This window comes from Varanus komodoensis, unplaced genomic scaffold (assembly GCF_004798865.1).
Source record: "Varanus komodoensis strain SLA01 unplaced genomic scaffold, ASM479886v1 scaffold90, whole genome shotgun sequence".
Classification (NCBI taxonomy): Eukaryota; Metazoa; Chordata; class Lepidosauria; order Squamata; family Varanidae; genus Varanus; species Varanus komodoensis.
The window spans coordinates 1446612-1518700 of NW_025336599.1; positions in this window are offsets into that span (position 1 = coordinate 1446612).

Genomic DNA, 72089 nt, shown 5'->3' on the forward strand with positions numbered 1-72089 from the left:
CACCTTCACGGAATGACCCAAGTGTGCCTCTGCCATTATGGGGAACAATGTTTCCCTGTGCACTTCATCTGCACCATGCATCATTTTGTGTACTCTCTTGTCGTCTTCTCAGCTAAACCGTCCCAGCAGTGACCAGTACTTGCCTGGTATTCTAGTATGACCTTAATGTCCTTCAGGAGAAGTGAAATAGCAGCTAATGATGTGGAATGAGCTGGTTGAAGTTCTACAAATTCCGTCTCAAAGCCCATTTTGTTTGGACATGCTTCCTGCCAGATGCCCACAGGGATGTTTGATGCAAGGTGGATTTTGGGTGGAGAGGAAGCTGGCCAGAGTACAGGGGGAGGGGGTTGATCCAAGGAAATCCAATGGATTTACACCCCCACCATACATTACTAAGTGTGCACATCTTTGACATGTATACACTCCCCCATTGATTAAAGCATGTATTCGCGCAAATCTGAAAAGTACACATTTTTCATGTGAATATTCCAAAAGTGCACTTGTTGACAAACACACATTTTGGCCCGTGACTTTAATTGCAAGCTCAGAAATGTATGATTTAAAGTTGCAGATCCCATTCAAGTCTCAATTCCATCAAAAAAAAGGGTTAGCAGAGTAAATACTGCTCAAAGGAGTGACATAAATGTCCCATGCATCCCTAGAAGCAGCTCTGTGGGTGATGGATGGGGGTGTTTTTGGGGAAGGGACCACAGCTCAGTGGCAGAACACAGTTTCTGACTGCAGAAAGTCCCAGGTTCAGCTCCCAGAACCTCCAGGTATAACTCAGTCTTTCCTGAAATCTGGCGAAATGCACACAGCACTGGGCTCAATGAAGCACCGGCCAGCATCAGTGTAAGGCAACTGCTGGTGCGCCATGTTATCTCTTCTTTCTTGATGATGGCGGACAGCCAGGTTGAGCCATCTGATACTACCACTCTTCCTCCAGGGAATACTCATAGTGCAAAAAGTGAAAATTAAACCTGAAGGCTTGAGAGCAAGGTGAGAAATGAAAACCCCCTCTAGTGATTTCTCATCATCTTCTACTTCCTGGTTAAAAATTTATCAAGACCACCTGTTATGAATATCAAGAGCTACCAAAATGCATGAGATTACAACATCAAGGTCCACGAGCATAAAGAAACTGTCATCCTGCAGAAATGATGACACACACGCATGCACAGACCAACATGTAGGCTTCCCCCATTATTCTTGTTTCTCTCTGAATAATTTTGCAGGAATGCCAAATAGAATTTCAAGACCTAAGAACCTGTACCAGGTTACATATTACTTTAGTGGCATTCAGAAGAATTGTTGATCAGTAAAGCTCCACAGAACCCCAGTGTGAGGTCAGGGATGGCGGGCTTGTCGTGAGCGGAGCCGGCTGGAGCCGGAGGTCAGACTAGATGGCCCGGGAGTCCCCTTCTGACTCGCTCTGTTTCTATGTTTCTATTTGACTTTTTTTGGCGGGGAGGGGGGAGATAAAATCTCAAGAACTGTTTATCCTGTTGTTTTGATTGTTTATTTGTTTGTTTTGGCAAATGTGCAAATGAAGCAACGATGATGGTGACGACGTTGCACCAAATCATCATGTCACTCTTGCAACAGTCCTTCAGGGAAAGGGGCATTCAGCAAATTTTCACTTGAAAATTCTCAAAGGCTTCACTGGGATGCAAGCGGATTGTACACTGCCAAGCGTTGATAAGGAAATCATCAAGACATTACAGATTTTGGGAAATGCATCAATTTTCGTTTGTTTTTTTTTTCCATTTTTCCCCAATCCTAACTTCTGTTAATTCTAAACTTCAACATTTTTGTAAAATTGCATGAAAATTAGGGTTCAAAGTTTTCCTATCACACAAAACATTTTGCATCCAATGCAGATCTTTGCAAGAAGTTTTCCTAACATAATACACATCCAAACATTATTTTCCCTACCACACACATTTTAAGTGATTTTGGCTTCCTCTGCAGAATTCAGGAAGAACCCATTATTGAAGGCTCATTTTGCTTTGATTCCCATCCCAGTCTGAAGTGGCGAAACTCGTTTATCTCCAAGTAAAACGTGAACTCAGTTGATCCTGCATCTGTATACAGAACGGCAACATTCTGTCAAGATGGATGTGGTTTCTTCCTTAGGTGAAGGCACCACAGGAGGAGGCCTAGGATGGCCTGACCTGTGCATGACCAGGGAGAAGGGAGGCAGAAAGGGGAGTTGAGCCAGGCTGCTCTGGACTGGTGCTTAGGAGGGGTGCCACACAAAGAGACCCACTTAAGCTTCCCCAAATTCTCCACAGACTTCCATCCATGCTCAGTTTGCCATCTATGAACAGAGCAACAACATGTGTTTGTGGGGGAAGGAGCTTCAAGTGACATTTTGGCTCCACCACAGAGCAGACCAGGCTGCCTCACAGATTCATGCGATTGCACGATTTCTTGCAAACGTGGCCCAGGACGTTCTGGGTGAGGTGAGCACCTCCTGGAAAACCTGAAGGCAAACCCCCAGCTGATGGGTGGTAGTTGAGAAGCACGGGGAGGCTGATGGGTCACTGATGGTTCCGTCCTCCTGCGGCACTCTGCCACTCCCTCCTCTGACTGGTGCCTTCTGCAACGGCTGCGATCGGTGGGAGTGGCAAGCCGGCAAGCGCTGCCGGACCAGAGCAGTAGCAAGGAGCGGGTGGATGTGATGCATTTTGGCAGAAGTCATTAGGAGAAGATCAGAGGCACAATCCTGTCCATATGGAGATGGAAAAAAGCCCAGCAGCCCAACCACTAGCAGGTATTGACACCACCCAGCCAGCCAGCCAGCTGAGGTCAACAGCAAGCAAGCATCATTTCGACCGGCTCAGGAGGATGGGCTGGCAGCTGGAGCTCACTCCCTCACACTCCATCTCACCAACGGAGGATGCAAAACACTAAACCTCAATACAAAAGTTGCTGCTGTTGTTTGTTCATTCGTTCCTTTGTTTGTTTGTTCGTTCTTTCTCATAACATTTATATCCTGCCTTTTTTCTTTTCAGGGAACTCAAGGCAACTTCCACCATTGTCCTCCTCTCGGATGTATTGTTGCTGCTGTTGTGACCTGTATTTTACAGTGTTTTGCTATATCCACTTTTTTACCTGCAAGGAAGCCAAGGTGACACACGTCACTCTCTTCCTGCTCTCTGTTTTATCCTCACAACCAAAAGCCTGTGAGGCACTTTTGGCGAGGAGTCCACAATGGGCCCAGAGCACCAACTGAGTCTCCTGAGTCCCAGCCCAACATTCCCCATAGCCCAGTCCATCGCCCACGCATTTGTAAAGTTCCGCCATTGTAATGTGCTCTCCTTCTATCAAAGACCACGCTTTGGGTCCTTGTAAATGAATGTTCCTCCAGGGAAATACAAAGTCGTTCTAGTACTCACTGCCACTGAATTTGGAAACTACTCCTAGATCTTTTTTACCACTCAAGTACCACCCTGTGTAAGAGGAGAAGGTCCATCAAACCAAGAAGCAGCAACGTGCTGCTGACAGGCAGGCACTAGGAGCACAGACGGGGTAGCCTGGCCGTTTTCCTGCCTTGGCCATCGCAGCAAATGACTGAGGAAGAGGCTGCTCCTGGACAGGCTGCTGCGCTTTACGGTGACTGACAACAATAATAAGGCTCAGCAGTGGATCACCATGGCTAGTTTCAGACCACCATCGGCAATTGCAGTTGATGTGCAAACCCAGTCAGTGATTGGCTCAAAGCTGCCCAGGGAGATTCAGGGCCGCATGGGGGCCAAGATCCTGGATTTCCCCACAGCCCCCGCCAGCACTGTAACCGCTGGACCAACCGGCTGGCTAGTCCTACTATCTCCCCTTAGCAGCAAAGTGAGTTCGGCTAACACAGACATTCACCTCTAATCTTCTTATCGAAGGGACCTGCTCAGAGAGGTGATGCTGGGGGGTGGCTACCTTTTCAATCACCCACCTGGGCCATTTTCTAATAAGTTCAGGTTCACTGCTTGTCAGTGGAAAATTTCCAATTTGATTCCTCATGGATGCATATTTTGCCTGGTGAGGCTGCAACCTGAACATCCCTGGTGATCTGGCCGTTCTTTTCTTTTCTTTCTCCCATGCTGTTGCCTTTGCTCTCCTTAAAGAAAAATTAAAAAGTGTTTAAATTTCATGTTCTCTTAGTATTCCCTGCATAATTAGAGGAACAATCTCCATAGCCTGTTCAGTGTATTCAAGTTTACAGCCTAATTCAATTAGTTTTCACATATTCTCTGTACACTGTTTAAAGGATGCATGCCCAGGAGATTTCCAATTACAAAGACTCGCAGGGTCTATGCAAATTTTACACTTCTCTTCTTGTGCATGAACAAAAGCTCCTCAATCGATTCTGCACAACTTTTCCGGAAAGCATGAATATCAAAAGTTTAAACCCCACACCCCAACATGCATATAAACACAAAGAAGGAGGCTGAAATACAGTCCTAGAAAACAATGTGATGTTTCAAAGAAATGTTAGTATTCCAATTCTCCCTTTGCATGTAGGATGGAGGGCCAAGATGATGCCAACCAGCTTACGCCCTTCTTCAGGCCTGGGACTCACAAATTCTAAACACTGTGATCCGAACAGTTCACTGAAGTACTAGCCATGCAGCTTGGATCTCAGTGCATCGCCTCTGTCATCTGTGGGCCTCCTTGAGGCAGATGCATGGAGGAGGGGGAGGAGGGGGGGAGCAGATGCAGATGCAGCAGCAGCCGCACAAGGACCGAGCATCTTGCTTGGCCCCAATTTGGGGAACAGCAGTATGTCTCTGAACACCAGTTGCTGGGAAACATGGTCAGGGGGTGCTGGCACACTCGTCTCCTGCTTGAGGGATCCTGTGAGCAGCCAGCTGACTGCTGCATGAACCAAGTGCCGGCCAGAATGGGTCCCGGGGCTGATCCAGCGGGGCTCTTCTAATGCTCCGACGTTACCTGAAAGGGTCAGAAGCAAGTGTGTGGGATGCTGCATGCAGCCAAGGGTTGAAGAGTTGAGCAATTTCCTGGAAATGAATATTATCACACCCTGAAAGTGGTTTTTTTCTGCATTTCCAATAAAAAGACCATTCTCTTTAAGGAATCTGCAACATTTCTGAAGAATAGGTATGGGAAGTTTTTGTGTGTGAGTGTGTGGGGGAATGAGAGATTTTTCAGTTTGGAGGTGGGTTTCCTTGCCCTCCATTTCATTTCATTTCATTTTATTTTATTTTATTTTATTTGGCAGGGGTCATTGTGTGAGGATGGCAAAATTTTAGAAGGATATGCTTAAGGAATCAGAAATATCGGTGAGTGAAAAACAGTTTAAAACACACTTGTTTTCTACTCAATTGGCATTAAAGCACAGAAAGTGAAATCAGGGAGAGATGGATGTAGATCACAGAGAGCTAAAGGGACATTTTTTGCTCGCAGACAAGTTAAAGGCAGGAAGGAGGGAGTAAGAATTGCTTGCCTGGGCAGAAGGCTCTCTTGACCCATAAAGTGCTTCTGAATTCAAGGTGAGTTTTACCATATATTTAATTTGGAGCTGAAGAAATACTGTTCCATGAAGTTCCTTTGAGGCAATGCCGGCACTAAAACTAATAGTATCAAATTCATTTGTAGTCTACGCAAAATCAGCAGAGGAAGAAAAGTGATGACTTTTGAAGACCAACCCATACCCATAATACTTAAGAAATACTTTCATTTTAGTTATTGTGTTTTGCCCTGTGACTTCATTCCCTGCACCATATTGCATGACCTTCTTTCTGCACACCAAGATTAAATGGCAAGTATTCACCATTTGCCTTAAGCACTAAAACAACATCTTTAAAACAAATCCTATTTGTATGTACATGGCTGAGGACTAAAGGAGAATTAGAAAATGCAATAAGGGTGATAGAATATTAAACCTGGATGTTCAGTATGACCTTCCTTGAATATTATTCTCAAGGAATAATATTGTGCACTTCCGTTGATATTTTCTGCCTCATCATCATAGGAATGCACTGGAAAAGGCAGGGGAGCGTGAATTGTGAAGAACACCAAGGCTTTGGCTCACACTATGTGCAATCAAATACATTCACACGACAAGATGAACTGCTGGATGCATTTCCCATCCCTCGTATGAACAACTTTACACTGGAATTTTAGGCATGAATCCAGACAACACCATCGCCCAGGACACAGGTGCAGTAGTTGGAATCATGCAGATTTCCTCTCATCCATCAGAGACCCGAAATGTAAGGAACCAGCCACTTGCGGCCAGAACACAGGGGGGCATTTTATTATTATTATTATTATTATTATTATTATTATAACATTTCTATGCCGCCCCTTGCCGAAACCTCGGGGCAGCTTACAACACAATAAAATACATTGAAATACAATAGAACATAATAAATTACCATTAAATAAAAAATACAAAAAATACATTGAGTTACAAATATAAAATTAAAATTATCAGTATAAAATAAGTAAATAAAAATATAGGAGGAGAAAGAGAAGGAAGAAGGAGTTGCCCTGGCCAGATCACATGTTTTAACAATTAAAATGATGTTTAAATAAAAAGGTCTTTACCTGGCACCGAAAAACCAGTAATGACGGTGCCAGACGGACCTCTTTGGGGAGAGAATTCCATAGGTTGGGCGCCACCGTAGAGAAAGCCCTCCTCTGAGTACTTACTCTCCTAATTTCTTTCATGGAGGGTTCCCGGAGAAGGGACTCTCCCGCAGATCTCAAAGGGCGGTCGGGCATATACGGACGTAAGCGCTCGTTCAGGTAGCCAGGACCCAAGCCGTTTAGGGCTTTATAGGTCATAATCAACACCTTGAATTGGGCCCGGGCTTCAATGGGAAGCCAGTGAAGCTGACGGAGGACTGGAATCATGTGAGCATAACGCCCCGTCCCCGTCAGCTCTATTTTGCACCAATTGAAGTGTTCGGACTGTCTTCAGGGGAAGCCCCATGTAAAGCGCATTACAAAAGTCTAGGCGGGAAGTCACCAGCGCGTGTGTCACCGTCGCCAGGCAGTCGTACTCCAGGTAGGGGCGCAGCTGATTAATCAGCCGAAGCTGAAGGAAGGCGTTCCTCACCACCGCTGTCACCTGAGCTTCCAAAGAAAGCTCCAGGTCGAGGAGTACTCCTAAGCTGCGGACCTTATCCCTAAGAGGGAGTGTTGCACCATTCAGGACCAGGTCAAATCCACCCTCTCCGAAACCCGATCCGCCAACCAACAGGACCTCCGTCTTGTCTGGGTTGAGTTTCAGTTTATTGGCCCTCATCCATTCCCTTACCTCGGCCAAGCACCGGTTCAGCACAGCCACTGCCTCACCTGGATTAGTGGAAAACAAGAGGCAGAGCTGGGTATCATCAGCGTATTGATGATTCCGCAGCCCACACCTCCTGATGACCTCTCCCAGCGGTTTCATATAGATGTTAAATAGCAGAGGGGATAGAATGGAGCCCTGTGGTACTCCATGGCATAGCTGCCATGACGCAGAGACATGGTCCCCCAGCACCACCTTCTGGAATCGACCGTTGAGATAGGAGCGGAACCACTGCAAAGCAGTGCCTCCAACCCCCAATCCCGCTAGCCTATCCAGAAGGATACCATGGTCGATGGTATCGAAAGCCGCTGAGAGGTCCAGAAGAACCAACAGGGATGTACTCCCCCTGTCCCTCTCCCTGCACAGGTCATCGTACAGGGCGACCAAGGCAGATTCAGTACTGTACCCGGGTCTGAAGCCGGACTGAAAAGGATCCAGATAATCAGTTTCATCCAAGAGTGCTTGGAGTTGTCCCGCCACCACTCGCTCCAACTCCTTGCCCAGAAACGGGATGTTGGCCACAGGTCTATAGTTAGTGGCCATCTCTGGATCCAGTGACGCTTTCTTCAGGACCGGTCGTATTACCGCCTCCTTTAAAGGGGCAGGCACTCGACCCTCCCTCAGAGAAGCGTTAACCACTTCCAAGATCCAGGTCCCAATCCCGTGCTTGGTGTTGTTTATTAACCAAGATGGGCAAGGATCCAATAGGCAAGTGGTGGGATGTACTCGTCCAAGCACCTTGTCCACATCATCGGGCCGCAAATATGGAATTTCATCCAATAATTTTGGACCAGACGGTAGCATTGGCGACTCCTCAGAGACCTCTGATTCATTAGTGGAGTCCAGCTCGTGACGAATCTGAGCGATTTTCTCCCTGAAATGCCTGGCAAAGTCGTCACAGCGGGCCTTTGAGGGTGGCATCGGATCTTCCTTAGGACCCGGGCGAACCAGGCCTTGCACCACTCGAAAAAGCTCCGCCGGGTGGCATTGTGAGAAGGCAATGGAAGCGGAAAAAAACTTCTTTTTCGCCGCCTTCACCACCACAGCATAGGCCCGATAATGGGCTCTCAAGTGTGTTCGGTCAGATTCATCCCGTGATTTCCTCCACCTACGCTCCAGTTGTCTCCCAACTCGCTTCATCGCCCGCAATTCAGGTGTATACCAAGGGGAAGAGCGGACTCTGCCCGGTGGGAGAGGACGCTTGGGAGCGATCGTGTCCACAGCCCTGGTCATCTCTCCGTTCCACAGTTCGACCAGAGCCTCAACAGGAGCACCAGTCTTGTCAGCCGGAAACTCACCCAGGGCCTTCAGGAATCCATCCGGATCCATCCGGCTCTGGGGGTGGGCCCATACAATCGGGTCCGCACTCTTTTAGAGGGAGAGGCCGCTCTCGAGCACAAACCTCACCAGGAGGTGATCTGACCATGACAGGGGAGTCAAACAGTAGTTCCTCACCCTCAGGTCATCCTCTTCCTGCCCCGTCGTGAACACCAGGTCCAGAGTGTGTCCACGTTCATGGGTCGGGCCGATGACGTGTTGAGACAGGCCCATGGCCGTCATAGAGGCCATGAAGTCCTGAGCCGCCCCGGTCAGTCCAGACTCGGCATGGAGATTGAAGTCCCCCAGGACCAACATCCTGGGGGTCCTCAACACCAGGTCTGAGATGGTCTCTGTCAGCTCAGATAGGGAGACTGCTGGGCAGAAAGGTGCACGGTACACCAATAGAATCCCCAACCTGTCTCAGATTGTTTCTATATTTTCTATAGCCCCACTGCTTCCTGGATCCCACCTTTCAGATGTAAATTATGTATAGCAATAAAATGGTGATAACTGCTGCTCTGTGTGGGTCGGAAGAATATTTGGGTATAAAATGAGGCAGGGCTGAGATGTACGGGGAGCTATGAAGGCCAAAGCATGTAACACCATGCCTCTAACTGCCAAAGAATGCCTGGAAAATGCTGTTTTATGGCTCCACATAAAGATGCCTTCCGTGTGCGTGCGCGTGTGTTATATATGTGTGGGGGAGGGGCAGGGAGCAAGAGAAAACCAAATATTGGAAAGGTGCTTCCTTGGAGCAGAGTCGACTGTAGTCATTAACATTTATCATGCAGTGTGTGATGATTTAATGGTACCCGGAATCTTTTCTCCAGAAATCCACATAACTAACCCATGTTGACCCTCAGAGCAGGAGCATTTCAAAGAGGACTGGCTAAACAAATGTGCAGATCACTCACATCCTGCGATGCTGTCATCTCAGACATAAAGCTCTCCTTTTATTGCTGTTGTGTTTTATTGTCTGCCCTCCTTTTGCCTGCATTATGATTTTATGCATTGTATCATATTGCATTGCTTTACTGCAAATCTCTCTCCCTCCCTCCCTCCCTCCCTCTCTCTCTCTCTGAGTGAACAAGAAGAATCACCCGACTTGCGTATCCTGCTTTGTGGGTTTCTCTCAGCCACAGACCTTGCAGTTCCATCATGCAGGCTGCTCATGGCTTAGGTAAGCGGAAGCCAGGCGATTATTAAAAGCAAACAAAGGAGGACAGGAAGCGTATAACCTCTGACATATGCGTGGCCTACCAATGTCTTTCCTCTGACCTAGAGAGCCCTGCTGGCTTTAGTTTTGCAACTCTGCTCATTAAATTGGCAGAGGCCATGAGGTAGACAATCCTCAGAAACTTTGGGGACCGGGATAACTTAACAGCTAGAGCAAGGAGGGGGTGCCCATGGATTTCCACAGAGCATCGAAGTACAACCTGCGTCATCCCTGCTTATTGTTGGTTAGGCCTGATGGGAGTTGGGGACCAGGCCCATGCCATAAATGGCCCGTTCCTTTAGCTCCCACAGCTCTTCCCACTGCACAAGTTGCTGTTCATTATCTCTGCACAATTCTCTGTACAAGCAGTTTTGCCCCCTGCAGTGCAAGTGAAATGCACAAGTTGTTATGCCAGAATTCCATGCAGCCCACTGCACGACTGCTTGCACAATGCATGCCCACCCTTGCACAAAAACAGCGTTAGTTGGGTTCTCCCATTGTGCATCTTTGGAACCCAGTGACCCCTGGTGCAATACCGCTTGCACTTATGCAGTAACGCAGTTTGACCTTGCTCTTGGCATTCGACATGTCTGGAGGGACCCCGATTCCTCTCCTGTGAGCAAGGTCCAAATCCGGGGCTTCCATTGGCACGTTTCACTGCAGTCCACTCATGCCGTCTTCCGCAACTCAAGGTATGACCACATGACGTGGACTACAACTTCTTGCATTCCTGGCATGGGTAACTTTGGCAGGGGCAAACCTGGGAATCCAAGCCTCAGTGAGCCTGCCAATCAACAGGAACCAGGATGGGCTGGCAGAAGGTTGAGCAGCCTCCTTCAAGTCCTGGCATGGTGCCCAGCTTTCTCACCAACAGCGCTTCCAGCAAGAGAGTTGAGATTTTGGGAGATAAACAAGATAGAAAGTGAGGAGTTGGAAGGTGACTCTGAATAGTTATAGACAAAGTTGGTCAGACGGTGGGGAGACCAAAACCATGGGGGAGGCACTGTAGAAGAGGGGAAGGAGCGTGAATTCCTTCACTCAGCGAAGTGGCCACAGGCCAAATGGAGAAAGTAATTCCATAACATCTGGTGTCCCCTCCATTTAGCTGAGAAGCACCATAAACTACTCTGAAGGCAGAGTCCAGATTCTAGAAAAAAGCAAAAGAAGAGGGGAACATTTCCATTTGGAATCAGCCCTTCACATAGCCGAAAGGTCAGTGGGACTGTGATGTTGCTTTATGCAACTGGTAAACAGCTCAGCTGGAAAACACCACACATCACAGCAAAACCTGTGGTCCAAACACTTTGCATTTTGATCTGCTGGAAAGGACATTGCAGGGTATGGGGGGAACATGCTCAAGACCCAAAATCCAGTTTCAGTTTCTGATTATGAGAACAGTCCTAACTAATGTTAGCAGTGGAGACAGCCATTGCAGGCTTCACTTTGTGTCATGACAAAAAGCACAAGCAGGCAACCGCTATAGCAAAGGAGCGTCCTGGAAGGGAGAGTGGAAGAAGGGGGCGCAGGACCCTGTGGCACGCCCCAGCCCCCTGTGCAGGTATGGTCAGGAAGCCGTGTAATTGGACAGGATCACTGAAAACAAAGCTGCTACTTTAACATGCAGCTCCTCCTAGAAGGAGGGGGTGGGAATAGACACAGGCTGTGTTTCAGAGGCAAAGAGCAGCTAATAAAATCCACATCCAAGCAAGAGGTATGAATAATCTACCTGGTCTCTGATTCTAAATGGCTGCCAACATCGTTTTAATCTTAGGAATGGGCTTCCCCTTGTAATAGTGCTTTGAAGAATTACTCATAGCAGAAACTGTATGTTGTTCAAGTACATTTGGATACATGAATTAAAAGCACATTTTATTTGGGTTGCCGAGTCATCAATAAAAGTACAAGGCAGTTAAGCAAAACCTTCCCCCTGCTTTCTTTTCCTTTGAAGGAACTCATGAGTTACCACCAAAAATAGTCCCATGCATATATTCATGTGTTTTCCTAAGATATACCGAACATGCTCAAATACATTCAAAGCTAAGAAGGCTGCATTCGTTGCCCACACAGTCCACAGCTGCAGAGCATGAAAGATGAAGGTGAAGCGAGGTTTCTACGAAAAAGAAAATTGAATTCTCGTGAGACAAAGTGAAAAAGTGACATTGCTCGAGTCCAGCCCATGCTTAATTAAACATCTAAGTTTAATAAGCACCATCAGCAGAGAGCACTATTATCACTACTGCTCAGGGACAGGGGAAGGAGACTTTATTTGGAGATCCAGAGCCAAGGTTGATGGGGCCCTTGCGGGGGCGGGTGGGGTGTTTATAACGGAAGCATTCTGCTGTCCCGGATTGAAGCGGAAGGACTGGGTGTCTCTATGCATCTCCATCCGTCTCTTCGTCCTTCTATTTATCCGACGCTACTCATGAGCAGTGTGGTGTAGTGGCTATGAGTGCTGGGCTGGGGCTTGGGCAATTTGGATTCTAGTCCCCACTTGCCTATGCAGCCAGTTGTCTGGTCAAACCAGTTATAAATTCTCAGTCCAACCTGTCTCATGAGGCTGTTGTGGGCATAAGAACGAGATCAGGAGGAGAGGAATTATGTAAGCTGCTTTGAGTTTGTTGTAAGAAAAAAGTGGGATATAAATCTAATAAAAAACCAGATACTATTGCACTATTATGTCGATGCCTGATCATTTTGTAAGGTCAACCAGATTATGTTTATTTAGCTTGAACACGATTTGAGATTTGCCTCTTTCTATGCAAGCAAATTCAACTAGAAGAATGGGGGTGGATAATTTTTCCTTTCATCCCACTACCTAGATGTAGGTGTACATTTCAAAGCCTTCAGTGATGTGATCTGGAAAATGAACAGCCTGGTAGGCTGTTAAAGATGAATAATGAAGCACTTTTTTCACTATCATCTGAGCCCAGAAAAAAATAAGAATGGGTGAGTGATTAGTTATGTTCACTTTTTGTGTGCGTATAACAAATCTGTCCTTTCTAAACCAAAACATGAACGAGAACAATGTTTCCTATCAAAATCCACAATATTCAAAAGGAAAGGAAAGGATTCACACAACTAACAGACAATTTTTTAAAAAATCACTTGCCTTGTGTAAGTTTGCACAAGTCCACATGGAAATGCCCACATGTATTAAAGTTCATAAAATAAAATAAAATGTGTCAAAGGATAAGTTTGATCTGATGTTGAGAAAGGATAGAACACCCTAATCCTTTTCTCAGAAAGGGCAGGATAATAATCCAGGAAGAAGGGCAACATTTAGGTGTGCAGACTGGCCCGTCACTAGAAAGAAAGGGCCAATTGTTCACGTCACACAAAAGGACAGTATAAACCTGGCCACAAAACATGTTTAGCAGTAAAAGATGGAAGGAGTGGTGCTGTGGGCCCCAGAAAACATCCAAGGCACCACAAAATACTTCAGATTCCCAGGCCCAAGGTCAGAGCTCCAATTTGGGAGCGTGGAATCTGTGATCTAGCCCACTTCCCCCCTGCCCTCACAGCTGCTGTGGAAAGAGCCAGCTGCACCTGTGGAGTCCGGGAGGCATCGCTGGAGAGGCAGAAGAGAGGGTTGCATTGGCTGGCAGGGGAAACACTTCAGAAGGACAGGGCGTGAGTTAGACTGAGGGCTCCCAGCCAGCCAGCCAGCCAGCCAGCCAGCCAGCCAGCCAGCCACTCCCCGCCACCCCAAATGTCTTTGCCGGATAGGCAGAATGAAAGTCGAACGAAAATGCAGGGCATAAGGACAGTTGGAAGAAGTGCAGTTATTTATCTGCCATCTATCTTCTACACGTCCTCTTCTGTCGCTCCTCCAGTCCAGCACAGGACATGTTTAAACATCTCTCCTTGGGGACTTGCAGTCATCAGAGAAGAACTGCATCTTAACTGCCGTTACAACAACTTTCTTAGCACCTAACAACCATGGCACGTCTGATGAGAAGGTGAGAAAGGTTTCCTGGTGCTGGGTTATGGCATTCAGGCAATGGCGCGCGTGCGCTCTCGCGCTCGCTCTCTCTCTCTCTCTCTCTCTCTCTCTCTCTCTCTCTCTCTCTCTATATATATATGTGTGTGTGTGTGTGTGTGTGTGTGTGTGTAGTATATGAATGAAATCAAGTAATTTCTGGAGCAAAGGTAGGGAGCAGAGGCCTTCTAGCCCATAGGCAATTGGGACTGTAAATGCTATGAAGTCTGGGGTAAATATTTTTCTTAAGGGACTTGGCTCTAAATCCCCTATCAATTTTGAGAAGTAATAAATCAGGACTTAATATCTTTTACCACAAGATGAAACATTTGATTGGTGAACTGCTTTATTCTGAACTAAAAGTGTGGTGTATATGCCATGTAATCATAGGTAGAAAAGAAATCCGCAGCAAAAATGCCACTTTCCCAAGCATAAAGCACTGATTTCTTCCTCTGTCACCCTGTTGTTACAATGGATTCAATGTTGTGTCACTTTTTTACAAGCTTTGACGAGAGAACAAGGTATCTGAATTATCATGACAGATATTTCTGACCTTTTCAGTATTCCGATTCACTGTCAGATCCACCTCTTCATTCCAGGTTACCGTAGGCTGAGGTGGTGGAAGAGGGAATGCAAATTGCCAGCAAATCAAATTACAGAACATTAATAAGGTCAAAGAAGTATGGCTTATTATCATCTTTCATGGAATACATGAAGCATGAAAGCTTCAACATTTTGCTCTCCTGACAATAATTATGAAAATACTTTTTTCAGAGTAACTTATTCTTATTGCAGTGCCAAATTCAAAAGGACTTTATAAAATTTACAGTCAAGCAAATTAATCTGATGTTTCCCCTTTAAAAGGACACAAAGTACTTAGATTAACTGAAGCCAGTGTTTCCTTGTCCTGTTGTTGTTTTGCTTTTTTCATTTTTTTTCTGCCTAGGCCACATATTTTTTCTGGATTAAAGATGGAAGCATACTGTCTTTGATTCTCTCTCTCTCTCCCTCTGGATCTTCTCAGCTATGGTCCGGAATGATTGCTCTTATTCTGAAGCAATGCTGTGCTTTGGAATGCCTGAAAACGTGCCAGGTACAGCACAAGCTTTACCAGAAAATCTCAGGGCATCTTGCCCACATAATTGTTAAGAAAGGATAGATCAATTCTAGACTAACTTTCCCTGCTCTAAAGAACATATTCTTTCAGTAAGGAGATTCCTGGATACATCCAACATAGCTGGCTATTGGGGGTGGGGGGGGAATGGGAATTTCAACCTCTCTTGGATCATGTTTGTGTGTCTTGGTATATGGCTTTAGAACAAACTCTTATACAAACTAACTTATAACCATGAACTTGTCATTTTAATGAATATTACCTTGGAATAGTCTGATGCGCAGCCCAGACTATTCCAAGGTATTCTTTATTATATGTAAAGAATATAATAATAAATTGCAGGGAAGTGAGGGTTTTACTTGGAAGTAGAATGAGAGCAGCAAGTCCTTCTCTGCCTCTGCACCTGTATTCAGATGTAATTGCTAATGAGGAAAGCCATGTGGCTTGCTCCATGGAAGGGGGTCTACCCTTCTGTGCCACAAGACAGCCTAATGAATAAAATAGCAAAACGTGGGCTTGACAGAACTACTACTAGATGGATCCACAACTGGTTTCAAAAGAGGTCACAGAGAGTCAATGGTAGTTTATCAATCCTGAGAGAAGTTACTAGTGAGGTATCACAGGGCTCATTCCTGGAACCGGTGCTCTTCAACATCTTTATTGATGATCTGGATAAGGAGATGCAGGGAAAGAGAAGTAAATTTGCAGGTGATGCTAAACTAGATGGAATAGCTAACACCCCGGGAAACAAAAAGAAGATCCAGAGAGACCTAGACAAGCCTGAATGCTAGGCAGAAAACAACAGAATGAAATTCAACAGGGAGAAATGCCAAGTTCTCCACCTAGGCAAAAAGAATCAACTGCATCATTACAAGATGGGAAATACTTGGCTCAACAGCACTGAAAAAGAAAAAGACCTTGGAGTTGTTGTAGGCCACAAGCTGAGTATGAGCCAGCAGTGTGACACAGCCACCAAAAGGGCAAGCACTACTTTGGGATGCATAAATAGAGGCATCACTTCCAGAAATAGAGAAGTACTCATGGCCTCTACTCTGCATTAGTCAGACTTCATCTGGAGTACAGGGTTCAGTTTGGGGAACCCAAAAAGGATGCAGATAATCTGCAGAGGGTTCAGAGGAGGGCAACAAAGATGACACAGGGCCTAGAAAATAAGTCTTATGATGGGAGGCTGTAAGAATTGGGCCTGCTCAGCCTTGACAAAAGACAACTACAAGGTGACAGGATGGCCCTCTGCAAGTACCTCAAAGGCTGCCACAAGGTAGAAGGAAAATACCTCTTCTCATTCATTCCAGATTGTAGGACACAGAACAATGAACTTAAGATACAGTATATCAGGTGCAGGTTAGACTCAAGGAAGAATTTCCTGACTCTCAGAGCAATAAGACAGTGGAACCAGCTGCCAAGAGAGGTGGTGTGCTCTTCCCCACTAGATGCATTCAAGAAGCAATTGGACAGTTATCTGATCAAGATGGTGTAACTGGCATCCTGCATCAACAGGGGGTGGGACTTGATGGCCTTCCTGGCCCCATTTGACCCAGCTGTTCTGTTAATCTGTGAATCTATATGTTACATTGCTCTGTCTAGCACCTAAATTTCATGTTTCATGCAAACATGTGCAATGTTTGGAGTGGAGGAATGGTTGGCAAGGAAGGCACATCCTTTACCACTCTGCCCTCTCCAGAAACTCTGCCCCCCACCATTGATCGAGAGAGTAAAAGATTTGCCCCAGAAAACCTTGCACCCAGCGTGCAAATGCCAATGACTGCTTTAGGTGACAAGCCAGATTCTCAGTCTCGTTATTAACCAATGCTCATTGACCAATACTGAGCTATGTTGACTAATAATAAGCTAAGTAGAACAGGAAAATAAGCCATATCTGAAAGTGTCATGTCTTAAGTGGGTGCTGGCCCTCATTTGAAGCCCAGCCTGCATTTCCATGTGCCCAATAACCTAATGGAACAGGAAAAGGTGGCATTCTTGCAAAAGTGTTCTTTCCCCTGTCAGCCAAGTCCCTTGCTAGAGGAAGAAATTGTTACTGGTTCAGGATGTCTCCTCAGTAGGAGGTAATAACTGGAGACCATCTTGGAATGGTGAACGTGACTCATCTATGCTGTTCACCCTGTAACGTCTGGGGTATGGGTGACAAGCTATCAAGATTGGAGCACCACAACCAGGGAACAGGTGCCAGGTAGGTCCTGCAATGGGGGGTGGGGGTGGGAGAGAAGCAAGGGGGTTAAAGTTTGTTTAATAGTCCAGGGTCAAACCCAGGCAGACGACAAGGTTCAGGCATGCATCCCATTTAATAACTCACCGTCCAAGGTCACAATCTAAAGCAGGCAAGGCTGGGGAGGGAGGATGCAGGTACCTGGGGAGAAAGGGTCAGCTGGAAACAAGGACGGATGCAGAAACAGACTGGGGCAAGGCAGGGTACGGGCAAAGCCAGAATCCAGGTGAGGAACTGTAGAGGGCCAGATACAGGGGAGTCGCAGGGGGCGCTTGTGTTGCTGCGGCAGTGCAGGGAGGTCTGTTCTGCCGGCCTCTGGGGCCTCTGCCTGCACTGCAGAGCTGCCCCTCATCTGTTCCTGCAGGGCTGCTCAGGCCCCAGTCCTGAGCACCTGCACACGTGACACGCGCAGGATTGAGAAGGAGGGAGGGAGGGAGGGAGGGAGGGAGAAGGAGCCTGAAGCACAGAGACTGGCATTCTCCTGGCATTTGTTGTCTGCCTGGCATTAGGTTTGCGGCCTGCGTGCCCTCAAGGTGCGCCTTTGCACGGGGCAGCTTCTGCGGCTGCCCCACCCTTGGAGCACCATGCTCTGCCGCACTGGGCTTCCCTTTTCATCTGGCCTTGAGCCCTTGGCACTCTGCTTCCCAGCCCCTCTTCTCTGTTCCTGCAGCTTCCCAAGATCCCTCTTGGCTTCCATCTCAGAGATTAGATAAGAGCGAGGAAGCCTCTTCCCTCCCCTTGAAATCCTCCCATTTTGGGTTCCCACCCCCTTGACAGTGTGGGTACATCTTTCACTTCCCCCTCCTCCTCCAACTCCGAATCTGTTCCATGACTTCTTGAGGTGCACAGGGAAGTGGGGCCCAAGCCCTACCCTGGACATTCTTATGCTGGTTGCTTTTTTTTAACCCTTTGCTGTACTTGTGTATTATTTCTGCTTCTCCTTCTGCTAACTCTTCTTCATTAATTTATTTTATTTCTATACCACCCAAACTGGCTGGATGGTTTACAACAATATAAGTAATATGGGTTCCCTGCCCAAGTCATACTGCCAACCCTAAGCTTTCAGAGAAAGACTTCAGGAAAGTCTCACTCCCTGGAGAAGCAGCAAGCTCCAAACAGCAGAGTTACACTGTTCATTTACAAAGCTATCTTTTCACCCCTATCCTCCAGGATAAGCTAAGTCAAAAAGTCTCTAAAAATATATTTACAGTCAGTTAAAAATCATCCCTTTAAGCCTCCTGAAGACACCTGAGCCCTTCTCCAACTTGGCCCCTCTTCCTTCTCCTGTGCTTTCCACTCCACTCCATCTCCCCAAACCTTGGCAGATGCACAGAAGAAAGCTGGAAAGAGCACTGGGCTTGAAGGTAATGGAGACAGTTGTCAGCTTTAACAGCAAAGCCCCCATGCGCTGAAGGAAGCAGAAAGCAGCTCTACATATATCTATAGCATTAAATGGAGTGACTTCTCGTGGGTCCAGATTTCTCCATTAAGCAGACTACATATTTTTATAAAGGCATATTCAATTTTTATTAGCAGAACTCATCCAAGCCCAGCCGAGAGTTCAGACTGCCTTCCCAGCAGCTATGTATGTTAAATGCATTGGACATTTTGCCATCTTAACATCTAAAAAGGATGTGCTGATACATCTTTTACAGCTTGATCAAAGTCTTTGTGATTAATATTTGTTAAAACATTGTCAGAGGGTGTTTGGCTGAAATTTAATAACAGCCCCAAGTAATCAATATATAATCTCATTGTGAATTTCAAAGCTATAAAGTTTAATGCTACCCGCTGTAGAACATTAACCGAAAGGAAGGCACTGTAGAATTGCACTGTCTGTTCTGAGTGTTCTGGGGGCTTCTCTGGTCCTACCTTTCTTCTAAAGCATGTTTCTTCTTAGGATAAGCAACCAGGGCAAGGTGCCCATCCTGCTCCTTTTTGTAGACGGTCTCTGAAAGATCAGCCCAAGTTGTGTGAGGCGGGCCAGTTCGCAACCCACCCATCACTTGGCCCATGTCTCTCTAGCTGGCAAGGCCAGCTGAAGCAAATATGATTTGCAGGAATATAGTCGTGCTGCTTGAAGGGAGCAGCAGCTGTACCCAGACCAAACTGCTGACCCATGGAGTCCCAGGGGCTGCTTCTTGTCTGCCAGCTCCTAAACAGTCTCATTACTGGCAAAGTTTACTGCTGACTGCCTCTTCCAAGCCTCACACTCTGCTCTTCCCCATGCAGAACATCAGCAGTAGGTATGTCCTGTGTTGGGAAAATTTAGATAAATCCTGGCAGAAAAACATTGCTTGTATGTGTCTCTGTGTTATAAAATCAAACCTGCACCTCTTTCTCACAAAGCACCACCTTTCCAAGCCAGGTCACTGTTTAATGTTGCTGTTGCCTTAAGAAGATGGCTTTCTTAGCTGGACTGAGAAGCCTCCCTAATGCCTGTGTTCCGATCAGCTGTAGAAAAGCTGAGATGATGCTGTTTGTTTGTTTCTGAATGGGGCCACCTAAACAGAGGCAAGCTCCTGCTGAGCATAGCTGCCAAACCAGACTTCCTGGAGGGCTCCTCCATCAGACACGTTTGCATGTTTGAACAGGCAGACGGGCCGACCTGAACTGTCAAGAATTTGCTAGACTGACCTATCGATACAGCAATCAGGAGTGCGTTCCATCCCATTGTTACCAGTACGTCTGATCTGTTTGGAACATCATGCCATGCCTAAAGACACCCAGATGCTCTTGTACTACGATTATCTGGAAACTTAACACTCTGGGTTGGTGTATGTGACTGGCAGGTTATAAAAGCATCTGTACATGGGCTGCGGTTTTGCAGTTGAGTTTACCTCTGCCTGGTAACGCATTATCGGTAGTCAACTGCAGGTACTGGGGCACCGGACAATAGAGCAGCAGAGGTTCAAACGTTTGATCTTTCCCACGAATCTGAGTTTTTATTTCCCCCTCACAAACTGAAAACTTAAATTCTGTCACCTGCAAGCCTACACGTTGTCCAAGTCCACCAATCAATACAAAAAGACAGTGAGCTTTTCATTTCTTCACTCCATACGCTTGCATTCTCATGAAATCGACTACACACCCCCCGTGTGTGAGAGTTTGAAGAAAATTTATGTGGGTCACTTAGTGCTGCAGCTAGGGAGATACTTGGTGGTGCCTGACTAAGAATGTCTTACTTTCTATTGTTAGAACGGTTGTTCTTTTTTCTGGGGGGGGGGGGGGGTGGGGTCTGTTTTTGGTTGTTTTTCCGGATGGCTAACACTGCCAAATACTCTACATGGCAGGTACTCACACCTGCGCCTCTCTTCTTCATTCAGTCAGTTTGCCACCCAGATTGCATGGACAGGTGGGTCGGTTCAGCCACTTGCTAAATGGGCCTCACTTTCTCACTGCTGTCTGTGGATGGGTCCTTTCTAAGCAACTACTGTCGAGAGCGACCGCTCGCATTCACAGCGGCGGGAAGCAAGGGCGCTTTCGGCGTCCGCTCCCTCCCAGTCGCCTGATCACATGCTGGCACTTAAGCAAGGCTGATGCAGCTGCAGGAGCAGACGCTTATTGAACTTTCGATTCCTGACCTCAGCTAACCATTTGAAACTGGCTGTAAATTGTCCCTTTCGAGCCTTAACACACAGGATGTTGCTACTTGGAGGCAGGAAAAAACGCACAGGCTGCAGTTTTCAGCAATACATTCTCAGAAAAAAAAAAAAAGAGTCAATTTCAGCTTTTGGCAGCCCTGAAGGAATCCAGATGACTTTAAATGTAATAGCTCAGAATAAGGAACATAGATTTTTTTAAGGGTGTTTTTTAGTAATCCAGAAGGGGATGACTAGAAAAAGACTTAATGGTGCACTTCCTTCCTTTTACCACCACCAATAATGAAGACAGGGTTAGGGCTAAGGCTAGTTGTTCTTGCTTTAAAGTTAATTTGTGGCCTGGAATGCAGAACAACACAGTGAAAAATTAAAACAAGCTGATGCTGGGATGAATGGAACGTCGGAATTGGTGTAAATGTTGAAGGTTCTGCTGGAAAGCAGTCTTGGAATGAAAGCATTCCCTTTTCTGCCTTTATATTGCTCTCTTTGGAACTAAGTTTTATGTACACAAGTGTGCATATGCAAACACACACATTTCTTCAGCCCTAAAAGTGGCAAAATGATTTCATGAGAAGGAGAAAATAGGTGATGTTATATGGAGCTTCAAGAGTTGGGAATTTTGCAACCAAAAATAAATAAAAATAAAAATAGAAAGAGCAGGCTTGGAAATAGATTATTTTATTTTATTTTATTGTATTGTATTGTATTGTATCCTGCCCTTTGCAGTGCCTCAGGTTTCTGGTTGCCTATGGGGAGTTTCGGTTTCTGAGGCAAGGAGGCTGTGCAGAGTTATTTATTCGTTTATTTTTGCAAAATACAGTGGCTACATTGGCACGTGTCCGTAAGGGGTCATGCAACTTTTTGGACTTGTTTGCCAAGCTGGGAAGTGGCTACGCAGAACAGGGGCATCTTCAGCTTGAAACAGAAAGAAATATGCTGCTGCTCTCTCTGTCTTTCACAGCAGCGACGCTTCATTCTCCCCTGCCATTACCAGCTTGACTAAGAATTCTGCAGACTCAAAAAAGGCCATGTCCACCCAAGCTGCAGGGGTTCGACAAGGAAGGGTGTCCCTGCAGACTCTACTCCGCTAGCCGAACAGCTACAGGGGGTGGTGCTCATCTCCATTTCTAAGGCCAAGAGGCAGCGCTGTCCGAAGAGGTTCCCATGGTCATGTGCCCACCATGATGTCACGGGGCGCAGTTTCCTCCCCACCAAAGTGGCATCTATTTATCTACTCACATCACATGCTTCCGAATTGCTAGGTTGCTGGGAGCTGGGACAAGGCAGCAGGAACTCACCCTGTCGCATGGCTCTGAACCGCCGGCCCTTCGGTCTGCAGCCCAGCAGCTCAGCAGTTGCGCTGGCTCTGCCAGCAGCAACTCTTTCATGTTCCTACGCGAGCATTCGGCAAAAATGGCCGAATCGTGTGCCACTCTTCGCCACTGCAGTAATTAAGCAGGGAGGCCAGGAAACAGCTTAGTTGGAATGATTTTATGACAAATGACCAAAAACGTATCAACCAGCCCTGCAAAAGCGCCCCAAGTCCCTGAAGCTCAATCAATGCAAGAGAGGCGGCAACTTTCACCGATGGCGCCGTTCACTCACTCGCGATGCTGCTTGACTCTCATGACAGGCAGTTTTCCTTCATTAACTCACACACACACACACACACACACACACACACACACACACACAGAGCGAGAGAAGGGGGAGGCAGTCATATGGGTCGGAAGAAAATTGCTTGCAAGAAAGTTCATATTATACATTATGTATACTCAGATACATATATTTAGGTAGCATTTGAAAAAAAAAACAATTGGTATGAATTTCCATGCTAAGCAAAGACTGGATATATTTTCAAAATCTGAAATGAACAAAAGATTAAAAAGATAAACTGAGAGATACAGTGATGAACAGATGTGCCCATATCTAACAGGGCATTTTGTCCCTATTTAATGTTGTAGGTGCTGCTTTAACTCGCATTATATTGTGTTCTTCTCACAGAAATCATGCGTTTATACAGATAATTACACAATCAGACATATGTGGAATATGATATGTTAGTGTGTGCACACAAAAGACAGTCTCTAAGCATTGCAGTGACACCATTGTGAATGGCTGGGGCACACAATGCTTTCCAGAATCCATTTATCTGTCCAGGAACCTGACTTTTCTGATCCATTCTCGCAATCTCTCTCACGGAACCAGCACACTCACTAAATGAATGAGATCAGACAGCAGCATCCAATAATCTCAGAGCTGCTGGAGAGTTGGATGACATCCAAATTCTATTTCAATGCATCACTTTAGCATTATAAATGACAAATCAATAATTTTAATATTTCTCCCTTCTAATGCATTCTAGCAGTAAACCAGTGGAGCCTGTGAGCTTCAATAAATAAATAAGTAAGTAAGTAAGTAAGTAAGTAAGTAAGTAACCAACCCTCCACCTTTAACATAATGGAATATAAAACTTTTAACAAAACAATACATGAAGAATAAGGACAGAGAGTGCAATCCAGGAAAAGAAACAAATGCCTCCTCTCTAAGGACAAACTCTGACCAGTGACAATCCCAAAGTGGAGGGCACGCACCGTGTCTACATGGTGCCACCTAGGCCAATAATGCCTTCTGTGCCTCCAGATGATATACTATCCGAACATTAAACAGAAACTAACTAGAGCGCCTCCCCTCCACCACCACCCCAGTTTACTATCAGGGCAGAATTCTTTCCCTATGTACCCCAGTACCGCTGTGACAGCTGTGAAAGTGAAAGTGCACCTTCTTATCACAGCCACATCTTATCCAAGAAAATTCCTTCTCAAAAAAACAAGTCTCGAAATCTTCATCTCCTCAGGAGTTGGTCCTTTGTAATATTAAGGGGTCTCAACCATCCGTTTGAGACCAAATCTCTTCCAGATGTGTAGCTTGCTAACAGGGACAGTGCCTGGCAAGATACTGTTGCTGTCAAAATTCACCCCACCCCAACTGTGGTAAGAACCACAGCTAATCAGAGGGGAAGATGGGAAGTCGGTGGAGGGAGGCGACATCAATGTCCCTGCTACTAATACAAGCCATCCCATCTCCCCATCCCCATCTCCTATACAGTGTTGCACCTCTGTGAGCCCTGGATCTGTGAGTGAGATATTCCCTGTAAAATACGCCAACATTTTGCAATGTCCCTCTGAAAAATATTAGTGACATGGCGAAATCTTAAATTACACTTTTGATGGCCATGCGGCAATTTATGCTTCGTCAGCAAAAGATCAGCTGCTTTCCCTGGGGCACCTTTCCTTCCTCAGACTGCCAGCCCTGCTTCCTCAGGGTCCCTATCCGTAGGCTTTCCCCCTACTGCTCTCCTGTATCTCAACACTAAAAACAAATCAAGAAACTCCACATAGTGCATAACATCCAAGGGTAAGCCACAGTTCCGAGTGTGAACTGACAAATCTCAGGTATGACTCTCTGCCTGTAGTTAGTCTGCAAACTAAGGTACGTTCGGGCACAACTCCATCCACGTTAGGATAGTCAAAAGTGCCCTGCGCCCTAAAAAACCATTCTCATTATATCAAAAGTATTGAACTGAATATTAACATCTCTTGAACTTATTAGAAAAACTTTTCTGCATCTGCTGGGAAAATGTCATTGCCACCAACTCTGAAGATGAAAAATAAGGAGATTTTCAGAATACTAAAATTTTCTTTTTCATGTGTATTCATGACAAAGTTGACTCTTGGGAACACGCTTTGGCCCTTACTCTGTAAAACTGATTATGACACTTAGACCTGTTCCTTACATCAAGCTACTTCAGCCAAATCATCCAGAAAATGACTTGGGTTGTATTTACCTTCTCTCAGCCAGTGTTTGACCAAACTTCCATCGAGGTCCATTCCTCTGGAACATTATCATCAAATGGCCTGAACTCCATATCGGGGATGTATAGGAAAAGTGCTTCAGGACATCTTCAACATCCCCCAGAATTTGCCCACTGCGGACTTCCCAGAGCCAAATGTAGGTGCAAATGCAGTCTGTGGTCAAAGTCTACATTTCTGAGTTTGCAATGCAGTTTGCAAAGCAAGAGCAACCACAAAGAGAAATGTGTTCAAGAAATGTGTATTACGGAAAGTGTAGTTCTAGGAAAAGCCTACAAGTATGTTCATCAATGGAAGCAAATTAATGCATGCTTAAAATGTGCATAATGGAAGTGCTCATTCCAAAAAAAGGTAAATAGGTATGCACAAATTTTTGAATAACAAGAAAGAATAAGAAAAACAGGAAGGAAGGAAGGAAGGAAGGAAGGAAGGAAGGAAGGAAGGAAGGAAAAACTTCCAATTTCATATGGCCACCCGCTGGAATAAATGTTGCGGTGGAATTTGCATAAGTTTAACCAGTTTCTCTGATTCACACATCCCTAGTTCATAGTGACTTAAGTATCACTTTCCTTTATTTGTATACAATTGAGTTTTTTAATAAAATCCACAGAGTCATGAAATCAATAGTGCAAACTTGGAAGTGTATACATGGAGGGGCCAGTGTGGTGCTGCAGTTAAGAGTGCAGGGCTGGGACTCAGGAGACCTGGGTTCAAGTCCCTCACTCAGCCATGGAACATACTGGGTGACTTGGGACCAGTCATGGACTCTCAGCCTAGCCTACCTCCCAGGGTTGTTGTGAGAATGATATTGAAAGCAGGAGGAGAATAATGTAAGCAACTTTGAGTGCCCTGGAAGTAACAAAAAATGGGATATAAATATAACACACACAACATTGTTGTAAACCGCCCCGAGGCTTCGGCGAATGGGGCGGCATAAAAATGTTTTAATAAATAAATAAATAAACAAACACAATATGTACTGGTTGTGTTCAAGTGAGCTGTGTTGAGCTCTTCAAAAGAAAAGGACAGTAATCCATGTTTCTTCTTGGCATCTCTCAGCCCAATCATTCTTTGCTCAGCAATTGTTCCCAATATGTGATAGCAAGGAGTGAATTGTACTTCTGAGCACTAACTCAGACAAGCTGTGTTATTCAAAGATTAAATACAAGCAGCACTTAAGTGCTGACTTCATTAAACTGAAGCATCCAGACTGAAGCATCCAGGGCTCCACTGGAACTTGCAAAGGACGGTAGCAAAACTCTCCCACTTTCTGAAAATACAGGCAGGAAAGGGAAAAAGTAAGAGGAAAATTCTGTCCTGTCCTGTTTTCAAGGAGATGCCAACATGAAGAAATTATCTCTTTTGAAACTGATTAGCCCATGTTGCAGGGATCTCCTGATGGTGGTCTGGACTGAAAGTTGGCAGGGCAACTTCCTTCTTCTCCTCCATCTCCTTCTCCTCCATCATCCATTCCTGTCAGTTCTATCAGCTTGAGGGCTGAAGGAGCTTTTTTCCTCCAGGGGAACTTGATTCGAGGAGATCCAAACCTTCCCTCAGCCCACCCTAGACTGCCTTGTTTATTTTAGTTCGAAGCTGCTTTACATGTTCTCAGTCATGCATGTGTTTCAACCTTCTTCTTTGTCATCCTGTGATGTGTTTATTTTTTTTAAAGAATGACCAAATGATAATTTATATTTATTTCCGTATGCATTTTCACAATATACACCTTCCCATTTTGTACACAAGCAACATTCCATTCTTTATGTATTTGTTCAAACAAGTATTTCATAGCTGACGTATTTTTAAGTCATTTCACCTTGTAGTCAAAGTTTGGTTGATTTTGATTTTTCTGTTAAGCCAAGCATGACATCACAACATCAAAAGAAGTGTGAAAACCAGAGGACAACTAGGCGCCACTTTGGGAATCACCTTGGGATGTATCATTTTTGCCTTTACTGTTGACTGAGGATGGAGTGAAATGTAGGATTCTGCTCTCTCGCATGTGAGGTACCATACCGTCCTATTTGTTCTGAAGTTGTGCTATGTCCTATTGTCATCAATGGATGTTCAGTCTTAGACTTGTATGTGTGGCAGTTGTTGGCATCACAGCATGTGGACATGTTTTGAAAAGCAAAGCCCAGCCAACCAACCAACCAAAGTCAAGCCAACCCAAGGGCCATGGGACACAACAACTGCTTCACCATCATACACGTGGTGTCCTGCACCAGCAGGGGGTTGGACTCGATGGCCTTCATGGCCCCTTCCAACTCGACTATTCCATGATTCTATGACAATTTCAGTTCAGACACGAATCGTCTTTGTGAACCCTTCTTCACCTGCCTTCTCCCAAACATACACAGAAATATTATGAACTGACTCTTAACACTGCCATCGATATGCCTTGGAGACCAGGAGCTGGCTCAGAAGTTCACTGTGCTTAACAGGGCTGGCTCACTAGCAAGAATGAAGTGCCAAATGCATGATGGGCTACGACTGCAATCTTGCACGCTGTTCAACTGCTTCAGCCCTACTGAGTTTAAGAAAAGTACTCCGAGGACAGAGCTGGGATGTGGAATTCAGAATGGTCGCCTCTGCCCTCCCAGGAGTGACCTTGGAGATGGCATTTGGAGGGCATTCTGGGCAAGAGGAGGAGCTAGCAACACTCTGAACAACTTGGGTCCTGGTAGTGCGTTACTCTCTTCTTCTCTTGCTCCAGGACAAAAAATCTGAATGGCCAAACTGCAGGGAGGGAGGGAGGGAGCGGGAGAGGCCCAGGAGCAACCACCAGGCTCCCTCAGAGCACCACTGGACGCCTCCAAGTCATGGGGTGCTGGCGGCCCCTCTCCCATCACAGTGCCCAGGAACGGCCAGTTTGTATGCTTACCGTAATAATGAAGGTGTGGGGGGAGGACTTCCGGTTGGCGTCGTGGTGAGACAGCTGTGAAGAGCGGGGGCTCCCATTATCACACTGGTATCTGTTCGACAGAGAGCCATGGGAGGCTCATCTAAGCCCTGTCGGGGCAAAGATTAGATTGTCCGAGCATTCTTCTGGTTGGTGTGGGGCAGCAACTCCACATTTACTGGGAGAAATTCGGGCTCTTCTCAATCGAAGAACACAGGGGAGAGATCAGCTCCCTGCAAGCCATAGACGACCGGATAAATAGCATAGAATAGCTAGAAGTTCATCAGACCTGCTGGGTGAGCATTTCTATTTTTTTTTTTTCTTCAATATTACTCGTGAAAGAGCTGCAGCAGTCACTAATTGGCATAAAGGAGAAAGGAAGCCCCTTTGATGGAGGGAACAATTTCTCCTCCCCCCACAGAGTTTTAAGCGGCGACTGATCTGGGGGAGAGGGATTGAGACTATGTTTTTTGGAAAAGTTTGAGGCTGGAGAGAAAGCCCTCCTTTTTCTAATCTCCCCAAGGGTGAAGAATCAGAAAAAATAATTACTGTGGTATAAGTGATAGAAGAACAAAGCTCACTAAGCGGCCATTTTTTGGAACCCTTCTTCCAAACAATTTTTGTGCCAGAAATAACATTTGTGACGTCATTTAAAGACAAAAATAGCTCTTTGCTGCCACCCTGTGGTTATTGGATTTATAGCAAGTCTTTACTTTTTTTTCCTCGTCTTCTCTATTTTTTTGTTGTTGTCTTGTAATTTTCGGCAAATAAAAATTATCATCATGAAAAACATACATTCTTCCTCCTCTTCGGCTCCTACATCAGCTGCTCAGAGCTTAAAGCGGCAGATGTTGAAAAATATCAAAAAGAGCTACAAATGACTCTTTTGGCAATACAGACATCCTTAACAGCTTTGCAAGTATCCTAAGGGGCGATGTCAACACGACAGGAAAGCATTTCAACTGAACAAAGAGAACATCTTGACAAACTGGATAATTCTATTAAGGAGGTATCAACCCAATTGGTGGATGTTCGACCTAAAACTGAACAGAATGCGCAAAAAATACAACAAGCGCATGAGAAACTTGAAACTGTAGATAAAGAGACACAATTCATAAAGCAAACAAACAAGTCACTATGGGATTCACTTGTTATACTAAGGATGAAGAAGATACCAAACTATTTGAGAGAGATTATGTTTAAGTGGCGAATGACAGAAGGAATATTTTTCACCTGGAACTTTACAAGATATAAATTGGACCCGATTTTTAAGGCACATGAAAAGGAGGAGGAATAGATGTTGAACCAATGGAACTAACATCATATCATTCTGAGGAAGGAGAAATAGTGAATATTGACTTACAACAAGAAGTACAGACACTAGAAGCGGACACTGATTTACAACAAGAAGTACAGATACTGAAAACAAAGGAAGAGAGAAGAGGTAGAGGTGTAAAGAAGAAATAAGAGAATTTTGTATTTTAAAGGGAATGATTTGCAAATGGGCTGGCACGCTTTTATGTGATATGAGAAGGCTAAGTCACATGGTTCTTTTTTAAGTCACTATATTAGAAAATCATTAATGTCAGTGTGGGAAAAAATTAAAGATACAATTGTATAATAAATTACTAAGATGGTTTTCGCCCATGGAAGCTTTTGTGTATCCAAATGCATTGAATTTTTGAAGAGATTAGAAGATATGATGACATTTTGGATAAAGATGGAGGACTGAAATTGAATTAAGAAATACAAGAACATGGAGCTGATATCTCTTGGTGGCATAAGGTTCAGATACAATCGAGATATGCTAAAGATTGTAAAGTGTGGGGTTTTTATAAGGACTTAACAGCGTTTGACCAAGTGATGCTTAAATCAGATGAGAAAATGATTAAAAGATTATATGACTTCTTACTTGATAGGAAAATGGAAGATGAACAGGTTAAGGAAACTATGATAACATGGGCACAAAATTGAATTAGAAAAGTGGCAAAAGCTGTGGGAGAGAAATATCAAGGTAACATTAGCAACTTCGTATAAAGAAAACTTGTATAAAATGTATTATATATGGTATATGTCACCAAAAGGATTAGCTAAGGTGTTTTCAAATATGTCAAATGGATGTTGGATATGTAAACATAAATTGGGTATTTTTTATTATATGTGGTGGAGGAAATGTTACAAAAATCCTTAGCTTTTAAACCTGAAGTTTCTTTTTTATTAGGCATTATCCTGGAGGACATTAGTAAATAAGAAATGTATTTGATTTTACATGTAATCACTGCGGTGAGGATTGCATTCATTCAACAATGGAAAAGTGAAGAACTACCCACCGATGAACTGATTAAAAGATCCTGGACTGTGCCGAAATGGATAGACTGATTTTATCATTGAAGGAGAAGGAAGATACTGACTTCTGTCAAGCTTGGGAATCTTTTTATTATTGGCTAGAGAAACGGGATTTTGTATAGATTTAAATATGTTTTTAAGTTATCATAAATGGAAAAAGAAGGGTGTGGGGGCTGACCCAGCGGGCTCGATGTTTTTGATGATGGATGTTGTTTGTAGTTTTTTTTTTTTTTAGGATTATAATTTCTCAAATAAAACTTATTTAAACAAATGAAGGGGGAAGAGGGGACCAGACTACAAGCAAAGGCTTTGGCTGCTGCAGTGACTTTGATGTCTAATTGCATCGAACCCAGAATCCACCCCAGAAAACGCCATACGGGCCTTATTCATCTGACCTCAAAATGCCAGCATTCAAAAAACAAGCAAGCAAACATGTAGCTCTTTCTTTTGCTGAGCACAATTGCCAGCAAAAAAAGGAAAAAATTTTATACGTATTATGAAGGCAAACAAGCTGCACTGTCCACTACTTGGATGGCATATGAATTGGATTAACTTTCCTGATTATTCAAAGAAATGTTGTTTAATGACCTGCAATTACTTTAATGGCTTTGAAATTCAGATGGTAAGAAAGCACTGTGTTTCTTTAAATGTACATTAAATATAAAATGCCTTTGATTGACTGTCATGAAAACCCCATTTTATTGCCATTTAAATTATTCAGAATCAATACCAGGCATTAGTGGGAGCTGAGAAGCTTTAAAAAGACAGACACATCTAAAAGCATCCCCCACCCCATGAATAACTGCACACAATTCTGAACATAATGGCTTGTTTGTCTGGGTAGCATTCTTCAAGGAAACAAATACACAATCAAAGCGTTTATTTCTCTGGAGAAAGATAGCACTGAGGATCAAGCATTTTTTTATAATATATATTCATTTACAAATATCTGAGTTGAAGAAAGGGGAGCAAACAAGCACCTAGAATGACATGATTAACTCTAAAGCCAAGTCAGTGCCCCCCAAATTGAGCAGGATGCATCCTGAAGACTCAGTCTCCCATGGCTCTGTCTCGAAAACCAATTTGAAAAAGGAAAACATGCAGCGAAAGAACGCTCAAATGTTCAATTTCCAACCCTTTCCCCAAACCCACAGAAGACTCCAAGATGATTTATTTCTAGTAACAACTTCTTGCTCAAGGGGTTAAAAATAGGACTGTAGGAAAGTTCAAGTTTGAAGAAATATTTGCAGAATCGGGACCAGAATGCAAGACGTGCCACGGCAAAAGACCACAAGCCCCAGTTCTATAAAATGGAAGGGGCGTCTGTCTTTGGGGCAATCAAATATATATTTAGAGAACATTCAATCCACCTCTTCTTTCTCAGATCTCAAGTGGAGTTATGTTAACAAGCAGAAGAAGGAACAAACACACCACAAAAGAGCCAGTGCCAGGAAAGATTGGACTGTGACCTGGAGAGGGCAAAGCTGAGCCCGTTCCCCCACAGCCACGATCCAACTGGAAGTGAGTCCCCACCTGTATTAGCCCACTGCTGAGGAAGACACATGTCCTTTGGCACCAGGGCTCGGCCTCGGGGAAGGTCCCAGGACAACAGTGCCCCCGTGGTTTGCCTTGCTTACCATTCAGTTACAAGATCAGAGAATCAAAATCCATTTCAGTTCACTTTTGAGTAGGGTTTATGCAGCTCACACCTCCGAAGTGAACACAGATTTGAGTGCATACTTGAAACATGTGCATGAGAAAGTACACAATTTTTTAAATGCACTAATGAATGTGTTCTGTGCAAAGGGAGACGGCTGCATAGATTTCAAAGACATGAGTATCTGATCACAGCATTTGGAAAAAATGTAAAGGAAATGAAGCAAAAATTGTTGTGCAACACCCCTCCCCTCCAACAAAAAAAGATCAAAATCTGATGGAGGCTCATGGTGAAAACAAGTCTGAGTTGGAATCGGGGGGAAACTGATGAGCTCCTGCTTCGCTTGAGCATGCACCTCTACGCACAACCCCGTTGTCCTCAAGCGGACGGACACGCTTGGCCTCTAAGCCAGCCTTGGAAGCCTGTGGCGATGGGGCGGCCCCGGCATCACCTCCCCAGCAGCTCCGCCGCCTGAGGCCCCCACTGTTGGAGCAGCAAGACAGAACCCCAGGGCCCCGCCTCATCGGTACCTACCCCGAGCCCGCCTTAATTATTTGCTCCTGAGCCCTCTCTTGGAAAGCCGTGCTTTAGCCTCTCGTTGGTTCCCCAGCCCAAGCATTCCTTGGCAATGCATCTGCCTCTCGTCCTTTGGCTTACGTCTGCTTAATGATGCGTTTCGACTGTGGCATCTCTCTCTGGCGCACTGGACACCGATCTGCCGGGATCAGACCTCGGCTACGGAATGCCGTGCAGTGAAGAGGGCTTTCCCAAATAAGTAAATAGATGGATGGATAGAGGACACCAGCTGGAATGTTCCCATTTAGTTTGCCCTTCCCCCTGTCCAGAAGAGTGCAATCAAATGCTCTCTGCCCCAGCTACTCAGCGACCAACCAGGAAGCACTCTTGGCCAAGGACACCAGCCGGGTGCGGAAGGGGCGGCTCCAGCCGAGGAGGAGGCGCAGTGATGCACGCGGAGGCCAGCCTTGCCATCTCACTGTCAGCTTCTCGCAATGTGCCTTTTCAAGCCCCGATTTGAATGTAAGCTGAATCAGGGCTTCCATATTTTTTTCTCCCCTCCCCCACATGCTCCGAAATGCCGTTCCTTGACATTTATTCATCTTTAGGAGTCCGTTCAAAATATATGTACCCCACTTCCCTGAAACTTCACAGAACTTGACAAAAGCAGATAGCAGCTCAGTCCTCCTTTCTCATAAACGAAACATCACAATGGGTTTCTTTCCTTCTAGCACACCTCACTGTAATAATAATCATCATAACAATAACAGTGGTAATAAAAACAATAAATAATGGTGCTCAAACACACATTATGCATTTTGGGAAAGCAATTTGTACTCAAGATGAGCTAAGCTGTTATTGTGCAAGCCGCACATGGATCATGCACTGGCAACGGAGCACATTTAAACAGAGCTACTGCGCGCCTTGGGAGAAAAGAGGAAGCGTTGTCTTGGGAGATGTTTCGGGAGAGCTGCTCAAAATACTGCTGCTGGGGTTTGGGCTTCCAGATGCAGGAGGGCTGCTGGTATCCCAGCGCACCTCTGGCCACTTCCCTACGGAGACAACACCTGGGGGGGACCTTCCATTTCCATCACAGGACCAGGAGGAGGGTCTGCACAAAATACAAGTGGGCTCTAAGGGAGATGACCAAGGAGCCTTCCTGGAGTGGCAGCACTATTGTGGACTTATCCTCCAACTGTCCATCAATTATTTGTATTACGTTTTATATTACTGTTCTGATTCATTTATGTAAGCCATCCAGAGGCTTCTGCGAAAGGACGGCATATAAATATTCTAAATAAATAAATAAACTAATGAAAAAATCAAGGGCAGCACACATAATGATCGTGGTGTTTCCCCCATTTCCAAGTGAAGGAACTTATTGTTAAGACTTTCCAGAGAGACAGGGCACCAAGGCTACGTGTATGGAACAAGTAACTTTGATGAGTTAGAGGGAGAAATGTACAAACATATATTAAATCAAGTTTGCTTCTGGTCTTGTCTGTCTGTCTGTCTTTCAACTGAGCAGCCTGAAACACAAGACTTGATTTCAAGAATTAAATGTTGGCCAAATAAAGCCAGAAAATTACCCAAATGTGGAGGACCTGTAATGAGGTGGCCCAAACATGAATATTAGAAAAGGAGAGCCTTTGTCTTTATTTTGACAATGCACCTTGTTCCTGTTTGCCCCCTCCCGCTCTTCTGCTTATGTACAGACCACTGCAGCATCTTCCACAATCCTAAACCAGTTGGGAACAAGGTGCTTTGAGAGACACCTTCCAAAGGAGGAAGCCGATATGGAAATTGCAAGCTGTCCTCATAGAAAAGCTTTTAATAGATAAATATGTTCCAGCGTTGGACACTCAGAAACACCCCAGAACTTGGTCCAGCCAGTCACTCGTCACCCCCTACAGGGAGAACCTCCTAGATGTAAAGGCAGAGCTTTCCCTCCAGTCTCGGACTCAAAGTTATCTCCCCCACGACCCTTCCACACAGGCATAGAAAGCTGCAGCAAGCCTGAGGGGTGTAGACAGGCTCCTGCAGCAGAGTTGGGGCTTCTGAGATGCCCCTGGCCTGTCTGCTTTCCAAATCCTGAGCTGTGCAGTCTTTTGCTGGGACTGCAGTCCTTGCCATGAAGAAGCCCTCCACCATGACCCTGCTCCCTGGGACTTGAACCTGCCCTGCCACAGTTGGACCTTCTCTGCCTGAGGCGCACAAGCACCAGCTCCATTCCCGGGGCAATAAACCCAACCAGGACAGAAGCCGAGCTCTGGTTTGCTGCTTCCATGCACCACTTTGGGATTTCTCATGGGCAGCCGCCTCACCCTGTGTACAGAGGTGCTGTGCCACAAGTGGGACCATGCGCATGTTTTAACTCTCTGATCTGCCAGGCCTCTTCTTATGTTTGCAATTTAGTGAGAAGTTGTGCATGTCAGAAAGCAGGATTTCACACATGAAGGAGTAACTAGATGGAGAAACTCACATGTGGATATATGCTGGGGCACACTTACCCAGCTGCTGGTGCTATGTGAATATGACCCTTGCAATTTATTTAGCACATTTGTATGCCACCCCACCCCCTTCATGGATCATTGCCTTGCTATGGCAAAGGGCTTTGTGTAGCACAATGAAACATAGAAACAGAGCGAGTCAGAAGGGGCCTCCTGAGCCATCTAGCCTGACCCCTGGCTCCAGCCGGCTCCGCTCACGACATGCCCACCATGTGCATGCCTAGCTTGTCCTTGAACACCCACACCGATGGGGCCTCAACCACCTCCTGTGGAAGCCCATTCCATACCGTAGGAGTCCTAACTGTCAGGAAGTACTTGCTGGCATCTAAATTGAACCTTGGTTCCCTGAGTTTGGCTCCACTGGAGCTCATCCTGTCCTCCTCTGCAGGGGAGAACAGGTCTCTACCCACCTCCGTGTGACACCCCCTCACATACCTGCATGTCGCCAACAGATCCCCTCTGAGTTTCCTCTTCTCCAGGCTGCAGAGACCCAGTTCCCTCAGTCTCGCCTCATACAGCAAACCGGCCACCAACCTTGTGGCCCTATGCTGCACTGACTCTAACATGGCTATATCCTTCCTGTAACAAGGGGGTCAGAACTGAACACAATACTCCAATTGCAGGTGTACCAGAGTCATACAGAGTAGAAGTAATACTTTTCTTGATCTAGAAGCTATGAGCTATGCCATGCAGGGGCACCCAAGACGGACAGGTCATAGCAGAGAGCTCTGACTAAAGGTAATCCACTGGAGAAGGATATGGAGGCACATTCCAGTATCCTTGCCATGAAAACCCCATGGACAGTGTCAAAAGGCTAACAGATATAACGCCAGAAGATAAGCCCCTCAGGTTGGAAGGTGTCCAGTGTGCTACTGGGGAAAAGCAGAGGGCTAGTACTAGTAGCACCACAAAGAGTGAAGCGACTGGGGCAAAGCCAAAAGGACACTCAGTTGCGGATGTATCTGGTGGTAAAAGGAAAGTCCGATGCTGTAAAGAATAATACTGCATAGGAACCTGGAATGAGGTGGCTAGATGGAGTCACCGGGGCAGTGAGTGTGTACTTAGGTGGACTCCGAGGGATGATGGAGGACAGGAGAGCCTGGAGGAATGTTGCCCATGGGGTCATGAGGTCGGACGCCGCCCCACAGTCAGAGGCTGCACTTGGCTGGGCAACTAGGCTAGAAGGCAATGGGAGGATCAGATCCCGCTGCCTTTGCTTTCCTGACAAATACCAGATCGCTAGGATGTCAGCCTATTTGAAAGGGCCAGCAAGGATGGAGCCCTTGCTACACGGTGCAAGCACTGCTGGATCACAGCCTCTGAACCCTACATTATTTGTACATTATAATTATTATTGTTTGTGCAGTACATGCTTTATATAAATGCAATAAAGGAACTTAAAAAAGCAAAAGAGGCAGTTTTGTGCAATGCTTAGTATCTTTCAAATGCAGAACAACCAACCACATTTTAAAGGCCAGGCAGCCCTGCAATGCGACCATCCTCAGACATTAAAAAGCCGTACGCATACATTTTTAAAACTCCCAAGACAATAATGCCCAGAGCAGTTGGTTTCCTTTCCTGATCTTCCTCCCCTGCCCAGTTGAAAAACAGTCAATTGTAGGGGTATCTGAGAGTGCAGAGACTTCTTTATGGATAACTCTGCAATATTTTTATAACTATATAAAGAAATTTACTGCCCCCTCCTGGTGTGTGTGTGTGTGTGTATGCATGCATGTGGCACATATGCACGCACGCACACATGTGCGCACACAAAGACACAGAGTGTATGGGCCAGTGTTGCATTGCTTTTGACCGAACCACAAAATTCTATGGGAGAGGGAGATCTAGGAAGAAAGCTGCGATTGATCTGCTTCCATAGCTCATTTCTGTTGCTGCTGATGGATATTAATAGGACTGAATGACTGAATTCTACCCTCCCCCTACAAGCACATACAATTATATACTTCCTTTGTTTCTCCCCTCTATGAACGTTCTATGGCATGCAAAGGAATCTGCATGACAGCAGGAACAACCAGAGAAGCATAATTCAGTACTGAAAATAAAAATAACCTATCCTATATGAGTGCAATATAATAAGACAGAGTTATTTATTTAATCAGATGTAACAGTAAATATGCTTTCCAACCCAAAGGATAGCAGGGGGAGTTCTGCTTCCCTGCATCCAAAATAGGATTCCCATCTTGACAGCCCCTCTGTCATTTGTGCTGCCTGGTGAATCACTGGGTTTTCAGTGTTCCAGATATGAGGTGGCTTCTGATCAACGGGGTGTCCCTGTGTGCATCTCCATGCCGCCATTGTACAACCTGAATGGATCCACAGCAAACCAGCCTGCTTTAGCCTATGGGGAAATTGTGCAGGCTTTTGCTTCCCTTTAGGTTGCTGCTCTACTTGTGCAGCATTCCGATTTGCACAGAAGAAACGACGATCACAAACGTGAGCAGGAATTGGGCACAGGGCAAGCTGTGAGGTGACGTTCAGAGCCCCTCAGCAGTCTCAGACGCTGCTTGTTCACCCACCGGTAGGGAGCGGGACGCACTGTAGCCGGCTGAAGAGTGAGCATGGTCTGCATGGTAAACTGAGTGCAAAAGAAATCATAGTGCACCTGCTCTGCTCTTGCCGGGAGGGGGCCAGAGAGTGGTGGCCACGTGCCCTCTTTCACGGAAGGTCCCTTCCATCCTGCCTGATCCCCTTCTCAGCTGGAGAGTCAGTGTGGTGCAGTGTGTAAGAGCACGGATCTGAAACTCAGGCGATCTGGGTTCTACTCCCCACTTGGCCATGGAGCCAACTGGGTGGCTTTGCAACTGCCACAGACTCCTATCCCAGCCTACCTCACAAGGTTCTTGTGAGGATAAGACGGAGAGCAGCAGCAGGAGAATGGCGTCTGAAACAAGTGGAATATAAATGGAAGAAATAAATTAATTGCCAATGGGCACAGAACAGGCAGGCATGCAGGTCACCTGGTCAGTTTTCCAAACTATAAGGAGTTGTACTGCAGTGTCATTTCAACTATATGAATTATTTCTAAATTTGCATGTAGAAATATATACACACGATCAGATGAAAATCATATGCTCCTGTGTCCACCCCTTGGGTGCTGCAGTTCCATTTTCTGGAGTGCCTGATAAAGTAAATGAGTCACTTGTGTTCTGTAAGGGAATGTGGCTTCCAAAATTTCTTCCACATGATTTTGGCCATTCTCATTCAATCTGACAGAAAATACATTTAAGGAAGAAACTTTCAGAAATTCTCCTGGGCTGAGAGAACTGTGCGTGTGTGCATGTGCCCTGCCTTGCCTGTGCAAACACTTCTCTTGACAGCCTGCAGTATCTTTGACTTCCCTGTGAAAGCAGGGGGTGGGGGAGATACCACGAGTCTATTCCTCTATCAGGAGCACACACCCAACTATTATGCACATTTCCTTGGCTTCCATGCAAAAATAATTATGCAAATTGTGGCCATTTTAAAAACAGAACCCTGTGCACATCTTCAACTTGCATCAGATCGAGTTGACATCAGTACAGGGTTCACCGAACACAATCTGTTGGGCCAGTTTGAGAAAATCCATCAGATGTTCACTCTCCATCAGATTCTTCATGCATCCCTAGCAGAAGTTAGAGCTCCAAAACTCTGGGACATCAGCTTTCGGAAACTCCTGCCTGCGTAGTTAATGGCCAAAATGCTGAAGGCCAAGCTTTCTGGCAGCATACCTTTTCTTCACCTCTTGAGTAAAGTAGAGTAAGAACTGGGAAATCCTTGTTTCAAATTCTTCTGCACTCACTCACCCATGAACTTGCATGAATAAACTGTATGGGAAAGGTTCCAAATGTACAAAGGGACCGGGTCAAATGTGCTAAACATGATGATGTTTGGAAGCCTGGGAAGGGGGCTCCTCCTCTCATTTGAGGAGATCCTTGCGATGAGGATCTCCCCAGGAAACCTTGCTCCCGTACTCTCCTTCCAGCCCCCTAATGAGCCAGCAGGGTCATGTTGTACACCTCATAGGGACTGTAGACCTTCCTCCTTGTGCTTGGGAACCAGGCTCGTTAGTTGTATGGGCAACTGTACATTAACTGTGCAGCACCCAGGAACCCAGCAGCTTCAGCAAGAAGTGGGGATCCCGTCTGAATGAGCCTACAATTCTTGGGAGAGAAAGCAGCTGACTGAAGGGAGCCAAGAGGCAAACCTGAATGCAGACGGGAGGAAAAGGTGAAACGGTTCTTGAGCCAATTCCCACTCATGCGAAGAACAGAACAAACACCATTGGGCTGGTACAGTTGGGTGGAAATTGCATTTCAGTTAGTGTTTGATAAGGATTTACCCACACGTGAGAAGTTTGTATTTGGAAAGAAAAATGATATGGGATTTAAAAAAGAAAACAAAATCTAAAGCAGTAGAGTGAAAAGCCAAAAGATTCACCAAATCCTAAAAAAACATCCCAAACGAAAACCAAGGGACCTCAGAAACAGAGATCCCTTTCCTATTCTGCACCCTCCTTAGTAAAGGTGGTGATAGATGGAGAAACTATCTAGGTCAAGCCTACGCTCAGCACCCCACTCCCGTGCACTCGCATCCTTTGCTCCACTTAAATTAAGTGCTGCAGTTAAACAATATTGATTTCACAGAATCATATGGTTGGAAGGGGCCAAGAAGGCCATCGGTCCAACCCCCAGCTGTTGCAGGACACCAAGTAACACCACTCTACTCAGAGAGCTGTCTATTTTCTTCTTGAGTGCCCCGAGTGTATTCAACCTCTCTTGGCAACTGGCTCCACTGTTCCATTGCTCTGTCTTGCCCAGATGTTGCAGTACTTTAAGGTTATCTTGCTGACTGATGCTGCAGCCAACATATCCATCTGTTTGCGGTAGAGGAAGGGTGAGGGTGCTGGGGCGGCGGGGGGGGGGGGCGGAGAAGAAAAGAAATTACAACAAGAAAGGAAGCAATGCCCACATCAATTCACAGGGTGCTGATGAACAAGTGCCCTTTTTCTTTCAATTGTGCACACAAATCACCTAATTGCAGATTACCCAAACGTGATACAGTTAACTGTTTGAAATAATTTGGGGACTGGAGAGCGGGAGGAAGTTGCAGCATCCATTAGTCTTGAAAGTTATAGCTCAAACTAATCTGTTCCCTGATTTAGAAGGCAAAGTGCCATGTCTTTATCCTGCTTTTACATGATGCTTACTATCCAATTAAAATGATCAACAGTTAAAGCAACACTTCTTCACAGGTAAACGGCAAAGGAGCAGCTCTGCCAGTGCCGCAATGCAGGAGCCGGCGTTCCAAAGGCTCTCTCACACACCGTGTGTGTAGCAGCAGAAGGGACCCTCCAACGTCTGTCATTGCTTTTGGTAAAGAGGTGAAGCCAATACCTTTGTAGCCTTCCATCTTCCTATTAAGGCACTCACTGGCTAGATCAGACCAAGGTCCTTCAAGCACACGGGACTTTGGTCAGTAGGCTGTGGAAAGCAAGATCCCAGATGCTGCGAGATACGCGCTAGCACCAAGCAGCAGCTGCTCCTTCTTAACTGCAAATGATGGTTCGAAACTGGGTGCGGAGGAGTGCCATCCTTTTAAACTACCATGTGATTTCAGCAGCAGGACGTGCCACCCCCGATTGAAGCAGTTCCTTATGGCAACCCTAAACAACCCTTAGTAAGTTTCAGAATAATGAGAGAGGAATTTGCCATTCTGTCCGTGCAATATAATGACATAATACAATGGATTACCTACATGCAATAAGCAGAAGGCATAACAAAATGATTTAGGCATTGTTCCCCTATTTTTGAATACTTTGGTTCTGTTGGATCTGTACCACTAACACAGAAGGAGATGCACCAGGCCAGAACCATAATGATGTTTATAAATTTTAACCTAAATCCAGGCCTGTTTGGGAAATTAAAACAACCTTGATTGTGTGAAGTTCTAGTTCCCATTTACTCAGCACTCGTTAGGCCTCATCTGGAGGGCTGGGTCCTGCTCTGGGTACCACAGTTGAAGAAAGATGCAGACAAGCTGGAAAGGGTCCAGAGGAGGGCAACAGGGATGATCCAGGGCCTGGAAACAAAGTCCTATGAGGAAAGACTGAAAGAACGTGGCATATTTAGGCTCGGGAAGAGAAGACTGAGATATGATAGGCCTTTCTTCAGTACTTGAAAGGCTGTCAAAAGAGGAAGGACAGGATCTCTTCTTGATCATCCCAGAGTGCAAGACAAGGACTATCGGGCTCATAGGAAGCCAGATTCCAATTGAACATCCGGAAGGACTTCCGGACGGTTACAGCAATACAGCAATCGAACCAATTACCCAGGAAAGTTGTGAGCTTTCCCACATAGGTCAGGATGGAAGTTGGCAGCCATCTGAGAGGATGAGAGCAGGAGACTGAACCTGATGTTCTTCTTGGCCCCTTCACAACATATTATTCTATGATTCTCTTGCAAATGCCTTATGTTGGAGCATGGAGGCATGGTTTTCCCAGACCTCTGTGTCTTTCAGTACAGTCAACCATTGCATTTTTCTGGATTCATCCAGACTGGGCACATGGCTTGCAGTGTTGTAATTTTGGTCTTTCCTGGATGACCAGGGGGACTTCTGTTCCACCCCAGGACTGCTAGCCTCCTCAGGATTTTATCTTGTTCCTGTGTGTTCCATATCTCAAAGAAAACAGTAGGTGAAGTAATTCAGAAAAAGGGGCTGAAATGTCATCAAGCTGCAGAAGATACTCATCTATACTTCACATTCCGATTATACCCAGTATATAGATGAGGCCCAATATAATCGACGGCAGATTCCAGAAGGTGGTGCTGGGGGACTATGGTTCTGCGCCATGGCAGCTATGCCATGGAGTACCGCAGGGGTCTATTTTGTCCCCCTTGCTATTCAACATCTACATGAAACCACTGGGACAGGTCATTAGGGGGTGTGGGCTGCGGAATCATCAGTACGCTGATGATACCCAGCCCTACCTCTCGTTTTCCACCAATCCAGGTGAGGCAGTGGCTGTACTGAACCGGTACCTGGCCGAGGTAGTGGGCTGGATGAGGGCCAAAAACCTGAAGTTCAATCCAGAAAGACAAAGGTCCTGTTGGTGGGTGGCTCGGGTTCCGGGGTAGGTGACTTGGACCTTGTCCTGAATGGGATTGCACTCCGTCTAAAGGACAGGGTCCGCAGCTTGGGAGTGCTCCTCGACCCAGAGCTTTCTTTGGAGGCTCAGGTGACTGCTGTGGTGAGGAGCACTTTCCTTCAGCTTCGGCTAATCCATCAGCTGCATCCCTACCTGGAGGACGACTGCCTAGCGACAGTGACACATGCATTGGTTACTTCCTGATTGGACTACTGTAACGCGTTCTACGTGGGGCTGCCCTTGAAGACAGTCCAGATACTTCAGATGGTGCAAAACAGAGCAGCCAGGTGGCTGACGGGGACTGGGCATTACTCTCACATAACCCCAGTCCTCTACCACCTTCACTGGCTCCTCATCGAAGTCCGGGCTCAATTCAAGGTGCTGGTTATCACCTACAAAGCCCTTAATGGTTTGGGACCTGGATACTTGAAGGAACGCTTGCTTCCATATTTGCCCTCCCGCCCCTTGAGATCGGCAGCAGAGGTCCTCTTCCAGGAGCCTTTCATGAGAGACATCAGGAAGCAAAGTACCCGGAGGATGGCTTTCTCTGTGGTGGCGCCCCTTCTGTGGAATGTGCTCCCCAGAGAGGTCTGCCTGGCACTGTCGTTATTTGTTTTTCGGCTCCAGGCTAAGACCTTTTTATTCAAACAATATTTTAACAACATATAATATTTATAGGTTTTAATTGTGCAGCCAGGGTGTTTCCAAGTTTTATCTGTATTTGTATTATATTTATTTATTTGTGTGAGTCATCCCGAGGCTATATAGCAAGGGGACGGCATACAAACACTTTAAATAAATAATTTCCCTCTAATGATCCTAGAGAGGTTCTAGAACTCTGGAAACATTGTCTAGAAGTAGTTTTGCCATGAATTAAATAACTGAGACTCAGTCCAGCCAAGACGGAGATACTGTGAGCAGAAAAATCAACCAATGTGGATAGAGGAATAATCTGATTTTAGATGGGTTCCACTTTCCCTCAAGGACTAAATGCAAAGTTTGGGAATGATTTTGGGCTTGGTTTTAACTGAGAAAGATTCAAATGTGAGAGGGCCACATGGTACACTTACTGCAACCCTAACTAGGGAGGACTGAGCTTCTTTCCGGTAAACATTCTTGTATATTCTGATGGCATCCAAGCTGGTCCACTGTATTGTTCTCTAGTCTGAACAGTCTTTGAAGTTAGGAAACTTCAGCTGATACAGAACACCATTCTGCCCATCCCAGCCTACTTACACATTAAGATAATCAACAGAAGCTGACACCAAAGGTAGACAGTTTGACAAACGTGAAGCTGGGCCTCTTGGCGTTGCCTCTGTTTTTCTGCAATGCGCTTCTATTGGTGTTTCATCAAGCAACTGCTTTTCAAGTCTTGCACAAAGCATTGAAAGCCCACTATTTTCATTGGTTTTTCCATCAGTTATATTTCTGGGTTTGTGGCTGTATTTAAAATGTTCATGATTTGACTAGATTTTGGTGGAGGTTGCTTTTCCGTTGACATTTTTATTGATCTTGGTCCTCCCTGTTGTTATTGCTGTATTGTTATTGATTGCATTTGGACCTCAGGATTCCTTCACCTCATTCTACAGACCATGTGTGTGAACTACCATGCACACGATAATGCAACGTGATCAGGAAAGTTCCCATCATTCAACAGAGAGAGAAGCAGGACTGGCTCAACCCATGGGCAGAGCGAAGTGGTGGATTGTGAGAAGCAAGGAACAACGGCCAAGTTTTGCAAGGGTAGAACTTTGTGTGCCATGTAATCTGCCCTTGCCCCCACCCCCCAGTTGTCTTCTTGCTTTAGGTGCAGCTGAGCACAATGCAAGGATTGTGCATGTTGAATTTTCAATGTGCTCCTGAAATGTTCATACAGCTCACTTTGTAATGCTATTATTACATTATATTTTTATCACACCCTTTTTCTTCATGTGAGAAAACCAAGGGGGCAGACTTAGATCAATTTATCCCCATCGGTTTCATGGCCAAGTGGGGACTAAAAGTTGGATCTCCAGGGCCTGCGGTGATATGGTAATTGAACCCTAGAAACTTTTTAAATGTAGTCTCCACAGTAAATAGCATAATAGATTATGTAGCCCTATTATGAGCAAATGCCCTGGAAGGTCATTGAAATAGTACATGTTCTTTTGCTGATATAAATCTGCTGGTGACAAGAGTTAGTGGCTAAGTGCATTTTTTTCTGCAATAAGGCTTACTGGGTTATTCTTTCATTGTCATTGTCATGTAATGTTGTTTCAGTTGTATGTTGAATCATGCCTATGTTTTAACAATTAAACTTTGCTTTTTTATGGCTGTGTTGTTGTTATGTGCTGCCAGGTCATCTCTGATTATGAAAGTCCTCCAAATTATCCTGCCCTCAACAGCCCTGCTCAGCTCTTCTAAAACTAAGTCTCTGATTTCCTTATGGAGTTAATCCATCTCTTCCTTGGTCTTACCTTTCTTCTGCCTTCAACATTCCCTGGCATGATTGTCCTCTCCAGCAAGCCCTGCCTGCTCATGATCTGCCCAAAGTAGGATGGCCTCAGTTTTCTCATTTTTGCTTCTAGGGAAAGCTCTGGCTTGGTTTGATCTAGGGACCACTGTGGTATTTCTGTGACCATGCAACAAATATCGATTGGCTGATCACGGTAATTCTACTGGCAGCCTACACAGCCAGCACTTATACGTGGAAGGGGAAAGGCACCAGCTTGACCTTGGCCTCAATCAGGAATTCTCTTGAAGCAGCCCTGGCAAGGAGGCCATGTCAGAGGCCGGATGAGGGACCTGCCTCCGCCCCTTCCCTATGAGCTTCTGCACCACGTGCCCCCATCTTCCTGAGTAAGCGCTGCACTGATGACAAGGCCAGTGTGGGCCAGCCATGCTCTCATGTTGCCGCTTCTCCCCATATAGCCAGACAGTGCCTGCGGGAAATCTCTGTGACGAAGAATGCGGCCCAGAAGGCAACCACCCCGGGTCACACTGTCCCGCAGGCATCGCATAGGCCTGTGCGAGCCGCTTCCACTCACCTAAGGCAGCATTCGCATGTGCTTCTGTGGCTGCCTTTCACATTTGCAGCCATCACTTGATACTGTGGCCATCAGGAGAGGGCCAACCTCTTTTCTGAAGCAGCTGGGGTATAGGACACAGAAGCATGGGCTTAAATTACAGGAAGCCAGATTCTAGCTGGCATCAGGAAGCCGAATGGCAATGGAACCAGTGACCTAGGAAAGTTGTGGGCTCTCTCACACTGGAGGTATTCAAGATGAAGCCCTCTGAGAGGGAAGGTTTAACCTGGAGCCCTGCACTGAGCAGGGGGTTGGACCTGATGGCCCTCTGGCCCCCTTTGACCCTGCTATTCTATGATGCTATGATTCTAAGCAGGGAAAAGTCATATGTGAGCCAGTCTCTCATTTCCATGCATGCTATGTGCAGAGATCTCATTCTCGTGCTGCAGCTGGTCATGCAGGCTATTCCTTCAATGTGTTTTCTATTCAGATCTCTCCTAGCAAACAAGGTCATTCCGAGGACCTGAATTTGTGCAAAAATGTGTGTGCAGGTGTGCTTGCATATATATATTTGCGCATGCATATATATATATATCTCTCTCTCCACTTGAACATTATTCTGTTGAAACAATTTACTGGCTTTCAATAAAGCCTCTTTAAGATACTTTCTGCTACATTTATGACACAAGCTATATTATTTTAATAATCTGTACTTGAGATATATGGTGATGAGGGAATTATTGCACACCTGGGGAGATAGTGTAATTAGAAAAGTGGCACAGTAGGGGAATAAAAATGATTAAAAAAGCGTGAGAAATTAACCAGTCACTGTTGCACTGATGTTTGCTTTACGTTGCTGCAGGAGCATTCGTGTGAGAAGCAAGAAGGGGAGATGGGGAGGCTGGGAGAGGCAAACTTGTGGCGGTACAAATAATTAAAGTTTCTGCCCCATCGTTTTTCAAGGCTCATGAGGACGCTCAGCCAACTGGGTCAGACAAATGAATCCATCCACACTGCCGGAACAGGAACCTGCCTGAGCATAGCTAATGTGTGGATGGAGGTGGGTAGGAAAATCAGAGCAGGTGTAATTATACTAATGATTTATTGAATGTTTGATTAATTAGAAATTAAACAAACGCACAGTGGCAGAATTGTCATAGCAAATCGCTCAGCTGTTTGGTTAAAAGGTGCTCTTTCTTTCTTCAGTAAAGCAATTAAAGGGATCTTAAATCATGGAAAAGAATTATCTGCAGAGAATCATCTAGGCAGGTGACACTTCCACACTCAAGGGGAAACAGTGTAGTAAAAGTCACTGTGTGTGCATTTCTTTCTCCTCTTCTTGTAACTGCCAATATTTTGGAACTGCAGCAAGTAACAAGTTTGCAGAATTTGCCATAATGTCCTGGTGTGATCTTAAGTGGGCATGTTGTTTCTCTTAATTTCTAATAGCTGGTTCACACACGCTTGATCATTACCGTAGAACTAAAAGATCAATGGCTGATGCTTGTATGGGAATTGAGCTCCACAGCTCCAACACCAGACGGAACTTCCAGTCTCCACAGAGCGAATGCTTTAGCCTTGTGTTCCATTCCCATCCCAATCACTGAGCGTGGAGGAAGAGCTTTATGCCTAAGGCCTGCATACAAATGATGATGAATGAAGTTGCTCCTTCTGCTTTTTCCACATGAGCACATTCCTGTAAGACTCACTGGAGAAGACAATTGTGCCAGGGAAAGTCAAAGGCAGAAGAAGGAACAGCAGGCCGAATAAGAGAGAAGCTGATTCACAGAAGCATAGCAAAAGACGGGGCCTCCTGGGCCATCTAGTCTGACCAGGGAAGCTACGGCCTTGAACTGAAAGCACCCATGCTGGGATGTCATAGACATTTTGGAGTTACCACAGGTCCAAGATGACTTGACAGCACATCAGCACAACAACAAATTCCTGTAAACACCAAGGTGGAAGATTATTTTGCACACGCTGTACCAAGCATATATATTTCTGAATTGCCATATGACAATATACCACCATGCTTTGTAATCCAAAGCAGGAATGCCCCATTTCATTGCATGCTCTTCTTCTGCCCTTCCCCACAAATCAACAGAGATTATGCCATTCTGTGGCAATTTTGATGCTTAATCCAGTCTCTCTCCAGAATACGTGGTACTTCTACCCCAGAAGTACCAAGTGCTCCAACAGGAAACCATTCAATGGCACATTGGACAAATTACTGACAGCAGCTGCCTTATTGTCAAACCTGCCGTACAAATGTGCTGGCAACTCCCCTCTCCATCATTCTGATCATAACACTGGGCTATAATTTCACATGCTTCTCCTGCTACGGTAATTGCCAAGCACCATCTCCACCACATCTTCTCAGCTTGGCAAAGTGAGATTCCATCCACAACCTCAGGCAGAATTCTGACATTTTCAGTGCAGATGTTAAGGGAAGGGTGATGAAGAAATGAGCCAAGGAGAAGTAATCTTGATTAAGCATTTTGAAAGAATGCACACGGAAGCAAAGGGCTGCACTGCTGCATTCCAAGTAGTGATGCTTGTGGGTGCTGTTTGCTCCACATTTCAAGTGAATCAAACTTCCCAGATGAGTTTGTGCATGACAACACAGCTAACCTTTGAACTCTGCATAACTCCAAATGTTTTGAGGTCTTATTAGACAAAACAAACAAACAAAAACCACCACCATACAAAACTGTATATTTTAAAATAAAACCAGTTTGGGAATGCCTGTATGTATTTGAAGGGGAGCTAGAAATGGCACTATAGGGAGGGGGGGAAAGGTTCAAAATATCTCTCTTCTGTCTCCAGTTTTTAAAACAAAGGTCAGTTTAAAGTAGAAACAAGATTGCAGGAGCTTAAGGAACCCACAGGAAACTGGCACAGACCAGAAATAAAGTAATTGGCTCCTTGCCAGTAGAGAGTAATGATAATCAACTGAAGTTTCAGTCCTATATCTTTAGGCTGTGAAATCAAGACTCTATTCATTGAGTCTTGCACTGGGGTCTGAGCAGCTGCTTGTAGGTACAGAAAAAGCCACTGGATTCATCTCCATGAATTTTCTTCCTATTCTCTAGCAGCATGACAGAGCCCAGCTTTGCACACGGGTTGACACGTTCTCTTTCTCAGTATCTGGAGCTCTGCTGCTGTTCCTGCCGACTCCACAAGCACAGTCAATCAGGCTGCAAGGCAAGGACGACTGCAACCCCCATCCTGCCCTGTGAGACCTGCTTTCTCCAGGAGATTCAGGGTTGCAAACTAAGCCACCAAATTAACTCAAGAGTTTCTTTTGCCCTTCTGCACAACCCATCATTATCTGGCAGTGTACATGCCATAACTATTTCCTGCAAACTAAGCCCTGAAGCAGTGGGCTTTGATGTGCAGTGCTTGTTGCTATTGGACCAATCCAGGGCATTACTAAACGGAGAAGGGTGAGGAGGAGGAGAGCATTAGCTGCTGTATAGCAATCATGCCTCTACACGGGCATAAGCACACTTCCAGCTTTGAGGGGAGAAATTGAAAGCACTTGTCATGGAGGGACTCCAGAGCCATCACAGAGAATTAACTCTACTTGAACAAACTCCCACTTCCGTGGCACAGTGGATCAGCGGTCCCTAAGTGAGCTCCTTTAAGCCGACTAAGTGGCTGGGCAAGCCCACACTTACCCTGCTGCACAAAAGCTGCTTGTTTAAAGAAAATTGAATTATTCCTCGTTCCCCTTAAAGAGACTCAGTGAGGCCTGGTCAACTTCTCTGTGTGCAGACAAGGCAGCTCAGAGCCTACCTAGAATTTTTCCATGTACAGAATCAAAGGAGAATTGGATGCATTTGCATTAAAACACAAAGTGAATTAATTTCTCCCCCATCCTTAATAAAGATGCTATTTCATTGCAAAGACTGGTAGAGAGAAGAGATAGACACAACCACCGGAATTTTAAAATGCCCTCATAGTAAAGCTGAGCAATCAAATGAGGCCAGTATGGAGGTGGGTCCTCAAATGATCTAAGCATGATCAATAATTAAGCCTGGCCATTCCCATTGTCTCTCAGCGGGGAACCATGGGTAACCATGGCTGACCAAGTCTTTTGAGAGCTGTCAGTTCTCACCCTCCAAGGCACAACCAGAAACTCTCCCATTCTGTAGCTTCGATAACTGACTACTCTACTCACCTTTACATGGGACCAACTTTGAAGATGACTTTCAAGCTGACTTCTATGGAGGCCAAAACTAGTTACTCTTTTATGAACGTCCTAAAGGGCTCTAAGGTGTACCTATTACAGGAGACTTTTAGAGTCCGACGTTTTTGAAATGGGGTACCCTGACTTTTTCCCCCCTCCTTCCTTTTGGCAGGAGGGCTGCTGCAGTTGCTGAGCAGGTTAAAGGTAGTCTATAAATATTTAAAATAATGAAACAGACCCAACTGCCCAAACAGGTTTATAATAAAGAAAATGCCAACACAAAACAAACACTGAACTCTTTGTGTATATTAAAGCTATATATGTGTGAACAATTTTCTCATCTTTTTCTGCTGGAATTAGAAGAAACATAGAAACAGAGCAAATCACAAGGGGACTCCTGGGCCATCTAGTCTGACCCCCGGCTCCAGCCAGCTCCGCTTACGACATGCCCACCATGTGCATGTCCAGCCTATCTTTGAACATCCTCACGGATGGGGCCTCAACAACCTCTTGTGAAAGCCCATTCCATACCTTCGGGGTCCTGACTGTCAGGAAGTGCTTCCTGGCATCCAAATGGAACCTTGGCTCCCTGAGCTTTGCTCCACTGGAACACATCCTGCCTCCTCTGCAGGGGAAAACAGGTCTTGACCCACCTCTACATGACACCCCCTCATGTAACTATATGTTGCCAACAGATCACAACCTCCAAGACTTCCCATCTTCTCCCTGGTGAATTTGTTTCTATTTGTTTGCTTGTTTTGCATTCACAATTGTCCAGAAATTAAGGATGCAACCCCACATTGAAGATCCAGTGCAGAAGGCATGAAAGATGTGGTAGATATGCCAACAATTCCAGCACAATGACATACGTGCTGGCACAACACAAAGAAGTGATACCCTCTGCCGTTAAAGAAAGGCCTGTCTGTCTAGCAAAGAGACACAAATTTCTAAAGACTCACATTGGTTAAATCCCTTGTGAAATTCAATGCTGAATTGTGTATCCACTCCACAGCACTTTGCAGTATGACTGTAATCACACTAATGTTGAAGCTTCTCAAAGGGTGTTTGCTTTGGACCATCAGCGGCGCTTATCCTCCCAATGTAAACTTGTTCTGCTTAATCCCTTGGAGCTGCCTGGGCTGTTTATTAAAAAAATGTGCCATGATGATTTTTTTCCTCATGATTCCTTCTTGTTTGTTGGCTAGCCTGACCATAAGTTCCTCATCCCTAAGTCTAGAGGCTGAGCTTTGTCTGCCAGATAAAACAGTGGATGAGAGGCCAGCAATTCTGAACTCAGACTTGTTTGTCAAGGTGGCTTGTAAGAAGCACACGAAGATGCTTTGGTTCCTAGAAGCCATATTCAGCCAGCTGACTCTGGCAGCCTGCAAGACACATATGGTGTCGATGGTCTTCCTTTGGACACTTGCCCCTGCCATCTGGCACTCTGAGATACTTTGCCTCCAAGCATGGAGGAGGTGGGATTTCCACTGAGCTGTCAAGGCAAAGAGCTATGAATTCCACAGGGACCCATGAGCATCTGTCCCTGAGGTAAAAATACAGCATGTCCAGGCTAGCAAAAAGGTGCCCCTCCAGGTACTGAAAACTGGATGACAGTTCCCTCTCTGCTGTTCTCCTGGGGCTTCTTGGAATACAACCCATGAAAGAAGAACGTACAATCAGGGAAATTGTAGTTGGCAATTGTAGTCTAATCCCTCTGCATGTCACCGGTTTGGGGAAAGTTGACTCAGAGGGTTGTTCCAGCCACAGGTTCTGTAAGGACTGAATTTGTAGTTGGAAGCTTCAACTCATTGGCTTTTCCCATTATATCTGCTCTTGTTGACAGTGCACCATGAGAACCCTGTGGACTGAATTAAACCAAATCAGACTGTTCTGGATCACCAACCACAGTGTTGCCTATTCTAGCTGGCAGCAAATTCCCAGGGTGTCAGATAAGGATCTTCCCCATCTCTTGCTAACAGACCCATTGCATTGGAGACACCAAATACACTGGACAAAATGGTGAAGACTTGCATTGGCTAGATCCCATGTGAAATTCGGCACTGCATTTTGTATCCACTTTTATAGGACTACTGCTATAATCACACTAGTCTTGTAGCTTTTCAAAGGATGTTTGTTTTAGACCACCAGGACATTTTATATATACCTTGGTGCTATATTTTCTGTTGTGTTGCAATCTTGCTGCAAGAAGGAAAGCAACTATATCTGCTCTGTTACTAAACTCCTTGAAAAGAATGAAATTATGAATGTGCAGGTCAGCAAAACTCAACATTGTAGAAATTCTACAAATCACATCCTGATGTTTGCTCCAAACTGATTACATACCAAATTATGAAATTTGCAAGGTTTTCTCAAAAGTATTCATCAGTTCTGGGCATCTTTCAAATTGCATGCATTCTTCCCCTGTCACCTGAAGCACATTTATGTCAATTTTTCAAATGTATGCATGCTATCAAACCCATTGAAAGAGGAGCAAATCACATTGCAATATATGGAGATATTCACCCATTGTTCCACTGTGTGCTTGGCCCAGACGGTACAGACTAGGTAAGCTCTGATCAAAAGGGAACTGAAACAAATTTCTCATAGATTCCTAATGACATTGCTTTTTTACGTGTGTATGTGTGTGTGTGTCTCATGTCTCTCCAGATAGAAACATAGACACATAGAAACAGAGCGAGTCAGAAGGGGCCTCCCGGGCCATCTAGTCTGACCTCTGGCACCAGCTGGTTCCGCTCACGACATGCTCACCATGTGCACGTCCAGCCTATCCTTGAACACCCTTCAACATCCTTGAAGATATCCCTGGTTTCTTGTTCTTATTCTCTAGGGAAAACATATCCATGGAAATAACACATTGTTTGCATGGACACTGATAAGCATATTCTCCAAGAAGAGAATCCAGGTCTCACTGCACCCTCCACTACCGGATCTGCAAGCGAGCCTTCAGACAGAACGCTGCCCCATGCTTGCAGGGGCGCTTGCTCTGCCCAAGTCATCCTTTGCTGGAAAGCAAACCATTTCTGCCTTAGGAGGAGGGACACCTTCCCCTCTTTTGTTATTCCCCAGACATAAAAGGAACTCGCTTTCCCTTTTGTAGTTGGTACAACACCCTTCAGAGGGCTTAACTGGCCTCAAATCTATGCAGCAAAAACACCTGAGCAAGAAATGCATGGCCCACAAAATGTTTGGGGCCCAAGATGGAAAACTAAATAGGATCCCCCCCACAAAAAAAACTTGCCTCTTCACCTTGGCTATCCAATTCACTGCCCTGCTTGAGCTACGCCCTCTCTTTGACCACTGGCTGGGATCCTTCTTTGTTTCACTGTGCGCACGCACACAGAGTGAATGGAGATGCAGCGACATGGCAAAGTTGCAGAGTGCCTGGAAGCTTCAGAAGGGAGGAGGAGGCCGGGAAGAAATTATGCTCTAACAGCTTCATTGCCTTTTGTTGCTTTCTCTGCCAGGTGCCTAGGAGACTTTAAGTAAATTAGGACCGGTGATGGAATGCTCTACATGATCCTTGAGATATTACAGCTCAAACCTTCGAGCACCAATCGCCGTGAAGGCAAGGGTCCCGCCGCTCGCCACCAGGCAGAAAGGTTTCATTAACCAACCCCTGAGATTTATTCTTTATGATGTTTTTGACATTTACACACAAAATTTTCATTACCCAAAGGTGGGGTGGGGGAGAGAAGAAACAGGGGGAATAAAGGAGCTTTCCTTCGCCAGACTATTAGTTAAAAAGAATGGGTTGGATTCGCACCCCCCTCCCCACCTTCCTTTTTGGGTATAATCATTCCTCATTAGGAATCCAGTGACAACCATCAAGATTTTATCTTCGGAGGGGAGGGACTGACTTTCTTTCCTCTTTGGGGTGAGGGTGTTCTTTCTGATGAAATTAAACCCTGTCCACCCAAAATGAGACTACAGACTCTACATGCTGAATCTTGGGGGGAAACCATGCTGCAAAGCCCTTGTGACTTTGCTGGGGGAAAACCAGCCCCACAAAGGACAGACAGACAGCCAGGCAAATGAAACAAAACACAAGACAATATCTGGGAGGGATGAATCTGTTTGTTTCACTTCCTGCAATATTTGCATTTTTCATGGACAAGTTTGTTTTCTCTTGCTTCAGCATCAGTTTGTGGGGGGCGTTTGTTTGTATATTTGTTCTTCAGGTCTGCATGGAAATCCATGAGCATTTTTGTAATCATGTCCCTCTGATACACTCATTCATTCATTCATTCATTCGTTCGTTTAGAGATTGCAAGCCATTCTGCCTAAGCTCTGCCTTAGCCATTTTGCCTAAGGTGGCTGAGGCCCCACTGGTGCGGGTGTTCAAGGACAGGCTGGACATGGTGGACATGTTGTGAGCAGAGCCGACTGGAGCCGGGGTCAGACTAGATGGCCTGGGAGACTCCTCCTGACTAGCTCTTTTTCCATGTTTCTATGTTTCTAAATCAGCTCAGTCTATACTGAAATGAGAACCAAACTGTTCTCTTCCATATTCCTAGTTCTTTTGAAGTCACAAAGGACTGTACTGACATGTAGGCAAATTACCATTAGACAGACAGATTGGTCTATTTGTGCTCACTGTCAATCTAGCATGTGCACATTCATAAAGAGGTCCCATCCTTGTCCAAATGTGTATTTTAAAGCCCCAAAAATGTATTTGCAAATACGTTTTCACATATTTTTTACAAAACACAGATTGCTATTCAAAGTGATGCATTAACGAATGTCTTTGGTAGCAACATAATTTTGAATTCATTTCTAGCTAAGAATTACATTGCAAAAGTTGAAGAGATTCTGACTCAGAAAGACAATTATGCTCTGAGTTGTACATCAGTCTGGGAAGCACTGATCAGCTTGATTCAGCAAGATGAAATCTTCTGGGCATCTGGAGGTATGCGTGCTGGGGCACACCTTCATCCTCTAAACATGTTTTTCCCTGTTCAAAGGTCCATGGTAGAGGAAAACATGCATGCACAGGAGCTGAGGCAACGACCCTGCTGCTTTTCCGCCTCTATGGACATTTTTCCCTTGATGACATTTTTCATGGTCATGTCAGTCCCAGAAAATGCTGCACCCACTTGATTAGAACTTATTTTATTTTTCCCTCCAGCATCCTTGTACTCTTTCTGGAAGTGAGAATATATGCGTGCCCTACCCTATCATTAGAAACAGAAAGGGGTTCTCTACAGTGGTAACAGGTGCACAGCTTTCTTCCAATCATAACGTTTTCGCGTTGGCCATATATTTTTGTTGATTCAAAAACTATTCACCACAATCGAAAAACCGAATGTAGGAGCATTAAACAGTCAAATAAAAGAGCAACTTGCCCTGACCAGATCTTTCAGTCATATGAGTTGTCTGCATTGTGCAAGTTTAGGTTAAGCCCTGACATTTGAAAATACGGACACAGAAATCAATAGCAATCCTACACGTGACCAAAACAGAGAGTAAGCCAGCTGTGACGTTCTCCCTGACTCTTCTGGGATCCTGATGAAGACAACTGATACAATCTGTGTAATTAATCTGTGTCAGCTGAAGTGATTCTTGTCCTCCCAAAGAAATTGGTCATGAAGATAAGAAGAGAAATTGATTTCCTTGCTCCTCCCAGTTCCTGGGAAGTCCATTGGAGAGGATTATTGGCTTGCTATTTACCTTCCAGCTGACTCTAGTTATTGTTGCTAAGGTATTCTTCCAGGATAAAAGGCCAATCTCACATTAGCACAAAGCCAAACACAGAAGATGCCAGCAAAAGTAGAACAAGTCTAGACCATAGGAATGGATGTTACAGAACTGTTTGCCATTATGGAATCACAGCATGGCATTTTGGAATTGATTGATGGAACCTGTGAGTGGGGACATTTCAGGATTTCATTCTGCCCATGTTTTGAAGTTCACTAATGTGATCCTCACATTCTGACCAAGATTTGGCTCAGACTACAGTTATCCTTCAGATTTCCCCCCCAAATTTTGCAAATATAGTTCCTGGCTCAAGAAAATGCACACATATATCCACCCCCTCCCCTTTTAGGAAAACATGCTTAACCCACACATATTTCTCACCAGTTTTATGAATTTAAATCACATGTGAATTCACATTTGGGAAATACACTTTTGAAGAATGCAATTGCAAAATTCAGGGGACTGCGAATTGTGAAAGATGCCTGTGTTCTGGTTCACAGAGTAGTTCAACAAGGCAACATTGAGAAAGTTTATATTTAACCTGGATTACTTCGTACAACAATCCTATTTCCTTCCATCAAGTCCCCTCTCTAGCCTTCCCCTCATTTCTTTTCCTCTTTTTTTAAGCATTCAGTTCACTTGCACATGCGGACCAAGTCATGTGCATTGAATCCTACAGATGGAAATTAGGACATCCTTGTGCATATGCAACATGGGCATGACCCCATTATCACACACTGCAGAATCCCTGCTTCTGATACAGGATTTATTAACACACGCTCCTGACATTTCTAATGACATTTCCCTCTCTCTGTCTCTCTCTCTCTGTTGTTCTTGTTGCCCCGACCCTAACAAAAATGCAGAGCACTTCACACAGGTTGTTCATGCCAGCATGTTGTGTAGTTTGCATACATTTTGGTAGTCCAACATTTTGGTGCAAAGATCCCAGCAACCAGCATGCATTACGCACTTCCTGTTCTGCCTGCTACCCTCCTGCAGCAGCGGGAGCCTCGGACTTCGGACTTGGATGCCAGAGTGCCATTCAGCCACGCTGTCAGTGGGAGATGATTGGCAACTTCCTCTGTCTCAGTGCAGAGAGTTAAAACAGAGAAACTGTCACACTCACAACACCACCAGAGGACGAACGGGATGCAAAGGATAACGCAGCTGTACTGTCTTGCACTGCATGGGCTCCTCTACTCTCCTCACTGTTTTTTTGAATCGCATCTCTGAACCCTTTTTTGATCTGCTCTCAAGTGCAAGCTGCATCATGGATCCAGGCGGAGGGAAGAGCCATAGCATCACGCTGCTTTGTGTTTTCCCTTAGATTGTTCCACCGTGTCTCCTCCCAGCTCACACACGGCCTCTACGGAGTGGGCAAAGCAATTGTAGCTAAAATATTTCACCAAATTCCCCAACGATTTTCCCTAGGTTGATTCAACAGCTTCTGCCTCTGCCTCTAAGTCTGCTATTGAATACAAATAGTTGCATCCATAAATTGAGCACTATACTAGCAGATTTGTTTGGAAGGGTGGGATGTGAAGCCAACAGTAAGCAAAATATAGTGGAGTTGTGGAGAGTACTGAAAGAAAAATCTGTACATTCATCTTTTTCAGCATGATGAGAAAAAAGAGAACTCAGAAGTTCTCTCATGGGGAAAAAAGAGAATTCTGATGTATTTCAGCAGAATTCTAGTCCCAGTCATCCACAAAGATCTTCAGAAGATGGGAGGTTTCTTAATGGGAACACCAGTATTGGTAGATAATAGCCTGCTCACCCAAAATAGCATTTGTGTTGGTTCTAAATTTCAGGTTAGCATTCTCTTTTTAGTTTAGTTTAGTTTTCCCACAATTGCTGGGAAGCAATCAGAAAAGCCATGTTAAATTCAGGGCACCAAGAAGATGCATCTGGAATTGAAAAAGGCAGGCAGGCAGGCAGGCAGGCGACATTGCTAAAGCACAAGGAAAGCGCATCCCGGATTAATTGTGCATAGCTTCATGTAAAATGTCGTGCAGTATATTATACATGCCTGAGTGTAGTCACGTCCATGGGTACATTTTTCTTCACCTTGTAAAACACTTCAGGATGCCTGCTTATATAATATCACGGACTTTCAGTTGACATCAATATTTCAGAAGAGGTAAAGTGGGTCTAAGCAGTCCCTCTCTCACAAAAGGAATGCCAAATACATGTAAAAATAGACAAGCAAAACACTTTAACCTCGGAAATGCCATGCAGGGAGCAGGTAGCCAAAAGTGAAAACAGGCACATCAGCTGAACTAATTGAACTTTTGTCCTTCATTTGGAAATGCAACTTTATCCAATGTGTGCCCAATGCAAATTCAATGGGGTTTCCTTCCATGAGCAACGAAGCCTTAGGTAGGGAGAGCACATGTTACGAGATTGCTTCTGTCTCTGATCTGTGATTTGTGGAATGTCGGGCACCTTTCATTCCATTGGCCACTCATTGACAAAGTCAGATTTGCATGAACTTGCAGTAGTGTAAATACACACTCCAGAAAGGTACATGCCCTGCCCAAGTAGGCAAATTCTTGAAAAAATGTACATTTTAGGCTTCTACTTATAGCGGCCCTGTGTATTGTGTTAGTGGCTATTATTGTTTTAATTTCTATAACCACACACAAAACACAAGCTAGCATTGGCCCTTTTTGCAGCAACATCACATTGCTGACTTGCATTCAGCTTGTGATCTATAACAATTCCAAGATTCTTCGCATTTGCAGTATTGTGGAGGCGAGTATTCCCCATACTGTCACAATGCATTTGTTTTCTTTTTCCTAGGTGCAGAACTTGACATTTGTCCCAACTGAATTTCAGCCCAGCTCTCCTTGAAACTTCTTTATTAGCTATCCCACCCAAAATCTGCATATTTGATCATCATTCCCTGCACTTCCTCATCCAAATCATTAATAAAAATGTTGAAGAACCCTGGGCCCAGGACTGAATTCTGTGGCACCCCACTAGTTACCTCTCCCCAGATTGAGAAAGTACCACCAATGAGCACCCTTTGAGTCCCATTCTGTACCAACCGTGGATCCACCTGATCTAGCCCACTTTGAGCTAGTTTGCTAATCAGGAGACCATGGGGCTATTTGTCAAAAGCATTGCTGAAGTCAAGGCAGCTTATGCCCACACCATACCCATAGTCCACTAGGTAGACACAAAGTACACAAAGAAGGCCTTGGCTTCCTCATGCAGAGGAGTTAAACATGCCAAAATAAACCCACCGGCCTCCACACAAGACCCCTGAAAGTCCTGAACTCTCAGAATGTTAAAAGCTTGCTAAAGTGCACACCTAAACTGCAGACCAGAGTGGACCGGGGATGGCGGAAGGGTGGTGTAGATCAGTCACAGTCCAGATGGACGTCGAAAGAATGCCAGTGGCCTTGCTCCCAGCATGGCCTAGCAGTGAGGCACCCTCAGAATCAACCCCTGTGGACCACCGGGATGCATGGACCATCCAAGCTCAACGTAGTTAGATTTAGGGCCATACTATATGTGCTGTCACTTTCAGGAATGCAGTCACTGGCTGTTCTCTTCGCCATGTGAGCAGCAGACACAGGGGAATGGCAGCACCATATCACTGCTCTTCCAGGTTTGCTTGAGTTTCCTCCATGGCTGCTCGTTACGTAAGAAGAGTATGTCCATTTATTGCTTTCACGCAGCTGGGACACATTTTGTTTAGCCCTTACAGTTATGGGCTTTGGGAAATGAAGAAACAATCCGAATGGGAGTACTGGGTTTCATCGTTTCCATGGCTAAATAAATGAACTGTAGCTCAAGGAAGGAAGTCTAGCAAAGGCAAGTAATGGGGGAAAGGGTAGGTTTCTAAACCCTAAAGAAATTGAACCATCGAGGGCGCTAATGTGTCCCAAATGTAAGCTCTGTAGCTCAAATGCAATTGGTCCTTCAGTAGATTATAGTTCAGGCATATAATTTAAGGCCCCAGGTTTAATACCTACCATATGTAGGTCAAGGATTGCATGTAGTAGGGATGGAGTGGATTTCTCTCTCTTTCAGATCTGCAAAAGTAACTCTGTTGCAGCAGACATCACTGGGCAAACTCAACAATGCTTGGAAACACAATTTCTGATGCTTCACTACGGTCAAATAGAATCTCATGCATTTGTCTATCCTACGTCCTTTGTTCCTTCCGTAGCACAAATTAATGAGAAATAATGTGCAGGCCTGCAAATGAGTAACTTTTAAATGATCAATTTGCATTTGATCAGATATGTCTATGCTTATTCCTTTTTTGGAAAGATGGCCTTGCCCACCTCCCAGGACTTCAAGAGAAAGGCTTTGGGCATTTATCACAAGGATACTGACTAAAAAAAGTTACTCAGTGTTATTTTCTGAGATATTCATTTTGTAAAAAAAACCAGTCAATCCATGTGGGGTCCTGGCTGAGAATGAGGAAGAAGGATATTCTTGCATCGATCCCTTGAACTTATGGTAACATCAGAAGTGATACCAGAATGTCAAGATTCTGATTTCAAAGTTCTTATAATTTCTGTTAATTAACTGTCAGTCAAGTAGCTAAATACAAATTCTTTGCCTTGTACTGCCATCTTGTGGATACGTAAACACAAAAGAAAAAAAAGACAAAATGCCGTTAATTACTCAAGTCAATATTTGGGGAAACTAAGGCATAATAGTATTAGTCAATCTGAAAATCAACATTATAATCCTTAATATGGATAGAATTATAGTTATTCATGTGGATTATGGAGCCACTGATCAAAATGTTATGAAGAAACTGACAGTTTTGCTTCCAAAGGCAAACCACAGTGAGTCTATGCTAATATGAAAGCGTAGGGTTTTGAGTTCCTGTGGTGGCCTGTGCTGCGGAAGGTACATTGCCAGCTGCTTCCCCATCAGGCTCTCATCTGGCTTATTCGGTGTTCCAGGTCGTGGGACAAGCCACCACGGGCAGAGGGGCCTCCCCTGCAACGTGTCACCCTGCCCTGATGCAGTACCGGCAGGAGAAGGGCAGGGCTGGAGCGCTCCTGTCACCCTTCAGAGTGCCTGGATTGGGTCTCTGATTCTGCAGATACCCTACTTATGCTGGCATCCTATCACCTCTCTGCTATTTGTGGTTCTGGAACCAGAGGCATGACGAAGAGACCCAGCAATCTGGAAAACCGGAACATGAAAAAAAAAATGGAACAAACACCCTCTGACCTGGGTTTTTTTTTTTTTTAATGAAGATGGTTAGTGTTTTGTCCTTTAGATTGCTTGGCGGGAGGTGGCTTTTGCCACCTTTTGGCTTTTGCTTTTTCGTGGCGTCACGGAGGTCAGTAACAATGGACCAATCCGTATGTGTCTGCCCCATGTCACTTTTGCATACATTCTTTTGCCATAAGTCTGTTCTGCCTTATTTCCACATGAATTATTATTAGTGGTGTTTTTAAAAAAACCAATTTATGCACCTTTAAATGCATTTGTAAAATTAATTTTGCTAGGATTAAAACTCTTAAAACTTCATTGAGAAAATCGTGTTAATCCATGCATTAATGTAAGGGGTGCCAATCATGTCAGTTCACAGGAGAATTTTGAAAGACTGAATTCTTTAAATGTCCCTGGAGACCAACCAGTCCATGCCACACAGAGCCCACTTTTGATCCAAACCTATCAAATCAACATGTTTAAAGTTTTTTATTAATTAAAAACCCTCCTTACTTATTTCTGATTTTTATATACTGCCCCATTTCCTAAGTGTCTGGACAGTTTACAACTATTTAAAGCCAACAACAGTTCACATGCAGGTTAAGAACAAGTTAATAAAACATACATTTGAAGAGGCTGCAAAGAAGCAACTCTGGCCCAGCATGCATGGCTCCAAACTGTGGATGCTAAGCTTGGGTTTCAGTTCTTGTCTCAGTGGCTTCTCCTCTTTTCTTGCCTGGCAGTAAAAACATTCTTGCACAGGGAAGGGTTTTGAATTGCTAAAATTCAAAGCTGGAAGGTTCACTGTTCACTGTTCACATATTAAGGAAGCTGGAGGTTCACTGTTGTCTGCTTTCCTCCTCCCATTCATACAAGACATGCTGCCCTTTCAACCATCTGGTGACAGGGAAAATAATATCATTAGGACTTCGCCAGGATATCATAAAATGCCAGAGTTGGAAGGGGCCAAGAAGACTATCAGGCCCAACCTGCTTCTCAAGACCAGACTGCAAGTCCAAGCACCCCTACCTGTCCAGCTACATCCTGCGTGCCTCCAGTGTGGGAGGGCCCACCACCTCCCGAGGCCATTGGTTCCTTTGCTGTGTTGCTCTAACAGTCAGGTAGTTTTTCCCAATGCACTGAGGGCTTCTTGTAACTGGGGCCTGTCGTTCCATGTCCTGCACTCCGGCGTGCTTCAGAGGAGATCCTTGCCTCCCTCTCTATGACAATCTTTCAAGTACTTGACAAGTGCTATCCTGTTTCCCCATACTCTTCTCTGCCCAAGGCTGAATTTGCCCAATTCTTTCAATTTCTCCTCGCAGAGTTTTGTTTCCAGTCTCCAGATCAACCTGAAACTTTTTCCAGTTTGTTGGCAGTTTTCTTAAGCTCTGGTGCCCAGAACTGGATGCAGCATTTCAGATGAAGTGAATCCAGTGCTGAGTAAAGGGAAACTAGAGCTGTGCCTGATTCGGAAGACGTATTTCTATTAATGCACCTTTTGCAACAACATCACACTGTTGGCTCACATTCAGTTTCCAATCAACAATTCCAAGATCCTTCTCACTTGCAATATTCTTGAGCCAAGTATTACCCATCTTGCAACAGTGCATTTGGTTCCCTTTGACATTAGTCCGTGTGGAATTTCATTCCGGTGCTTTCAGCCCAGCACTCTGGTCTATCAATATCAACTGGAATCTTCTTTTTGTCTTCCAGGGTACTAAGTAAACCCTCCCAGTTCTGTGTCATTTGCAAATCTGATAAGCATTATCTACACCAGCTCATCCAAATCATTGATAAAAGGACTGAGCCTTGCCTTTTTATCTCTCCATTGAGCAGGGTCCATAGGGATGAGGAAATCAAGAAACCTGAGCTTATTGAGGTTCTGTGGGGCTCTGAAGAGACGCAGAATGACTAAATTCAGGTTTAAAATAAATGTTTCTCATAAATATTGCCAAGATGTGTTTTCTAGGAAACTATTGTTCAAATGACAAATTATTAAATGCTGAAGTTCTGCCAGATGCCAACAACACATGAGATCATTTGGTTTCAAGACATGTCAATTAGATGAAAAAGAATGAGCTGGGAAAGAAGGGTGTTTTGAAACAGAAAGGCGGGAGAACCACTTTTTTGGGTTAAAAAGTGTCTAAAGTTAATTATTTCTCCAAATTATAGGAGAAAGAACAGCAGTGCCGATGGCACAGATCTTCAATTTAGCATTCATGGGACACCTGTCAAACAAGGAACTGTCGTCACTCCTTTTAAGTGTCCTCTGGACAGTGTCCCATCAATGTACATTCTTTTATTCTTAAAGATAATTAATTTATCCTCACACCTGTATAAGGAAAACCCACCACAAGCCAAACAGCTTAGAACAAAGTTAATACAACTTTTTATGTAGTTGAAACTCATCCGGTAATCAAAGGTATAGTTTTAACGACAGTGTCTTTGAGAGAAACTGGGGCTCTGCTTGCAGGCATGCTATTCAACTGTCATTTAATTTCAATCCCTGATGCTTTTGATAATGTACTCATAATTTAGGCTAGGGATTTTCCTCCCTTTCTTGTATCGGTTTATACAAGCTTTATAATATATAGCCCCTCTAATACAAAAGTGCACAATAAATGGTGGCCAGTGACGAGCGGGGTACCCAGGGCTCCGTGCCGGCACCCGTCCTGTTCAATCTTTTCCGCAATGACCTGGGAGAGGGGTGACTCGTCTGCTGATCAAATTCACAGACGGTACTAAAACAGGAGCAGTGGCCAGAACTGAGAAGCAGGTACTCTGGATCCAGAAGGATCTGGACTGACTATGGAAGTGGGCAGGAGACAACAGGATGGCGTGCACTGTGGATAAGTGCAAGGTCTTGCACTTGGGGCATAGGAATAGGTGTCATTAAGTACAGGTTGGGGGACAAGTGGCTGGAGAGCAGCACTTGTGAAAGGGACCTCGGGGTGCTGGTTGGCTGCAGGCTAAACATGACTCAGCAGTATATTCTCATTCCTTTGTTGTTGACGGTGGGAGCAGTGAATGTGTGCCTCTTCTACAGCATTTGACATGTCATGGTATCAAAAATACCACTTCAGTCTGCCACCATGACTACCATGCAAGATTGTAAGCCCTGCTGCATTCACCGGGGCTTATTTGAGAACAGATACATATAAACTTGTGCTCTTAAGTGCTGGTTCGTCCTGGACATGAGATCTATTGCTTATCAAAAGAGGGATATGTAGAGGAAAAGACTTAAATCACCATCTTTTCTTGCTGAGTTTCTTTATGAGGATATGGTGGAGAACATCTGAATTCTGAATTTAATCAGTGAACTCTTCCCATCACATATATGAAGAGTATTATATATCTGAAGAAAACTCTCCCTTAATTTGGATTGGGTACAGATATCCCTTTGGGTTCTGGTCACGTTGTACCTGTTGACCACATAGCTATTAAGGTTGAGAAGTCAGAAATCATCATCAGTCATCATGAGTCATTACCAACATAATCCATAATCACCAGTTCAGCACAGAAGGACAGCTGAATATGCAAGGATTCAATGACAGAAAGGACCACTGTAGCCCCTCTGCCCCAAGGGACAAATCCGTCAGTATGCAACCATGAGCAAGTAGTTTCAGGCCAGAATCTACTCACTGTGCACCTGCTGAACTCAAACATGGACTCACCTGTGATTTGTGGTCAGCACTCATACATGCCTGAGCTAGCAGTAGAATTAGAGGACAAATGAAAATGCTCATATTTGAAAAGCTTGCATAATAGATTGTATCCTTTGGATGGGAATAACGAGATCCGGGTCCTTGTCCCTACTTGTACATGGGGTTTCCTGGGTGACTTTGGGCTGCGCACTGACTCTCAGCCCAACCTCATAGAGTTGTTGAGAGGATATAATGGAAAGGAGAACAATGCCATCTGTCACATGTTTCTTGCAGAAAAAAGGTGGAGCATAAAAATAATAAGTTAATATCATCCATGTAAGGAAAGTGCATAGAATTGATGCAAATGTTTGGAAAAAATGGGAACCAAAACCTTACATTCCCACACACACACACACACACACACACACACACACAGAGAGAGAGAGAGAGAGAGAGAGAGAGAGAGAGAGAGAGAGAGAGATGGAGAGAGAGAGAGACCTTGGCATGGACTTGAATTGGGATTAGCTCAGAGAAGGGAACTGGAAAGCAAGCTTGAGTTTTACACATTTTCTCTCAGTGCTGCTTTCTCCCACATTTGACATCCAGCCAGTTTATGATGAAATTTGCCAATTTTCATACATTCCTCCTAGTTATACTGGAGAAATTTAAAATCTAGACACCCACATGCCAGATCTACTACCCTCATAATGCCATCTTGAGTGGTTATCCAATAAACTTCAGTCAAATTGGCAGTGCTCAGAAACACCCAATCTTCTGGAACACCCATGTAAGGTGTTTAGAACAAGCAGCAAAAGGGTTCTTTGGAAGTTCTCAGACCCTTAGAGAACCCTCGTTGTGTTTGCTGAAACACTGGAGACAGCATTTCAGCCTAGCAGTCATGTCCCGGAATAGATATGCGGCACATTCCATGGGGTGTTCACAGAGGCATTCCAGGAAGGGCTGGCTGGGCTGAAGCACCAGCCATGAAGGCAGCCGCACCTGCCAAGGGCAAACCCACAGCATGTTTCATGAAACAGGAGGCTGGGAGGAAACAGACCGAGGTGCCTGGCTGGTGGGCAAGGGGCCACCTTGGCAAGGGGCTGTTTGTGTTTTGTTTAGCAGCTCGCATATGCAAACTGAGGATCTGGAATAACAGAGAACTTCCATCTGTGATGAGTCAGAGGAATTCAGAACCAGGAAAGCAATGATGATTTCTGCTATGCTAGGTTTACCAGCACTAGTTTTTACTGGCAGCATTAATGCAACTAAATTTTTAATCATACCCAGCACAGCATTCCACATTCTGTCCTGAAGATCCACAATTTAAAGGCTGAGGTGCCCTGGAAATATCTCTGTCTAGCATCTCAAATGGAACTGGCCTGGTTTGCGCCCTTTGGAAATGAATGCTTAAGGTTTAAAACCACCATATAGGACACATTCACGATTAAATAATGCATTTCCGGTGCATGAGTCATGATCACTTCACAGGCAGCCACAGCCATTCAGTGTTTGCACTGTCCGCTCACGCTCTCGCCGCCTTTCTCCACAGGTGGACCAGGTGCCCATCTGCATGTCTCTCTCTTGCAAGGCCGCAAATGTGTGCACATGCGCACACATATGCATGCGAGAGTGTTACACTAGAACACTACGGTATCCAAGATCTTCTCCACCTTCATCTGTTCTCATGATATTGAATCAAGTCTCCTGAAGAATCATTTCAGTATTCAAGCAGCAGAGATAAATGGCACCATCACAAGGTTTTCTGACCTTGATCAACAAGAAGAAAACTCCAGAGGAACAGTGCAAAAGCTGTTGGGATGCCATAAATCACATTTGGACAGCACATGCTTTATCTATGAGATATGAAGTCCTGTTGTCGCTCATCCAACTGGAGTACAGACCCCTCCCCACACACACACACCAAAGAGGAGGCAATGGGGAGAAGGGAACGAAAGAGGGAAATGTTAACTCTTCCTTTCTTATTTGTGCAAATGTGCCTGTATCAAAATAAAAAGTGTGGGTATGCCGTTTCTTGCACATGTAGAACACCTTGCTAGAAAGAGTAACACATTTCTAGTTCTCATCACACACATGCACACACTTTCCCCCATACTAGGGCTCTGGAAGAATCCATTCTGCCTGCATTTCTAAGAGACGACCTCATGGCCTGGTAGGAATATGTTTATTTTGCTGGTGGTAAATTGCTTCAACTTGTGTGATGCAGCTCTTGGCTTTAAAGTATGTTCCAAAATGCACCTCTTGAGAGAAATGCATACACTATGAATACAAATACTCATGATTTTTTAAAATAGCAGGAAACAAGACAGGAAAGACAGAATGAATATAAAAGCAACATGGGCCAGCCAAACACAGACGACGCAGTGTAAAAATATTTGTAAGGGAGACAGGCATGCACTTGGAGAGAAGCATGTGGACTTTCCAGATTATATTCACCAGAATTTGCCTTAATTTTGGAGTTCCAATTACACACCTTTGTCACCTAACACAGTAAGAATTTGGCATCATTCCAAATTTGGGACCGAGCCATGTCCAATCTGCATTAGCTTTTCAATTTTCTTGATGTGTTGACAAACATCACTGCGTCAAGGTTCTTGGAAGGTTCACCTCATTCAAATTCCCAAATGTTAGCAGTTTTTCCTGATCACCAAGAGTATACATTTTCAATTGCAGAAAATGTATCCTTAAAACATTTTGTGAAATTCCGGTAGTTCAGGCAAGCATGGGTGCATTTCTGAATATGTAGTTCAAGAAATTGTGAAAAAATCTTGAGAACCGTGGTCCTGCCATATCCTTCATTTGTAGGGCTGCAAACAGGAACGTTCCTATGCATTCCTCGTAATTTTTCCTGGATTATTATATGACTCAGAACATTTGCTATCCTACAGCATGTTAGGAAAGCTACATGCAAAAAAATGTATCTATTTGTGGAGGCTAGGTGCCCAATGGATTTGTTCGGGGAAATCGTGAGGGATGTATGAGAATGCTCTCGGGCAGACCAAGCACAGGCTTTGCTATACAAGTTCCAAACATGAGCACAAGCAAGCAATATCTGGCCATCAATGAGGCCAAGAATAGACTGTGCTCAGTTGCAGTGCCTTAAACAAATCACTCTTCTCCCCAATGGACATTTTCCAGCTTTGTGCCATTTGGAAATGAATGAAAACCATATCTGGAAGTCAAGCCTTCATAGTTTGGCATGTAGCTATTCTGTTTCTGATCTGGATACTATCTTTAGTTGTTTTGGATAGACCCTAGAAAACACCTGCAATTATTTAGAAACTCTAAACTCTCTCAGAGGTTTCCCCTTTTGAAAACAGAATGCTATAGAGCTAGCTACCTGTCCAGACTGAGACCATCCTCCTTAAGAAGTGTCTTTCCTGCATTGCAATTTCAAGTTATGCCAACTGCAGATTTGGATGGGTGATATAACAAAGTGCCTCTTGAACAAAGATTATGTCTCTATGGTTTAGATCCAATGAAGACATCATTCATTACATGCTAATCTGTTCTCTATATACTGACCCCAGAGAAAGATTCTTGAAGCCCTTACTATCATGTGGCTACAGAAATCCCTTGGCAGCAACAGTTCCCTTTCTTTGAAGTGACAGTAATAGTTCAATGACACGTGCAGTTGCTTTGTTTGCTTTGGCAGCAAAAAAGACCAGGAAGGGAGAATTAGACAAAATTGCTATAAATTGCATTGGAGATTCAGAGGTAAGTTAAATTTCTGTTCATAGGATATGTATTTATATTTATACTGTTGAAATCCTTAATTTGGTGTTTATGCACATTCATCTGATATATTTGTCATGGCCTTTTACTAGTACAATAAAATTTTTGAATAAATAATAATAAAGGATAATAAGTTTGCAAAAAAATGCTGAACATGTGCTGGTATTCATCTTGTTCCTGATTCCCAGGGTGTTCTGCACAAATTTGCTCAGCAGATTGCATCAACTGCTTTACTCTTAGGAGGAAATCTCCCATCCGATCTCTGCTTGATTTGCAAGTTTCTCATCCACACAAAGCAGAGATAGTAAGCACAAATGAGAACCAGAAGGGCCCATGGCGGCCATCCGGTCCACCCCTCTGCTATGGCAGGATACCAGCTACACCATCCCACTCAGTTTCACCTTGAACGCCTCCACTGTGGGACAGCCCACCACCTCTCCAGGCAGCCGGTTCCACTGCCGTATTGCTCTGGCAGTGAGGAAGCTTTTCCTGATGTCCAGCCTGAACCTGGGTTGTTGCAACTTGAATTGATTATTCCGTGTCCTGCACTTTGGCATCAGCAAGAAGAGACCTTGACCTTCCTCTTTGGGACAGCCTTTGAGGTACTTATAGAGGGATTTCATGTCCCTCCTCCGTCTTCTCTTCTCAAGGCTGAACATGCCCAGTTCTCTCAGTCTTTCCTCACAGGGAAGTGTTTCCAAACCCTGGATCATTTTTGTTGCCCTCCGCTGGACCTCTTCTCATTTTTCTGCATCCTTCTTAAATCTTGATCCCCAGAACTGACAGGGTATTTCAGATGAGGTCTGGAAGTAAGGAGTATAGAAGCCTAGTGCTTAAATGCACTGGAAATTGACCTGGAGTGGGAAGCAATCAATCTTATCCCTAGATTGTTTGTAGTTACAGCTAGGTGCATGCCTTGATGCAAAAGCAAAAGCAAAAAAAAAAAAAAAAGAGTAATAGTGATGATGATGATCATTTTAAAACCCCAGAACTATCCTGATATTGTAAAATGTAGACATTCAGTATCCTGATATGTCAACTAAAATGCTGGATTTAAGGACATGCATTCAGGCCCCATCCACAATTTCTGCAGCAACTCAACATCCAGTTTTCCTTTGCTGAGTGAATACATCTGAAGGGAGTTTCTGTTCACTTTTGCTAGAAGACAAGCCCAAGTCCCAACTGGGATTGGGACAGAATACACCATTCTGCAGAGACCCCTTTGATGTAACATTATGTTAGCATGCAGATGTGCCACTGTACACCAATTAAACACAATCTTTAGGGGTGGCTAAATATTTCACTTTCTCCCACCTTTTAGGGCATCTTCATTTGCATTTGTTTTTCAGCCTCAAATGCTTTCCATTCCAGATATGATGAGGATTTTTGGTAATTTCTTACATGAAAAGAGAAACAGAAATGGAATCTGTATCCATCTGCACTGGCTGAACTCAACAGGCTATTCCTAGGATGAAGAAGACCGTTTGCTACCCTCTTCTACCTAACTTTTAAAGACCAAGAGGTTCTTGGAGAAGGTGAGGGAGGTAGCAAGCCTATTCAAGCTCTATTCTACTCATGGAGAAAGAGAATAAAACGATGCTCCTTCCATGCCATTTTTGGTGCCAGTTCCATGAGGATGTTGACTTCTGCTCTCACTGAAATATTAGATTCTAAAATCTTGGAGACAGCATCTTCCCATACAGGAAACCCACAGACAGGCAGCGGGTGCCAGAGCTCACATGCTCCTCCTCCTTACATGTAGCACTTACACATCAGGAGAACGGTTGCCTAAGTTTTGATTCTGGTTGTCACCTTAGTAAGAGTACACAGAGTGCAAGAAAAAGTCTGTGTCATGGTGCGAGACAATATGTGGATGGTCCTTTTCCTGGGGCTCTTGCATGGTATTTTTTCCTTCTGAAACTCACTATTCAGTTGAGTCCTAAATTGGTTCAGGACCATGGAGTGGGGCCCTCGACTGCTGACCCCATGCCTGCACTTTGCTATTTACAACCAGACGCTTGGGGGACGGCACATATCGGAGGTGTGTGGGGGGCTTGATCCAGGTGGAGGCCATGGCTGCAGAGAGCAAGGGGTGGAAGCCCCCCCAATCCCAGGAGAGGATCTGAATCTGTTCAGCGACGCACAGGTAGGGCATTTTACAACCCGAGGACTGGGCACATAGACAAGATTCCCTCTGCAATGAAGGTATTTGCCGAAGCTGTTGGAACTTTGCTGGACTGCTTTGAAATGATAGTCAATTGTAGCACTTCTCACGCTGGCAAGTTTCAAGCCAGGCTCTCCACTGGAGTCATTTTTATAAGTGACAGAAGTCTGAGGCTTATGATGGCAGAACTGACTTCTTCACAAAAGGCGCACTTTAGGATGAACTTAGTAATAAATACGTGCATAAAAGTATTGCATCCGAATGTACACAGCTCTGTGTGTTCCACAGTGATCTTGCATCATTAGGCTTCCCTCCCCATTTCCTCTTTCTGAAGGTTCCTCGTCTTAACAGCTATGTGGCAGCCACTTGGGAATAATTTAGGAATACTGTTGTTGCATAGAATTTCATTCTACTTTTTTTAGTTTTATAGAGTATTACTAAAATGTGTGAAGCTACTCAGACTTCAGAAAGAAAATACTTCAGATTTATTTATGTACTAAACGAATGTGGAAGGAAACAAAACCAGCAGATTCACACATCTCTGCTGCGTTGGGTTTCCAATACCCTTTGTTCCTGATCCAGTAGAGCAAGTATGAAGAAACCCCTTTGCATAGGCAGCTGCAGCAGACATCTGGAAAGGACAAGGTGGGTACTCAAGACAGACATAGAGAGAGAAGTCTATTGCCTACCCATGGATAGCATTATCATGATCTGTCCACAGTTTGCTTCCAATTGCAGAGAAACACGTCACTCCTCCACTGCCACCCATTCACTGCCTGCAAAAAGCCCTGGGGCCTGTTCCAAGAACTCTTCTAGGCCAGGCCCCAGCCTCAGGTCCTTCAAGCTTGGGGCTTAAGATCCAGATTCTTGCCAAGAATACTTCTCTTGCCCTGTTTTCACTCCCAAATGCAAGTACCTTTTTCTTTGCCTAAACAGGAAAAATGGCATTTTCCAAGCACATTCCAAAAACATACAATTTTTTCATAACTGCATCCCAAATGCACAACAGCACATGAACTTTTTTGGGCAGGTGATGTACATTTCAAAAGTGCATGCTTTTGCAAGTGCACCTTTTCAAACAATTCAAGAATTTCTGGAGAATTAGGAACCTGCTTGTGTTCCACCTGGGGACACTTTTGTCCCATTTGAGCAGAGCAGCAAAACTAATGTGGTCTTACGCAGATCGCAAGTAGATGACTTACTGCTGCCAGGTCTGTAGTTTGGGTTTACCTAATGTGTCCTTAAAAGCAAGGAGACTGGGGGTCCTAAAAGAAGAAAGAACACGTCAGAATGATGTGATTCCCTCCTGGACCACCACTATTTTCACTAGCTGCTGCTTCTTCATTAATGGTGGATAGCCTAGCATGAGAAAAGATCTATTATCAATACATCTTTTGAAACATCGGCACATGTAACAATCGTGCGGCCCTGGGAGGTGACACTTCAGCGGGAGGTCAGAAGGCTGCTTTGCCACCTGCACCATCTCCTGTCACTTCACCAAGATAGTGATTACAAAATAAGGTTGGATTAAGTAGAGAAGTGGGGACAGGCATGCAGGAGGAGTTGTCATCTTTTCCACTGTGAAATTCCATAATTGCATGTCACGGTGACAGAAAGAACAAGGGGGCTGTATCAGCCAAGAGCAGTTGCATTCAAATGGCATGGAAACAGCCCATCAGGTTCTCAAGCCGCGCCAAATCTACATGGATAAGGAAGATCTCCTCTCTTTCTCTCTCTCCACCTCCTTCCCTCATGTGCATGTGATTCCATCATGTTGAATATCTTCAGTGTTTTCATAACTTTAAATATTTCACAAGGCCATGTTTTAGATTCATTTAGCCAAGCTTCTGAAAAAGATTCAAACGCTCCAGTTTGCAGCATGTTTGAAAAGCAGGGAGACTGCTCCACCCACCTCAGGCATACTCTCCCAACTTTTCTTGGGTCAATTCCTCTGCAAAATATTAATAATATGATGGAATAGGAAAAGTAAAGCAAGGAATGAAAGACAAACAAGTATGCAGTGTTCAAGCTTATTGAACCTTTCTGAACTATTCTTCAAAGCCCATTGCATTCCCAAATGTTTTCACCCACATCATATCCACAAATGAGCATTTTTCTTGATATTCACCCCCATGAAATTAAAATGAGATCATGAACTTGTGGTGTGAGCAGGTATATTTGTACAGTGCATGCTTTCCAATTTGAAAGCTCGTAAATGTCAAAGCAAAGGGAAAAGGGGAGCAGAATCACCTCCCAGTTTACATTCAAACTGCAAATGAAACATATTCACATTATTTCGAATGGAAACCAATTCCCATACACCCCCAAGGAACACTGAGAGAGGTTCCAGTTTGGCTTCTGGGTCCCAGCATCACGTAACTGCTAGACAACCGGGTCCAGGGTCTCCAGCCCCTCTGTAACTACCCTGGAGACTCTGCATCCTTTCCCCCCCCCCCCCCCGAAATTTACCAGAGAGGAAGAGGAAGGGTTCCACAGGATGTTGCAGCATGGATATGGGCCATTGCAAACAGTTTATTTATTGTCTGTTTGTTTGTCTGTTTGTTTGTTAAAAGCTTTTCTAACCTGCCCACTAAAAACGGCTTGGGACGACTTACAAAAAATGAACAGTTGCTATAGAATGCATGAGCATCTGGAGACGCGGCTTCCTTGCTTCCCTGGGCACGACAG